The 72089-nt window shown below is 36.7% G+C and overlaps 1 protein-coding gene across 2 annotated transcripts; it reads left to right on the forward strand.

Annotated features, from left to right (window-relative positions):
• Positions 1-2424: 2424 nt before the first annotated feature.
• Positions 2425-44656, forward strand: LCA5 (lebercilin LCA5). 2 transcript variants are annotated; one of them, XM_010997853.3, is made up of 8 exons: positions 2425-2660; positions 15202-15591; positions 20053-20582; positions 35593-35730; positions 36670-36766; positions 37463-37605; positions 39794-39926; positions 41824-44656. In XM_010997853.3, the coding sequence occupies exons 2-8, from the start codon at positions 15393-15395 to the stop codon at positions 42684-42686; spliced, it is 2103 nt and encodes a 700-aa protein (XP_010996155.3). In that variant the 5' UTR covers positions 2425-2660; positions 15202-15392; the 3' UTR covers positions 42687-44656. The 2 variants fall into 2 exon arrangements, with proteins under 2 accessions (XP_010996155.3, XP_064342997.1); XM_064486927.1 differs by lacking the exon at positions 2425-2660 and having other exon boundaries at positions 15176-15591.
• The last annotated feature ends 27433 nt before the right edge of the window (positions 44657-72089 follow it).

Consider the following 72089-nt stretch of genomic DNA (forward strand, 5'->3'; position numbering starts at 1 on the left):
GCTTTCCAAGTTGTAATTATTTCTAGTATAGCCCTTTTAAATTATAGTTATTGTAATTTTTGGATTGTCTACAGTTGGAAATTCTGCTTATTATTCTGCCTGTTAAATTTATGAAACTTCTAACAAATTGTTCAAACTCTTTCACTTCCCTATATGGAAAATGGGAATAGTTCTATTGGTAAGCATTTCTAGGAAGATTTTAATTAATATCATCTGTATCATTGCCACAGCATTAAACAAGGAAAACTCCTGCAAAAAATTAACATTCCGTTAAATCTGGAGATATTGAAATATCAATATAAGTCCAAGAATATTAAAAATAAAAAACTCCAAAGTCCTTAATGATTATTAGCATAATTTTTTTCATAAATACAATCTTTAAAAACAATACGAAGCCTGGTTCCTGTTGACTATAATTTCAACTGGCAGAAATTTTAAAATGTAGTTTTGTTGGCTGTGTTCCCTTTTATTTCTGAAAAACAAAATTCTACATAGTATATAATGAAATGAAATGGCAAATGGTATAGACTTAGAAAATTCCAGTCCCATCAATATGATTATATCAAAACCATGTAAAATCACATTAAAACATTTGAAATTATCTCATTTGGGATAACATTTTAAAAAATTAGTTCAATAAACTGATTTTTTAACTTTCGTAGGTTTATAAATTCTTTCGGTCTTTTTTCAAGGTCAAATAAATTGATAATCACTGTTATTCTGAATATGATAGAGTGAATAAAACTGCACATTGTAAAGATTTTGAAAATGTGTTACACACAATAAGACAATTCTTTTTGAGACTCCTGAACTTTTAAATACATTCTTGCTTTCCAGCAGCGCTACTAACCTATAGATGAAACACATTAAAGGCATTAAATCTGAAACCTGGAATTTAGCCCACCTACCTTGAATCTTGGCCCTAACACTTACTACCTTAGTATCTAGTGGTATATCCTTTAACCTCTCAGAATCTGTTTCCTCAGGTAGAACGCTGAATAACAATACCTGTCTAGAATCTGAATGAAGATAGAATTATATTACACTGCCTCTCACACTGTGAGGGCTGAATAAATATTGTTTTATTCTCAGCTGTCCTTGAGTGCTAGCAAACCCCAGCTGACTCTTCGGGGAGAGACACCGGTTTTTTGTTTTGCTTTGTTTTCTTTAGCTAATTACAGCATATTTTTTGACTCCTTATAGCAGCTCTCCTCAAAAGTAATTCACCCATGCGTTTATTAATCTACTTAGTATTAATTTTAACGAAATAATAACCAGTGAGCTATTTTAACAAAGAGTATTAGCTGATTTAAACAAATTAAAGTTATTTCAGTGCAGTTTTTGGTATTACTCATCTTAATTTTTCACTAAGAGATGATTGCTATCTTCTACTGATTATAGCTCATGCAGAAAAATTACATTTAATTATGGTGTTGTTTAGGTGGGTTAATCTTTAGCTTGAAGTAAAATATATTGATAGGATAAAATGAAAGTTTTGAAACAGTGCAAAATTGAAAACAAGGTCAAGCAAGAAACGGAATTACCATAATTCATGGGCCGAAATTGATTAGAACGCCTTTGTTTCAAGAATTAGATTCTCTGCGGAATGAAGGTGCTAGAGAAACTAACAATGGCGACAATAGCGGAGTACGGTGTTAAACCATCTTGATAATCAGACGGCTCAGAAAGGCTTAAAAGAACCTTCATCGAAGAGAGGATTTTCTTTTTACCTTCCCTGTCTTTCATAATTAATGCCGTTTAATACACTGTCCATGTTTTTTACAGGGGGAAAATATGCCATACAGTAGCTCTCAATAGGTTACTGACATGCGCCACAGACGTTTCCTTTCCAAAAAAAAAAAAAAGTGCAAATGTTTCAAATGTCATTCCACCTCAAACCCGTTCCAAAACCTAACAATCAGTTTCAAGCCAAACTCAGGGCGCTTTCGGCATTCACGAAAGCCAGAACCTCAAGACAGGAGCATCCTGCCTAACTCCACATCTTCCTGAAAATCAGCAATTTCAGTGTTAAGACAAAGACGCGATTAGAGGATTCCAGACAGTTTTCAACGTTTTCATTTACGCAGTCTCTATTTCTACAATTCATGAACCCCCTTTCCCATCTGTCTGTGCCCGTCTCTTCCCATCATCCAGAGCCCTGGATGCTCTGCGGTCGCCCCTGGCTCCGCGGAGCCTGAAGGGCTGGGGGCTCTTCTCCGAGCTTCCGAGCTCTCGCTCGCAGCTACAGCCAGAGCGCTCAACCAATGGCCGCCTTCTCTCGTACTCATCGTTCCGCCTTCCAGTTCCACTGAAACCAATAGAAAGAGCCCTCTGGCGACAGAGGCCAATGGGAGGTCGGGCGGGCATATCATTGGCTGCGGGCGTTCCACAGTGCAGTCTGGGCCTCCGCCTCCGTTACCCTGGAGCCGAGGTCGCCGCGCCGCCGCCACCCAGGAGCTGTCGTCTCCGCCCCTATCCTAGCCGAGTATTCAAACTTCCCGCACCCCTGCCACCTCAGCGCCCGCCCCGCAGCCCCCGTAGCCCGCGCAGGAGTCAGGCACTCACTCTTAGGCGTCCGGACGCCGAGGCACCGCGGAGAGGAGGAAGGCAAGGAGGCGGGCGCCGCGTCGGCCCTGAGGAGGGGCCGGAGCGGGTTGGAGGTGGGCTTTGGGGTGGGCGTGGAGGCAGCGGGGAGTTAGGGGTGCGAGGTAGGACTGTGACTCGGGCGTGGGGGAGCTGGCGAGGTGGCGTTCGTGGACGGGGAGTAGCGAGTGGAGTTGTTAAAGGATTAGGGATGGTGGAGGATCTGGGGACGCGGGGAGAAGAAAGTCCTAGGAAAATAAGTCGAGAGAGGCCCCGCGAGGGAGGGGAGGTCTACCGAAAGGTAGGGGATTGGGAGGTTAGGCAGAGAAAGAGTTGGGGAAGGGCTGATTTTGGGGATCAGGAAGAGAAGGCAGGGAGCGCATTTCAGGAGGATCTAGAGAATGGGTTAGGAGTTAGAAAATCCTAGAGGCCTGTAGGCACTGAAGATGGGGAAGGAGGCCGTGAGGCTTTGGGTAGATCTGGGATTATAAATAATAGGAAATGAAGGCTGTGATTAGAGTGGAAAGGCGCATTGGTTGGTGCAGGCTATGAAATTTTTTACACATCCTTCAGAGATGGGATGAGAGGAAGAAAGAGTTGACAAAAAAAATGTGCCTTCTTGGCATAGATGGATTGGAGTGGCTGCTCAGATACTCGGTGTTTTACGTTGGCAGAACCAAGGGACAGCGTCTCAGTGGTGAAGAGCATGGGTCCAGCTCACCTGAGCTTAAACCCTTCTCATTCACTTTGTGGCCTTGGATAAATTACAGACATCAATTAGTAACAAATTACTGGCTAGGTACAAGCATCAACACCCACCCCCCGTCCATTTCGGAATGGAAATAGTAAATACTGTCCTGAGTATTAATTTTATTGAGATGTTTGCATCTATACTTACATAAATGAGGAAAAAAATGAATGGTTTTGTTAAAGTGAATTTGTTACTGGCATTTGGTTTGTGTGAGCAGTGGGCTGCATTGACTGGTGATTTTCTTAATCTTTCAGTCTTGGAGCCTTCTCTGAAAGTCTGAAGAAAGTTTTGGCTCCTCTCTCTCCCAACGCACACTTGGCACATCCTTGTGTATGACGTTCCTTTACCTTCAGATTGGGAACCTGGACTAGGTATCTCTTTGGGATCAAGACTCATCATTCAGATGATTTGTTGTTGTTGTTGTTGAGGGAGCTACATACATTTTGGAAAACAGTAAAACTGAAAAAAGGAGACAATTTTGGAAATTCTGTAACTTCTCTTTTCTTTCTCTCTGTCTTTAGCCTGGTTGTTACTTTAATCTGTTTTTTCCAGTTGTGTAGTTCTACATTTGAATTTTATACTACTATTCTAAATATTTCACTTTAGGATTTTGCTGCATGTTGAGTTGTACGTTTATCCAAAAACATAATAGGAAATTGTTTTGATTCTGTTAAGTTGACAGTGTCATGTCAGATATCAAAAAGTAATTGTGACTTTTTTGGAAAAGGGATTTTTCTTCTTTTGTTAGAGTCACATATCTTTTGTTAAACAGTTATGGAACCGTAATTCTGTAAGACACAGTAGAGGTCTGTTACAATAAAGATGCTAATCTCTCTCCTGGTTCTTCTCCTGCCTGTCGTTCTCCATCTCCTTAATGGAATTCTCCTCCTCTGTCCACCATTTAATTATTGTGTTTCCTCATAATTCAGTCTTCCGTCTTCTCTTCATTCTGTATTCTTTTCTTGGCTGAGTTCATCTTCAGGCTTTTGGTAGTCTTGGCTTCCACCATCTGTATTTTATTAATGTAGTCTCAATATTTTATCTCCATCCTGGAACTCTTGAGTTAGCTACAAATTTATATAGCTGATTTTTGGTATTTCTGCATAGATTTCACATACACATCCTATACTTAGTGTGTCTGATAGCAAATTCATCACATTTCCCCACCCAAACCTGTCCTGTTGAATGGTACCATATTCACCCAATTTTTCAAGCCCAAAACTTTGGAATTTATTTAGGTTCTTCTTTCATCTCATACTCTACATATCATCAGCCACCAAGTCCAGTTTATTTTCCTCGCTAAACATGTCTGAATCCATTCTACACTTTCTATGTCTAGTTTCCGAACCTTAATTCAAACTGCTGTCATTTGTCACCTGATTTCAAGACCAGGTGGTCTTCTTCCTTCAGCCTTATTGCTCTCCAATTCTTGGGTTAGAGATGGATTTTTGTAAATGTCACATCTGTTCATTTAAAATCTATCGAAGATGCTTTGTTTATTTTCAACCAACTTCTTAGTATGGCATAAAAATCCTTCCTGTAATGATCTCTTCCACTTAATCCTGCTTCACTTATTTTTACTTTATCACTGCCCCTAGCCAGTGCAGTCATTCTAAACCCGCATTGTCCAATAGAAATACAATGTGAACAAGGTAAATAATTTAACGTTTTTTTCAGGTGCCATGTATGAAAATACACACAGGTGAAATTAATTTTAGTAATATGTTTTATTTAACCCAATATATTCAAAATACTATTTCAACACATAATGAATATTAAAAAGATTATTAAAGAGATAATTTATGTTCTTCTTTATGTAGTAAGTTTTCAAAATCCCAGGTGTATTTTACACTTACAGTATATCTCAGTTCGGACTAACTACCTTTCAGTGCTCAGTTGTCACTATATTGGACGACACAATTGTAAACTATTTGCAGTGTATCTCATGCCTTTCACTTTTGCTCACATTGTTTCTTCTTACTGAAAAAGGATCTTCTCTCACCAGCTGCCTTCTTCCGTTAACCTTATCTGTCATCTCACCCCAGCAAAACAAGTGCACAACCCAAATCATGCTAACCTCCACTACTACCTAAAGACTCAATTTTAGGTATTCTCATCTCTGGAAACCTGCCCAAACTGCCTCTTGTCCTCTCATCTTAGTTTTCAGTTTACTCAGCCTCCTTTACTTCCCTTTATCATTAGTATTTAATACTCTTGCATTCTCTTTCCTTTCTAGGCTGGGAGTTTCTTAATGGTAGGACATAAGTTGTGTCTCATTTTTGTATCTCCAGCTCCATTCAAAGTTCAAAGCCTAACACTTAGTAGGTGTTCAGTAAATGCCTTATGAATGAATGAATAGATATTCTGTGATGTTTTAATCTGACTGAAGTTTGGGAATACATACTGTAGTTAAGATACCTTAATTTGACCCATTGTTTCAACATGTTATTTAAAAGGAGTTGATTATACCTTAAATTTTAAGTCTAGCGTTTACTGTGATCTGATCTAGAGTCTAGGAAACCATACTTAAAATCTAAACGAGCTTGATTTTTAAGCAAAAGGAGGTGTTGTGTAAATAAATGTAGGATAAGGAAACACTTAGAAATACCCTGGAACATAGAAGTAGAGGAGTGGAAACACTTAAATTAGTTTTATTTGTTTCTAATCACTTTTTCCCCCTCCTTTATAGGAGTCACAGTTTTAGTGCAGTAGTATTGTTTTTACCTTTACCTCATCTTCAGTTATTATTTGGGGAGGGGATAGAGGAGAGAGATCTTATTTATATCATTCTCTCTTAGTTTATTTTTATTTTACTCATCTAGTTGCCTGTTGTGTGAGCTCTTTTGCTGGCAGCAGAGGTAGCCAGGTAACAATGTTTTATACAGAGAAGCTGAACACAGGGAAATGACAAGAAATTAATGGTTCATTGAGTTTTACGGTTTTATACAGTTGTTCTTTTTTTTGTCTTAAAACTAAGAACTTTTCTTAAAGTCACATGAATCAGATGATGATTATGATATTCTATATACATGGAGTCTATAGCTTAGATTTACTTTCTGATTCATTTGAAACTAGATATAAAGGAGGCAGTTCTGGTACAGCAGGAGCTTATGGAACTTCTTTCTGGCATATTATGTGTGATGTGTACTACTTGAGACTTTTAAAATAAAAGTCGATTTTTGGGAAATGACAAGTACTGGTTTGATAGCTTTCTAGTATTGCCATAATAGAACTCTTGGCCATTTTTAGAAGATAAGCAATTCTTAGAAATTGAACTTGGACAAGACTGATAGGTTTTCTTTTTTGTTCTTATCTAGTTACTCCCGTACAAATAAGGGAAACAGATGAACAACTGTTAAGTGATTCATTCTCTGTCACAAAGAATTAAATTAGCTGGAGAACTATACATGGAATATAAATCTTCAGTGCTCTATCTGTTGATCTAGATAACTTTTTTCTTTTAAGAGAAAAAAATGATTTTATTCACATAATAATATTGTGACCAGTTTATGTTAGTCTAATAGAAATTATTGTTGTAACTGCAGGTAAAATTAATTTTGTCTGAAGCCCTATTAGGTCTTCTCTGTTATTTAAAATTAACCCAGTAAGAATATTCCTACTTTATGATGGTAATAGCTCTGAGCAAAACTTTGATTTGCTCATTTTTCTCCCTTCTTAGGTATTTTAGAGATTTAAGTAAGTTTTATGCAATTATTTGAAAGAGGAAAGATTTAATATTTCCTTTAAAACAGAAAGGCACATTTTATAGAAGGAAACTATTAATATTCTGTTTGGTATAGCATTGTAGAAAAATCATTCATTTCACAAAAAAATTAATGAATGGTGTTGTGGTTACTGTGGTGAGCTAGAGAGATACAATTTCTGTTCTCATGGGTCTTATGTTTAATAGGAGAGGAAGATAGTAAATGTAAGGTGATTCCCAATAGGAGCAAAGTCTATGAAGAAAATAAAACAGAGTAGTAAGATAGAGTGACTGGGCTCCCTTTAATAGAATTGCCACGGGAGCAGTCTATGAGATGGTGACATTTGTGGTGAGAACAGGATGAAGAGAAGGAGCCACCTTTGTAAGGTTCTAAGGGAAGGGCCTTCTCTAGGTACAGCAGGTACAAAGTCTGTGAGTTGGCAACAAGTTTGTCATGCAGGAGGCACAAAAGAAGGCCAGTGTGTCTGAAAAAGCAGGTGAAGGGAAGCATGGCATGACATGAGAATGGAGAGATAGGCAGAAGGGCTAGGAGTTTGCAGGTCTGGTTAAGGAATCTGATGACTAAGAAGCCATTGAAGGGTATTAAGCAGGAGAGTAATGCTGTCTGATCTCTGTGTCAAATAGCTCTTTCTAACTGGGGAAACAAGAATGAAAGGATATCACTTAGGCTATTGCAGAAGTTCTAGTGAGAAAAGATGGTGGCTTGGACCAGGGGACTAGCAGTGGGGATGGTAAGAAATCATCAAATTTGGAATGTATGTTGGAGATAAAACTACCTGGTTTTATAGATGGTTTGGATGTGGGATGTGAGGTTAAGAAGGGATCCTGGATAATCTGCATATTTGCAACGTGGATAATTTAGTAGATGGAAGTGCCATTTAAAAGATAAAAAAACAGGAAAGAGTGGGAGTAGAAAGGGGACAGATCATGATTTTGGTTTTGGACATGTAAGGTTGAAATGATTAAATTTAGATACCCAGGTGGAGTTGTCAAATAGGAAGGTGGATATATGAATCCGGAAGGCAGGGTAAATGAAGCCTGGATGAGATGCCTAAGGAGAGAGTGTAGATAAAGAAGAGAAGACCAAATATGTGGTGCCTTGTGTATTCCAAGATTAGAGCTCAGGAAGAGGAGGCAGATTCCACAGAGGAGATGGAGAAGAGACAGCCAGTAAGGCAGTGAGAAAATCAGGAAAGCAGATGGCTATGGAAGTTAAGTAAGAAAAGAAGGTGTTGTAGGAAGGAGGGAATGGTTAGTCTTGTCAGATGTTGCTGTGAGGTCAAGGATGAAATAGAGTGGAAAATTAGTTATTGGATTTTGCCAGGATGAATGTCATTGTCTATTTTGACAATTCTGTTTCAGGGCAGTGGTGGGGATGAAAACCTGACTAATGTGGACTGAGAAAAACATTGTTGGAAAGGAAGTAGAGATAATGTTCTAGATTATAGACTACTCTTCAAAAAGTGTATTGGAAAATTGGAGTGGAGGAGTTGGGTTGCAGATGCAATTGGACATGGAGTCAAGCAACAGCTTTATTAGAGCCTCTATGTTGATAGGAATGATCCTGTAGGGAGGGCACAGTCCTTGAGATGGAGAGAAGGTATGGGAAAGAAGACAGTGAAAGGCTTAGCTCTAAAGAGGAGCAGAGCTGCTTCTTCAGTTTTAGCAGAGTGAGCGCAGCAGTATGGGATAGTTGCAGAAGGAGGTGGCATTCAAGATGACGCAGTTCCCATCTGATTGTCGACACTGAAATATTGAATAGGTCCCTCAACTAAGTCAGAAAACTTGTCCATTTCAAGTTTTATTAACTTAGTCCTATGACCTTAGATAAATTGTGATCTTGGATAAGTCACTTTTGTTTTTCTGGGTCTTGATTTCTTTAAACTATGTGAAGAAAGGAGTGATTCACAAGGGTTTGTTTTTTTTTTCCAGTGCTAAGCTGTTACGTAATCTTATTAAGCTATAGTACTTCATTTGTTTTTGTTTGTAGTTTGTAAAAAAAAAAATTATTAGTTACTGTTCTAATAGTTGCCATACCTCATTTTTATTTCTTCCTCTCATCTTTTGGTCTGATATTTTGTGTGTTTTCTTTTTTTCTTTAACTTGTTAACTTTGGTTTTCCTGTTTGCCTGGCAGCACTGTCAGCCAGGCAACGGTGTTTCTACAAGGACTAAGGGCTAATTTTATAAAAGAAAACTTTCCCAAGTGTCTACATTTCCATTCTCTAGGAAAGCTCAGATCTTTGGGTTGCTACATTTTCTAAGGAAGGCTTGTTTGTTGTCATGAAGAATCGTAACACAATATGGAATATGTAGGTTAGGAATACCCATCTTACTTCAGAATAGATCCTAAATAGTCAGAAGTCTGGCAAAGGTAAGAAAATGTTCTCTAGTGTTACTGAGGCCATTCTTGAATTTGTTATCACTCTTAAAGTGTTCTTATGTAATTAGCATGTTATATTTTTAGGGAATATATAAAGGATGCATACATAATTTATTTTGACTGTTTTCCTTAATCATCTTGCTTTGATGGAAGAGCCAGACTGTGCCCTAAAAGAACTCATAGTGTATTCGTGCTCATCTTGGTTTCCTCATTGTCTAAAATGGCATCTGTGTCATCAGTAATATTTGATGACTGAATAGGTGTATGAATTGTAGTTTCATGAATTTGGGAAAAGTGATTCCTTATATCAAATTGGCTTAAAATGTTGGGGATAATTTTCAGAAATAATTGGCTTAAAAATGACCTGTATTTGCTGTCAGAGTTGTAGATTTGACCATACGTATTGTCTCCTCTCCCTTTGGAGACAACATTAAAATCATATTAAAGAAAGAAAGGGAATAAACCTATAACCCTGAAGGGATGATAGAGTACTGTCCGTAGGTGAGAGATTACAACACATTTCTGAAGTAGGAAAGAGAAATGGTGGATGAAACAGATTAAAACAGAGAGAACTATGTCCGGAGATATTCAAGAGGGAACTGCAGTAAAGAAACGTTCTCAGGTATGCAACAGAGTTTCAGAGAATCTTGGGATTTAAAAAAGAGAGAAAGGAAAATTGAAAATGGGAAGGAAGAATAATTGAAAAATTATATACGAAATAGTTGTGCCTCCTTTCCAACCCAAGTTCATGCGCAGTGACAGCCAGTGTAGTATTCCCTGCCTTTCCCATCAAAAACTACAAAGGTAACTTCTTCTGGAAATAAAAACAAAGATAACACTGAAGGAGAAGTAGAGTTGCCATGGTGGACATTTGTGTTTGGAGATAATCCCTCCTCATCGCTAGCTTTCAGGGAGGTCCACGCATAATGGCCGAGTCTCTGCTGTTCATCCTAAAGCGAAATGTGCCTGTTAGTAAGCCTTGCTCACGTGTACATCATTTCCATTCATTCTTCTTCTTCTTTCTTAAATATCAATAGATGACTAACAATTATCTTCAAAGAAATAAAACCATCAGTGTATAAATAAAAATCCCAACATAAACAGAAAAACTATAACTGAAGCAGAGATTCTGGATCAGCAGAGACCTTAAAACAAATAAAATGTCTATTTAGTGTTCTTGGAGAAAAGAATATGTATTGCTTCATTATTTAAGAACAGAAGAATTATTTTTTAAAAATAAGAACAAGGGGAGGGTAGTAGCTCAGTGGTAGAATGTGTGCCTAGCATGCACAGGGTCCTGGGTTCAATCCCCAGTGCCTCCATTTAAATAAATAGATAAAAACCTAATTACCTCCTGCACTAAAAATAAGAACAAGGAAGAGTTCTTGGAAATTAAGTTGTTTGCACAAATTCAAAAAAAAACCTTAATGGTTTGGAAGATAAATTAAGTAAATGTCTTTGGAAATTAGAACAAAAAGACAAAGAGAATTGGTCTATTATTTAACCAATAGAAGTTTCAAAAAGAGCAAAAGGAGAGTCAATTATCAAAAAAGTAGTCCAAGAACATTTCTAGAACTAAAAGATAGGAGTGTCCAGATTAAAACGATGTGGGGGAGAAAAGGGCAACACAATAAAAAAGAACCACACCTATGTACATCATTGTGACATTTCAGTATAACAAGAGGGAAAATCCTAAAAGCTCCTAGGGAGTTTAAAAAAAAGATTACCTATAAAGGAATGAGAATCAGAGGAACATAACTAGTGTAAACTCCATAAGACAAGGATTTTTTTGTTCTTTTTTTCATTACTGTTACATAGTGAGAACTTAAAAAATATATGTTGAATAAAAGATTAAGTATAACATCTCATAAGCAGCTCTGAGCATTTAAGCAGTGTCTCCAAAGTTCTGGGAGAGAGAATGACTTCAAATTTGAAAACTATGAAAATGATCCAGTATAAAGCAAATACGGACATTCTCAGTCATATAAAAACTCAGAACTTTTACCTCAGATAACCCTTTCTGAAGAAGTTACTTGAGGATAGAGAACAGTAAAATGACAATGAAAACCAATAAAGACACTGACACGGGCTACTCAGTGGTGGATTAACTCAAAAGTACAATAAAAGTAATTCCAGAATGTCGCTGGTGTAGCAGGTAGAAAGTAATTGGTTTAATTTAGAATAGGAACTCACTGATCTCCAAGAAAAATGTCTTTAAGAGGAAGAATAATGGATGTCAGACTATAAATAGAATGACCAAGAAGCTGGTAGTTATCAGTGATATGATGAGAGGAATGTTTTTTCCACCCAATAAGAAAAAAGGACAATTAGGAATTCTAAGGAAAAAATTGCATAACTAACATGTAGTTGTATGTTGCAACCATTTAAGATGAGGTATGGGGTGGGAAGGGATAGACTAGGATTTCAAAATGTAGAATAGATAGACAAGATTATACTGTATAGCACAGGGAAATATATACAAGATCTTATGGTAGCTCACAGAGAAAAAAAGTGACAGTGAATATATATATGTTCATGTATAATTGAAAAATTGGGCTCTACAGTGGAATTTGACACAACATTGTAGAATTATTATAAATCAATAAACAATGTTAAAAAAACAAAAAATAAATAAAATGAAGTATGAGTTAAATCCTCATCTTTCATCATCTGAAATTGCTAAATCAAGAAATAGTACAAGCATAAAAGTATAAGCCACTAAAATTGTTCCAGGGAACAGAGCTCAGATAATGGGGCAGTGGACATTTTCTTTAAAAAAGAAAAAAACCATGCATGTATTTGGGGCAGAGGGTAGCGAGAGATCTGGTGTGTTGGTGCATAGGAGATGACTGGCTGGTAATGTTTTGTGAACTCTTACTCTTTGCAAGAAAAAGTTAGGTGGCATCCCTGACTTAGGATAGGTCACAGGGAGCTACTTCTGCTACATGTATATAAACAAATTATTCTTACTTAATGCCATATAATCAACTTAGTGTCTGAGAGCTTTCTTGCTTTCTAGAATGACCAAATTTCTAGAGACTTAGGTTCATCTTGTATGTTTCCTCCCTTAGGTGTGAAATAAGACATTTTGAGGAGCTCTAGTTACTTTTAAAGGGAAATGATACCACATCTGGGGTGCTAGGAATGTTTGTTGCTACCTTGTTTCTAGGATTTCTCAATGGACAGAGCTAGGAAGTAGGTTTGTTTGTTTTTTTTTTTTTTTTAATGTAAAACTCTTCATAAATTCATACTGATACTCCAGATTCACATTTTGGACTCCAGAATTTTGCAACTCATATTGGCTTACATTTGTTTCTTCCTATGTTGAAAATTCTAATGCCTAACTGCACCAACACAATTATTCATTTGCTTTATCTTACAGTACACATGTAGCAGTGTGAGAATAACAGTGCCAACAATGTGATTATTGAAAATAGTTTTTAGAAAAAATTTGTACGTTTTTTGTCAGTAGGATATATCTCACTAGGGATTGTGTTTCAAAGTCATTTGAACTGGTTAATCTGTGTGATGTTGTCACCAACTGTGTATATAGTTAGAATGATTTGTTTCATTTTCTTTTGCTTTGTAAGATGCTTTTTAAAAATTTAATTTCTAAAAATTATGATTTCTAAAGTTGCGTTTATTATAGATGAAGAAGTTTACCTCCTACCCCTGTCCTTGAACTCCGCTTCCTCCCTTCCTTGACAGCAGTCTTGTCCAGCCAGCTAGCCACAGTACACATGGCTTTTAAAACTTAATTAAAGTTCAACAAACGTAAAAATTAGTTCCTCATTTACACTTGCCACATTTCAGGAGCCCATAACTGCATGTGGCTGGCTATCATAGTGAACAGATTTTAGAACATTTCCCTCTTGCTCAAACTTACTGGACAGCCCTGCCCTAGAGAACCCTTTTTTTTTTTCATTAAGTGTTTAGTTTTTTCTTCTATTTTTTTTAAATATTAAAAGTTATGTATGTACCTTTATAACTCTCCTTCTTTGAATAATGGTAGCATAGTCTACGTGCTTTTCCCCCCCTTCCTTTTCTTAATATATGCTGGAGATCTCTCCAGACTGCAGAGACGATATACAGAGACAGTCCTCATTCCTTTGATGGTTTCATAGTACTGTGCTTCATTGTGGGTGTTTACAGTGTATGTAGCCAGTTCCCGATCAATGGTCATTGTGATGATTTTAGTCGTTTACCACTACAATAGTGCTGCAGTGAATAGTAGCAGTGTTGCCTTCCTCATGTCTTTTTCCATTTATTACTAGAACCAATATGTTTTGAACACGAATTTCATCAGTGGGCTTTTTGTTTCTTCTAAATATTAAAAAACAATTATTCTGATTATAAAGTTAATCCAAGTTCATTTTATTAGAAAATAAAAATATATTAAGAGACAGATAAAATTGTCTAAAATTCATGTTGCCCAGCAGACGCTATTTTGGTGCATATGTATACCTTGCTTTACAGTTTTTATCAGTTCCTGAGTTCAGTTAAAAATCGTACTCAGTACTTTCAGTATTTTTTCAATGACTATGTGTAGTTGAGATCACATTGTATATACCAGTTTGAATTTTTTCCTTACCATAATAGTATGAACATTTTCCTTGATAACACAAACTTTCTGTAAACATTTCTAACAGCTGCATGATATTATGCTGCATTGATTTTTATAATACTTTTCTTAATTTCTTAATTATTTTACAGTGGCTAGACATTTAGATTGCTTCCTTTAAAAAAAAAAAAAAAAGGTGTACTGCATTAAACATTTGTAGGGTGGAGGGTATAGCTCAGTAGTTGAGTGCAGGCCCAGCATGCGCGAGGTCCCGGGTTCAGACCCCAGTACCTCCATCTAAATGAATGAATGAATAAATAAATAAACCTAATTACCTCCCTCCTTCAATAAGTAAATAAATAATTTAAAAAAATTAACACTTGTGCATAACTTTTCCCCTGTTTTTAGGGTTATTTTCTTGGTATTCAAGAAAGGAATTATTGGATCATAGGTTAAAAACATAATTAAAGTTTTAATATATTTTGCTGACTTTTTTCCCAATCTTTTCTTGATAGCAATGCTGGAAGTATTGTTATTTTGATAAATTTTTGATAATTTGTTAGGTTGAAAAATGGTATCTGAGGCTGAAGATTTTTATGTGCTGTTGTTTGTATTGCCTGCTATGGGTCTTAACATGTATTTGCCCACTTAACTTTCACCTTGTATTTTTCTTATGGGGTGGTATGAGGTATTTGTTTATTGTAAAGGATGGTAACTATTGTTCTGTCCTGTTGGAGATATTTTTCATCAAGTGCTTTAATTTGATTAATTTTTTTACATCCTTTAGCTTTACATTTTTATGTAGTCAGTCTTAGATATTTTCCTTTGTTCTTGCGAGCAGGCTTGTCCTTTACTACCACCTTACCCCCTCAAAGAAAAAGCACCTGGTAATTTGATCACTATTCACTTGTTAAAAATCAGCATTTGTGTTTATTACAAATCTTAAGATTCAAGGGAGTCAAATTCAGTTAACATTTATTCAGGTACTTTATATGTTCTCTGTCTAGACTATGACAGTCTGTCATTTCTCCAAATACTGTAGATCACTGTGTGAAAATACAAATGAAATTATAGAACTTATAGCCTCTTTTTCACTTGTAAGCAGTATATTATTTTGCTGTTAGTGTTTTCATTGTAACTAACTGTAGAAATCTATTTCATGAAATATGATGAGTTTCACTCCCTTTTCCCTAATTGTAGGGGAAAAAGTGTATCTTCTGGTCACCAATGTGAATTGTGGACTGCAGATATATAGAGAAAGCAGATTGCACAGATATGAATATTATCACGAGGATCTGAAGATTCTACAAAGTGCTCTTCAGGCTTGTCATGGATTTTTCTGAAGAAAAGAATCTGTAAAATTATGTGAATAGAGATTGTTTTTCAAAGCCATGGGGGAAAGAGAAAGAAGTCCAGATACTGATCAAGAAAGTAAGGCAGGCAAGTACTATTACTCTTATTGTTCATCTGACTTTGGAACTACACCACAGTCTTCTGGCCGATCATCTCTGGTCCATCCCTCCTCACCAAGGAGTATTAATGAAAAAAGTGCTGAAAAACAAATTTCAGACAACCAAGGGCATCATCAAGGTAAGCATTTTTTAAGAGTCTAGTAGGCCTGGAATATTCACTTTGAGTGCTTAAGGAAAACTTGTATGAATGAAACTCTTCTATTAATATATATAGATATGTGCATGGAAATGGGCTGATTTACATTTTAAATGGGATATATTTCTATAAATGTATATAAATGATGCTTATGGTACTGTGCGTTATCCTTTGTGACATTCAGAGTCATACTATATACAGAAGAAAGAACCATAATCAAGGCTTCTCATTTTGTCTTCTGTTGTTTCTAAGTAAATGACTGTCTTGAGATTTCTGAGGTACTGTAAAGGCAAAAAAAAAAATCATGAAACATCTATATCTTTCTTTGTCTTCATTTTCAAAAATGAAAGGCATTCATATAAAGTGGTTAAGGGGAATTTTTATAGATTGAGTAAAATTGCTTCCCCTAGGTAATGCAATGCTTACTACAAACATTCAAATTAAACCTAGAAATGGAATTGGGGACTTGGGACCACCTATCTGTTTTCTATTAAAACTCTGTTATAATGGAAACAAAATAACTTTTTCTTATTAAGATGTTACTAATCTGGAACTAGGTATTAATATGTATTTGACTAGGTAATGTTTTAGAAATCTCTTCTTCATCTTAATAAATCCCTGGTCATGAAAGCCCTGATGTACTGAGTAACAAAATTTGTAAGGACTGCAAGTCCATCATAGAAAAGTAAGCTAAGGTAAGTGAGGTGTTTTTTTTTTTTTCCTTTTTCAGTTTTATTAGGTAGAATTATTATTACAGTTTGACTGTGCATACACATTATATTGCATGTAAATACATATATACAGTATGCTGCACTTTTTTTTAAGTTTACATGTATGTACTAATTATGCAGCACAGCTGTAACAGCAGTAGCTTAGAATGATTAGAGTTTAGATTGCAAGGCAGGGAGTGGTAAAACTGGGAGCTGAAAAGGTCATGAAACACCTGGAATCCCATGTTAATATATTGGCTGTTTCTGTGGGGGAATCATTAGCTATTGAAAAGATTTAAGCAGAGGTATAATTAAATTTGCTTTTATGATTTTTTTAACTCTGAAAAGCAAAATATTTGCTTTTTTAAAAAATCCGCAAAGAAGGTATATTCTTTTGAAAGCAGCCCTTTCATGGACCCCTGATCTAGCTTCCCAGGGATGTTGATACTTTTAACAATTTGGTGCTTTTTCTTTTTCCTTCTTTTTTTGCAAGTATGATGATGCAGATTTCTTCATCTCTTCCTCTAAATCTGTTTCGGTGCAGTCTTCTTGTTTTGATTTTGTGTTTGAGCACATGATCTGATATTAAACTTTTGCTGTATAATTAAGAATAAATGGACCTTAGGGTTGAACCTTAGAAAATGACTGTTTATTCCCAATAAATCATTTACATACCTAGGGAATTATTGGTAGGAATACTTTAATTTTTCATTCCTTACCCAGAAACAGTTTAGGAGGCTACCTAATTAAGTAGTCAGAACTTCTTAACGTCTTATCTTATTTAAGAAGATAATTGAGAAAAGGATGAGAAATAGTTCTAGCATCACCCAGGAAAATTTCATTTCCTGTCTGCAACCTCACTTGTACTGTTTTCTGCTTTGTATTGTCTTTTTCATTGAAATTTGTGGTAATTTGTCCATCTTAGATCAAGCAACAGGACCAAATCGATAACTTTCCTTAAACACTAAGTTAATTTCCTTTGGCTTAAGTTGTGATCATTAGCGTAGACTAAACTAAGTAAAGAACACATGTGATTTTAAAAACATTTTGAGCACTTCAATTTGTGGAATTTCATGTTTGATAACAGATTCTGCCTTCTTTTAAATTTTCAGCATATTTTATTATTTTAAAAATAAAATTAGTGCTCTATTAGAAGTTATATGTGTAATAAAATTTAATAATTTAGGTTATGCAAGTTTGTATGTTACAGGTTACATACTTACTCTATTTTTTGTTTTACCAGTAATATAAACATACTGAGTTTTCAGTAGATGCATAGTTTATCTTTGCTACATGTTTTTTTAAACGAGTCATACTGTAATTTTAACACCTGAAGGAAGAAAAAAGGCAGTATTTGGCCACGCTCTTTTTGGTGGTGACTTAAGAGGGAGATGAAGAATGATACACACAACAGTCAGTCATCTTCTCACTCCTGCTGGGCCTATAGTTCATTTTGATAGTTTTGAAAATGAAAATGAAAAAGGTAGACGAAAGCTGAGAAATATGTTTGAGTTCTGGTTAGGTGTACTTTGTAGACATACTAATAGAATATACTAAAAATAAATGTTGAGATTTTTAGGATATCAGAAGTTAGTTGTGGAAGCCTGTTCTGTCTGGCTAAATAGTTGAAATAAAATATTAGTGGAAAGCTGAAGTTGAAAATATTAGTGAAAAGTTTTTATCCTGATCCATATACTATCTAGGCTTTAATTTTTTTTAATGCTTACTTTATTTATTTATTATTATTATTATTATTTTTAACATTTTTTATTGAGTTATAGTTATCTTACAATGTTGTGTCATAGGCTTTAACTTTTTAAATTAAGTTTCTATTAATATGAAATTTTGTTTGCTGAGCAATTTTATGCATAAAAAGCCAAGATTTGGAATGATTAACATTCATCTTTATATACAGTCATTTTTATATAAAGTTTCTGTCACTCTAAGAGCTGAGTACATATTCTATAATTGCAAATAGATACCAAAACTCTGTTAACTCAGTATGTTGGGAAAGAAAGAATGTTGAAATGATGGATGCTTTAGTTTAAAATTGGAGCAGTGCTCTCTAATGGAAATAAAATGCAAGTCACAAATGCAAGCCACACATATAATTTTATATTGCCACATTTAAAAAGAAACAGGTGAATTAATTTTAATAATATGTTTTATTTAACCCAACATATTCAAAGCATTATAATTTCCAAATAAAGTTAATATAAAACATAGTGTATGGCATATTCTGCATTTTTTTTGAAGTAAGTGTTTGAAATCCAGTATGTATTTCATAGTTATAGCATATCTCAGTTTGGACTACCCATGTTTCAAATTTATCAGTAGCTACATGTGGCTAGTGACTACTATATTAGATAGTGTAATTTCAAAGTTGCAAGTAGGCTTTCCCTCATGTCTTTCTATTACCACTTCCTTTCATGTATTCAAGCATTATAGAGCTGGAATCCCAAATCAGTACACATTCAAAATAACTTCTATAAAATTTTCATCTCTTTAATGAAACTTTATAATGTTAAATTGATATTTCTGGTTATCCTTCACTTGTTTACATAATGAAATCAGGGTATCCATGGCTGCTGATGAGATGGGTAGGGAAAGGTTGGATTTTCTAGTTTTTCTTTGTTTTTTTTTTTTTCCCCTATGGAATGTATTTCCTTCTTGAAAAAATGCAGTCACCTTGGAGATTAGAATTGGTTATTCTCAATAGAGTCTGTGGCAGACTTCCAGATGCCTCTTTTAAAGGGCAGGTGCTCGTATATATGAGGCCTAAGTGTAATGAACTTTCAGTAAAAAATAATAACATTCCAAATTTTTATGAAATGTTGTGATTTAATATATACACTTTAAAGATTTCATGTGCTTGTATTTTTTTAGGATGTAGTTTTTTGTTTATTCTAAATTATGTCAGATGTTCTTGATTTGAACATCACATAAAAGAAAGCCTCTGAGGAAGCATTTAGCATCACATCTGTACTGGAAAAGTGTTTTCCATTTTCAGTCACTGGTAAATGGGATTAAGTTCTTATTACTGACAGAGAATATCTGTGGAGAACTTTCTGTCTTAGGTGCATACTTCATTTAATCCTCACAACAAATGAAGTGTTATCCTCATTTGATAGATAAGGGAAATAGACCTGGAAAGGTTCAGCTGAATTGCCCAAGGATTTATCAGGTGGTAAATCTGAGTCCCAAATCTTCTTGCTGTCATTTTGTCATCCATTTTCCCCAAATAAAGATTTCTAACTGGTTTAAGAAAACATGTATTTCCACGTCTCAAGTAATGATCCCAAATATCATGGCACAAACAACTTGAATATCACAATGTTTTGTCCAATGTTTTTAGGCATCATGCTAGTGCTGATCACGCCTGTATTTGAATTCTGGCTTGCTATCTTATTTATAAAGTTAAAAAAGGTAAAACCTGATACTGCCGTCTTTTAAAACAATGGTAAAATAATTCCCTGTAAGCAATTTGGAATATTATTTTGATGGATCAGAATACATTCTTGAACTTTCATAAGATTTCAAAACTTTCTTAATAAAAACATCACATTAAGAGTTTTTTAAAATAAAACCTGACATTCAATGAAATGTTATAAAGTAACTTTTTAAGGAAACAAAATAACTAAAAAGTGTTATGGATCCACTTGTGTTAGGGTGAATGAATAATACTACATCTTGTACAGCTTTCACTTTACATTATTACTGTTTTCTTTTTTAGCCCTTAGGAAACCAAGCCCTAAGGGTCCACCAAACAGAAAGGGAGTCCGAGTGGCGTTTCGCTCCCAGAGCCTCAGTAGGGAGCCACTTCGGAAAGATACCGATCTTGTTACAAAACGGATTCTTTCTTCAAGACTGCTAAAAATCAGTGAATTGCAGAACGAAGTGACTGAACTCCAGGTCAAGTTAGCTGAGCTGCTAAAAGAAAACAAGGCTTTGAAAAGGCTTCAGTACAGACAGGAGAAAGCCCTGAATAAGTTTGAAGATACGGAAAATGAAATCTCACAACTTATTGCTCGTCATAACAATGAGATTACAGCACTCAAAGAACGCTTAAGAAAATCTCAAGAGAAAGAACGGGCAACTGAGAAAAAGGTGAAAGATACAGAAGGTGAACTATTAAGGACAAAATTTTCCTTACAGAAACTGAAAAAGATCTCTGAAGCCAGACACCTACCTGAACGGGATGATTTAGCAAAGAAACTCATTTCAGCAGAGTTAAAATTAGATGACACTGAAAGAAGAATTAAGGTAAAATTTCTACAGCTTCTAATTGTGCTGTATTGTATTGTTTTTCGTTAGGCATTTAATGTGCTCTTTTAAGAGTGCTTATTGCATCTCTTATTGCTTGGAAATGAAAACTAATTTTGTAGTATTATCTTTCTGAGTAAAGATTAGGAAAAATTTAAGATTGTATCTCTAAGAACAAGATGTAAAAGATGGTATATATTAATGGGCCACATGTTAATGGAATTTTAATTCCGTGAATCTTAGCCATTTGGCGGAAATATACTATTTGATTATATGATTGTTTTTCTAAAATTGAAAATAATACTATAATAGCTATAGTGTATAAAACTGACATTTTGAGGCTACTGTATAAGAAATGCCACATGAACGATACTTTCTGTTTTTATTTCTTTGAACATTTGTGAAAGGTATCTTTGGGGGCAGGGTGTGCCTCTACTCCCCCAAATAAAAACTGGTATTAGAGGTGGGTAGAATAATGTTGAATTAATAGTCTGAGAATACAGCAGATCTTTTAAAAATATGTTTTTCTTGAAATAAGAGAGGAAAAGAGTACTACCCCATGACTGTTACACAGAGAACTTAGATGCTACTTGAGATGTAGATCTCAAATCAAATAATGTATTTCTCCCAGATGGCTAATCTACGGAATTAAACATCCATTAACATTTGACATTCTCTCTATATATATTTCTATCAAATAAAAGCCCTGAGTCAGGACTTAAAATTACTTAGAATTGACAAACTAGTTTGGAAAGCCAAGGTAGGGGAAAAGTATGCAAATAATGCCTGCTGTGAGAGTTCTCTAAGCAAAAGAAGGTCAGAACTGTAAATAAATTAGCTTTCTGCAATGTATTAATTAGATGTTTTTAGTACCTGGTATGTTATAGTACTTCTTAATGTATAATATCCTATGCTCCATATACCAGTGCCATGCCTAAGGGCAGTGGCTTATTAAATAGAGTGTATGTATATCAGTGTCTAGAAAAAGTGCCTAACTTAGTCTCAAAAATTAGCAATCGTTAACTTGTTTCAATGCACAGAGGGTATCTTATTATGTAGGCTCCCAGTGATCGACTCAAAGTGCAGAGCAAACATAGGAAAACGTTTTTTTAGGGGGCACTTACCTATGTAGTGGGGTAGGGGTAGGGGATGGGAGCAACTATTGTCATAAACAAATAGCTGACATTGTAATTATTTTTAAAGGAAAGTATAAAATGTGCCACATTTTTAATTTTAGATTTTAGAGTTAGGAACCAAGAGCACAGAATGCTAATTAATAAGGATGGTTAAAAAAAACCCCACACACCTCTGTGCATGTTTGTATAAAACTAGAGAGAACATGGAATTGCGGTACATTCACACACACATACACACACATATGCTGCAGTTCTCTCTTAGAGCCAGTTATGAAGTCTGGTACAAGAGGGAGGAGAAAGAAGGAAGAGGGGAAAATTATGTGGCTGCCCACTTAAAAGCATGAAATTCAGTCATCCGTAATGATAAGTCTTTGAAATACTTGTTAACTGTATAGTGTCTTCAATTCTTACTTTTTTTCCTTATTGTATTTAAGAAATTAAAAAAAAAAAAACCTTTATTTTGAGTTAATTGTAGATTTACACACAGTTGGAAGAAAATTATATAGAGAGATCTCATATACCCTTCATCTAGTTTCCCCAGTAGTACATACTTTGTAACTAGGATATAATGTTACAACAGGAAATTGGTAATGATACATTGAAACAACCCATCAACCGTATTCAGATTTCACCAGTTTTACATGGACGTGTGTGTGTGTGTATTTAGTTCTATGCAATTTTATCACATGTGTAGATTCATGTGATCATCACTGTAGTCAAGATGCAGAACAGGTCCATCACAGGAATCTCTTGTGCTACCAACTTTTCTAGGCACAGCTATCTTCCTACCTTCCCTGGCTCTCTGACCAACAGCATTCACTAATCTGTTCACCATTTCTATAATTTTGTCATTTTAAGAATGTAATATAAATGGAACCATACAGTATTTAACCTTTTGAGATTGGCAGATTTCAATTTTTCCTTGAGCTCCATCTAAATTGTTGCATATATCAATAGTTTGTTCCTTTTTTGTTCCCAAGTAGTACTCCACGGTATGACTATACAACAGAGTGTTACAGTATATCCCGTTGAAGGACACTTGCATTGTTTCCAGTTTTGAGGTATTAACTGATAAAGCTGCCATGACCATTCATGTTTTTGTGTGAACATAAATTTTCATTTCTCTGGGATAATACACATGAAAGTGCACTCGGTGGATTGATTATATGATAAATGCATGTTTGGCTTTGTAAGAAACCGCCATTCTCTTGTAGACTAGCAGTACCATTTTACATTTTTACCAGCAATGTATAAGTGATCCACTTTCTCCACATCCTTGCCAGCATCTGATATTACTGCTTTTTAAATTTTTAGCCATTAAGTGTATAGTGCTATCTCCTGGTTTTAAGTTACGTTATTCCTAATGGCTAATGACATTGAACATCTTTTTATATGCTTTTTTTGCCACAGAATATCCTATTCATTTTGTTCATGTTTTTGGCCTATATGTCTAACTGAGTTGTTTGTGCTTTTACAATTGATTTTTGATAGTTCTTTAGATATACTGGATACAGGTTCTTTGCCAGATATGTGGTTTGCAAATGTTTTTCTCCCATTCTGTAGCTTGTCTTTTCATCCGCTTCATAGGGTCTTTCAGAGGGAAGCTTTTAAATTTTGATATGGTCCAGTTTATCAAATTTTTGTTTTATAGATTGTGCTTTTTGGTCTCAAGTCTAAGAATTCTTTGCCTATTCCTGTCACCCTTTGCTTGTAGCCCCAAAGATTTTCTGCTATATTTTTATCCACAAGTTCTATGGTTTTATGTTTTACTTTTAAGTCCATGATTCATTTTGAGTTAATTTTTATGTAAGTTGTGAGGTTTAAGTCGAGGTTCATTTCTCTGTTTTTCCCCCTTGTAGTGCTCAGTTGCTCTAGTGCCATTTGTTGAAAAGGTTATTCTTCTCCCATTCAATTTGGCACCTTTGTCAAAAACCAGCTGGGCATATTTTTGTGGGTCTATTTCTGGATTCTTTAGTCTGTTCTACTGATGTTATGTGTCTGTCCCTCTGCCAATACCACACTCTCTTCATTATAGGCTACATAGTAAACCTTACATATGTGATTATGGTAGAATGATTTCTCTCATGTTATGCTTTGTTTTTAAAATTTTAGCTACTTTCGGTCCTCTGCCCTTCTACATAAACTTTATAAAGAGCTTGTCTCTGTCTGCCAGCGCCTTCCTGAGATTTTGACAGGCATTGCAGTAAAAACATGGATCAGTTTGTAGAGAACTGACATCTTTATTATGTTGAATCTTCCTATTCTTGATTACATTTTATTTCTCCATTTACTTAGGTCATCTCTTTTGGTTTCTTTCATCATTATTTTGTAATTTTCAGAATACAGATCTATACAGGTTTTGTTAGAGTTTTACCTAAATATTTCATTTTCTGTGGAGCAATTGTAAGTAGTCTGAGTTCTTTCTGGATGAGAAAATTACTTTTGAACTTTTTTTTTCAAGTTTCAAAGCTTATTTTTATTGCAGTAATTATTTTTATAAGGGTTTATGAATGTTTTATTGCATGCAAAGGAATGGCTTGGTTTTAGAAGTTTACTCTCAAGTTTTAGGAATGTTGAGTTTATTAGCTCTAAGCCTCAAAGTTTGGTTGGGAGGTCTAAATTTCATTTCTGTTGTGATTGAAATTATATTAGAATCAACATATGACGTGTTATTACGAACCTACTCTCAAATCGATCCCACATCAGCTGTCACACCATGCTAGCTCTCTTCTGAAGGGAGGCGCCTCGCAGCCCACCTGAGGGTAATTATTCTCTACTTCTTAGCTTACCTTTCCGAAACCTTCCCAAAGTTTTGGCCCATTGTGTATAATTATATCTTTCATAATCTCAGTAATCAGTCCAGAATTTGAAATATTTACTATCGAGTTTCTAAATTCAGTGTGAAATTTAGCTTTTTTTTTCATGCCTCATTCAGTTTTTTTCAAATTTTACTTCATTCAAGACTAAGTTTATCTTTTTTCTTCAAGGTTGTAGTCAGTACCACTCATTGGGTAAGGGAGGAATGTAGGAGCCCAGTTGAGGTGTTTCATTTTGCAAATTAACTAAAACCTAAGAAAGTCCCAAGTAGCCCTTGAAATTGCGGTAAAATCCTAGAAGTGCTGTCTTAAGTTCCGTGCTGTTCTTTCCTCAGGGTGGCTATCTGTATGGTGTTTTGTTTTTGTTTTTGTTTTTCTGGTTTGTTTGTTTGGTGTAGCTTTTTGTTTTAAGAATCTGTCTTTAAGCTGGAACTTGTGAAAAGCAGCTTTGTTTGTTTATAGATTGTCTCATTCCAGGAAGGATTTGGGGCCACAATTCTTATTCCCCTTGTGAGTTACATTTTCTTCTTAGGAGAGGGAAAAGAAAACATTCTTCAAGGTGACCTCTAAATAGCTGAGCTGTGAAAAACTTCCCTCTGCACCCTCTGTAAGTTGGGTACAGGCTTATTTTGTTAGCTGATTGAACTGACAGAATGCACAACCTCAGTCATTTAAGAGTACAGTGGTTGAGAAGTGGCTACATGGTTAGGGGGACAAACAACCAAAAGTATGAATGGGGACAGTCACTTGGGGAAGTTGTGTTTCCCTAGCCTTGTGCGATGTGGTCTGCTTCATCTTGGGCCATATGTGGGGGTGAAGAATTACCTGACAGGATTAAACTTGTTGAGTTCTGTATGAAGGGGCAGACAGCTAAATTAGACTATGTATTTTTCTTCATTTAGGGTTGGCTTTATACCTTCATTTTGGCTTTTATTTCAATAAGTTTATTGAATAGGGCCTTTCAAAGTAGCATCCCCATTTAAATATATTTAATATTAATATTTAAATAAAACTGCAACCAACTGTGAAAAAAAACTGCAAAGAGACTGTTACAATTGTGTTAACATTTACAGCAGAACAACATTTTTTGTTATATAATGCAGTGATTCTCAAAGTTTTGGTCTCAGGACCCTTTTATACTATCTATTGATATTTACCATATTAGAAATTAAAATTGAGAACATTTAAAATATTTCTGAATTTATTTAAAATTAATAGTAAACAACTCGCTACATGTTATCATAAAATCTTTTAATGAAAAATATCTATTTTCTAAACACAAAATTAATTGAGACAAGTGGCATCATTTTATGTATTTGTAAATTTCTTCAATGTGAGGCTTAATAGAGGACAGCTGGGTCCTTATAGCTGCTTCTACATTCAATCTGTTGCAATATGTTGTTATAGTTGATAAATATAAAGAATATTCAGCCTCACACGGTTATCTGTACGAGTTAGAAAATGGAGGAATATTTAAAAGCCTTTTAAGATAACTGGATATTCTTTGATACTACATCAAAACTTAGTAAGTGGTGTTCTCAAAGGTATGTTGCAATGTGGAATCAGAAACAATATCGAGGAACTTTTTGTGTTCTGTCACATTAAAATCCATTGGTCTTTCTTCTCCTTTGAGTGAATGCTTTACCCATGAATGATTTTGTAATATCATGCATTAGTCATAGGGAAAATGTTCATTCATTGCATCAGGCAGTTTCCAACTGTTGACATGTTTCATGTAATATCACATGCTATATAGCTGTTGGAAAACTCTACCATATGCTCATGACAATGAATGAAAATAGCAAAGAATATCATATTATAAAATTGTTCTGACCTTGCAGACTCCCAGAAGTGTCCAAGGGACCTTTAGGAGTCCCTGCACCACTCTTCAAGAATCACTGATTTAATATAAATGGTTTTTTATTAGCAGCTTCATTAGCAGTTCCTCCAATTTGCAATTTCTATTAATGACTTCCAAACTGCACCATTGCCTGGGACTGGCCTCCGATAGAGACTGAAGATAAAGGAACCAATTCTGCACCCCACCCCCCGATAAGAAAGACTTACAGTTGGGGTTGCATTCCTGATCTAAGGATGAGGTTGCAGATTAGTCATAGATACGACCAACAGTCTGTCATAAAACAAGTATCTTGAGGTTGTTAACTATCATAAGAATCCTTAATCACTAAATGGGAAATTACCAACTAAGTTTTATGAAAAGATCATAAATGTAATAGCATGTACATAATTACTAAAAGTACTCCAGTAGACTGGAGTACTTTTAATACATTAAAAAATGCGACTCTTGGTGGGGAGGGATGGCTCAGTGGTAGAATGTGTGCTTAGCATGCACGAGGTCCTGGGTTCAATCCCCAGTACCTCGACCAAGGGAAAAAATAGAATAAAATTATTTTTTTTAATGCAACTCTATTTTAACATTAAATTCGGCACAGAGTGAATTACCTTGTCAGAAAAATATAATGAAACTATTAACTAGGCTTTCTCTCCCTTTTTAGAAATGTCTGAAGATTTGGGGGAATGATTGAGTAGCCTGAGTATCACAGAGCTATAAAAGGAAGTGTGAATAGACTGCTTTTTCTTTTGATAGTTTTTATTGTAAAAAATTGGTATTCAAATTCCCTTGGCCCTAGAGCTGCCCTCCAGTAGGTATTTGTTTCTTGCCGATAAAAAATAATACTGTCCTCCACTGTAAATCATCTTCAAAAGAATTGACTCAGCATTGTCTTCCCTTACACTTACTAGTTGATTCAGAGTTGAGAATTGAGTTGTTGGAAGCCCCTCCCCCCTTCTCTGTCACAACCAGATTCCCAGTGGTTGAGCCTGTGGATGCCCCTGGGATCCCTATGGGGTGAAACAGAGTAGGGGTTCCCACAGAGTGACCCACAGTGTTGGGGGTCCTGGCTGTCACCCCTGGGCTCTCTTTTGCCACCGGAGGAGCTGGAGGCGTGGTGCTGCACTGGCCTGGGGAAGGAGCAGTGCGCTCAGCGTGTAGCTGTTCCTCTACCCTTTAGTGCAGTCTGCCTCGGTCTGTGTGGTGCAGGAGGTGTTTCAGCCTCACTCCTGTGTTCTAAGATTCTCTCAGTGGTGCCTTATTCATGCATATTTGTTCTTCTTGGAAAGGGGAGCCAAGTCAGGAACGACCTATGTCACCACCTTGGTGATGTCATTCTCTCATCTCTTTTTAAAGGTTATCTATTATTCCCTTGTGTAGACATATAATATGTTGATCTCGTCCCTTATTAATGTATATATTAGTTTCTTATTTGGGGGAGTATAAGTATACATGGCAGTGAACATAAGTCTTTGTATACATATATATAAGTAAACTAATGGAAAAATTCCTGCAAGTTGAATCCTCTGGATCAGTAAGTCATTTAAAAATCATTTTTGCTATTTGTTACTATAAGGACCTAAAGAATACTGCTGGATAATAGTTTTTATTGGAGTAATAAAGTAAATTATTCTATTTTTTAAGGATTAAATTAGCCTTCCTTGTGATTAATGTCATTTAAGAAGATTTTAAAACATATACATTTTTATGTGAGTGTCTGTAATATGGAAACATTGTTCAGATTTGCCAACTTAGTTTTCAGAAATTATTGCTGTAGAATTAAAGGTCACATAAAATTATTTAGCTTGTATTTTAATTATGCTACCTCTTAAGCTGTTAAATTCCTAATGAAACTTAGAATTTTATACACACACATTATATAAACAAAGTTCAAATTCTCATTCTATACTGGGCTAGCTTTATGATGTCTTTACCACTTAAATTATCTGAACTCAAAGCCCACTTACATTTTTAGTCTGTAAAACCTTGCAGGTGGTGATAAGCCATGGGTGATAAAATTCATAATGAGTCTGGCTTAGTGCCTGATATTTATCAGGCACCTAATATATGGATTTAAAAAATGCACTGAAGGAAAAGTACACTATTTAAAAATAAACACATCACAGCATGTTAGTATTCTACAGTTTGAAAGGACTATATAAATGGTTTAGTGATTCGTTTTCAAATTGAGCTCAGTGGACTTTAAGGGTTCTATTTTTTTTCAAGTTCACAATTACTGATTTGGTCCATTGATCTCTCAGATTTTAGCAGTTCTTCATAGGTACCCAGACAAAGGCTGAACTTGAACTATTCTGTGTGGTGATTGGTGAGTTTTGATTTGCATTTCTCTGATAATTAGCAACACTGAACATTTTTTTCATCTGTCTTCATTGGAGAAATGTTTGTTTAGGTCTTCTGCCCATTTTTTGATTGGATTTATTTTTTTATTAGTGAGTTGTATGAGCTGTTTATATGTTCTGGAAATTAAGTCCTTGTCAGCTGCATCATTTGCAAATATTTTCTCCCTTTCCATAGGTTGTTTTTTTGTTTTATTTATAGCTTCCTTTGCCATGTGAAAGCTTTTAAGTTTAATTAGCTCCCATTTGCTTATTTTTTCTTTTATTTCTATTGCCTTGATAGATTGCCCTAGGAGAACACTGCTAAGATTTATGTCGGAGAATGTTTTGCCTGTGTTTTCTTCTCTACCAAATTTTTGAGTATGTTTTGGAAAATATTTCTCACTTAGAGGTATCCTCATCTTTTTCCCCATAAGGTTGTCAGATTCATACATCAAAATATACTTCATTTACTGTATTCTACTCTATACATATACTATATACATCTATATTCTAAACTATGTGCTGTACCCTCTTCTATAGTATATACTATATTCATCTATATTCTATAGGTATACTATATTTACATACTGGATTCTAGTAGATATAGTATGTCTTGATATATAGTAGATACAGTTAATCTTTCATGTTGTGATTTATTGGAGAAATGTGGGCTAGCTAAAAATAATGATAGAAAGCTTTACAGTTGGATCAGTAACTGAACCCAGAGAGTGCAAGTAAATAAATGGCTGTCAGCTTGTAGAGAACATTTCTAGGTGGGGGCTCTGAGGTGCCATATTAGACCCTGTCCCTTTCAGCATGTTTATCGGTAAATTTGAGTCGACTTCTTAAGGATAAGAATAGGTCTTACTTGATTTTTGTATATGCAACATTTGACATGCTGTCTGGCTAGAATTAGTGTTTCTTAAAGGAATGAATGGATGGATATATCAGTGAAATAAATTGGCATTCATGACAGGTTCACAAATAGGAGGAACAGCTAATTTGATGGATGAGAAGATTAAGATTAAATTGATCTCCCTAGGCTCAAAATCTGTGGAAAACAAGCAAGACAAAATTTAATCATGTTTACTGTTAAGTCCTCAATTTTTTTCCATTTATTTTATGGGTATCACAAAGAGGAGACCTGGCTTGAAAGTTATTCAGATTTTTTAAAGTACAAGGTTTTAGTTGATGAACCTATATAATCATATAGCTGTTTTAAAAGATAACAGAAGGGCAAAAACTGTCAACCAAGCATGCTGGTGCCCAGATTTTCAGAGGTAATAATAACTAAATTTACTGGCCAGATCACATCTGATAACAGATACCCAATTTTAGGTAACAAACTGACATGTAGAGAGCAAGCAGGAAAATCAGAGGGTCTAAAAAATGACATATAAGAAACAGTGACAGAAGCATGGGACTGTGGATAAGATTGAGATTAAGGGAAAATGTAACTTATTTCAGTATTAAAGAGCTGTCATGTGGAAGAGGAGAAATAGACATGCTTTTGGATGTTCCCGAAAGCAATACAAACCTACTGGATATTTCTGGTAAGCTGAATTCCACTACTTCATAAAGAAGAGCTTCCTAATAGTTGGAATTGTCCGATGATAATGAAATCAGTACCCTTTGAATTATTGTGCTTTTCTGCCACCAGAGGTATTTGTACCGAGGCCAAATAACAACCTATTAGGATTGTAAAAACTGTTCCAATAAGGTGAACTAGGGTCCTTGTTTATACAAGGGTTTGAGTCTTCAGAATTGGGTTACAGTAACACTGAGCAATGAATAAAACAATTGACATTTATAGACTTGTTTTAGTAAATGCAGTAGTGTTATTTAAGTATATTTTGCTTTATAAAAAATAAGTGAAAGTTTAAGTTCAGTTATCCTTTGGGTTTGCATGCAAAAATTAAATTATGTAAACCTTTACTTCTCTTTTAAGAGTTAGAATTATGTACTGTTTCCTTTTGGAAAAAATCAGTTAAGTATGTATTTTTTGTATTATTAAAATGTTTGTTAGTATGTATTTTTTGCATTATTAAAATGTTTGTTAAAGACATTTTTTAGATTTACAGTGAAATGAGCAAACATCCATAGTCCTTCCAGCTGAAGATAACCACTATTTATATTTTTTTCTTTTTCTATTCAATATCTTTAATTTCTTAAAGCACTGTTACTTTTTTCTTATGAAATATTTTGAACATACAGAAAAGAAAATAATGTTTAACATATTCATCTACCTCCTTGACGTTTTGCTAATTTTGCTTTAGGTCATATTTTAAAAACTAAGGTGTTAACTTTAAATAAAGTTCCTTTGTACACTTTCTCTAGAACATTTCTCAACTCTCCCTCCTCAGAAGTAACTGTTCTGAAGTTGATAAATGTACCTTCTTCTTATTGATTTTTTACATTTAAACACATTTTTAGAAATTGTCTTTTTATTTTATATAAGTAGCACCTGTACATTTTTAAAAACTTGTGAAAAATAAGTTTTAAAATTCTTACACCCAGATATCACCAGTTTTAGCACCTTAGTATATATCCTCCTGGATCTTTTCTCTGTGTGTATATAATATATATTACAGATGAAGAAATTTCCTTCTGTTACTAGCTTGTCAGGATTTTTATTTTAAATCATGGATAGTATGAAATTTTATCAAAAGATCAAGTGCCCTTTTTTTGCTTTTATTGAAGTGGTCAAGTTTTTTTTTTCATTTAATTAATATGGAAAATTACATTTATATATTTTTTATTATTAAGCTACTATTCTGCTTTGCTTTTTTGAGAAAAGTACTACTTAGTTGTGATGTAATTTTTGTACATTGCTAAATACCTTTTGCTAATATTTGTCTGGGATTTTTGCAACAATACACATTTATAAGAAAGGCCCATAATTTAGTTTTTTCAAGCTGTCCTTACCCAGTTTTGGCAACAAGATTGTAAAAGTTCTCACAAGGAATGACTTGGAGAGTCTTTCCTTCTTTCTGTTTTCTTTTACAGATTGTAAATGATAAGGGATATCTCTTTCTTAAGATTTAGTGTTATCACTTCTGAGACCTGGAGCTAGTGCTTATTTGTGAGCTTGTTTTTGTTTTTTAAATTTTTTCCTACTTATTCACTTCATTTATAGGTTGATTCAGATCTTGTATTTCCAGTTACTTTTAGTAATTTATATTTTTCTGGAAAATTGTTCACTTTACCTTAGATTTTGTATCTGTTAGCATAGGTTTTACATAGTATTTATGATTTTTAAATTTCTGTCATTTCTGTAGTTATATGCCCCACTTTTATTTCTAATGTAGTTAATATGTACCTCTTCTTTTTCTTGATAAAGTTTGCCAAATAATGTAGCATGTTTGGAAGCTGTGTTATTTATAGGTTCAGGATTGAACTTTAAATATATTCAGGGTTGTTTTACCTTTCTGGTGTTTTTTTTAATCAGTAAGTAAAAATTCCTGTCCCACCCTAATAATGCTTTTTGTCTTAAAGCCTATTTAGTCTACACTGCTTTTTTTTTTTTTTTTGGTAATTTTTTTTTTTGCCTAATATATTTTTCTTTTACTTTTATCTCTTTATGTTAATGTTTTATCTCTGTGCTTATACAGTAGTTGACTAAATTTATTTTCTAAAAGAGTTCAACATAAGAATATCTCATTCAATAAAGTCACTTATTTACATTTGTTGGAATTACTGAGGTATTTAGATCTATGTGGGTTATCTTTAGAAACAAAATTATTATCTTTTCTCCCTGCTTTTTTTTCTTTCTGCCTCTAACCCTTTATTCTACTTTTCCACTGATTTTAAAATGGCACATTCTATTCTTTTAGAGTTTATCTTTAAATTTTTCAGATATATGTACTTGAAATAAGGAAGTCTAAAGCAATTAATATCTATATTTTTTTCAAATTCAATCAGGAAAGTAGAACACTTTCTCCAGTCTCTTCTCATGTCATCTTCCATATTATTGTTGTCTGTTTTAATTACCTTATTTTGAAACCCATCAATTTTTTAACCATTCTTATGAGGTTTCCCATTAGTTTCTTTGCTCATTGTTTTTTCTTGCATCTCATTTATAACTTGGAATGTAAATGTCTTATTCCTCATCAAAATTTAACATCCATTGATGATTCTTTTCTGATCCAGTCTTTAGCATGATGGTTTTTCCAGCACTCTCTCTCTTTTTATATCTTCAATTCTGGAAAATTCTTAGCCTTTTTGTTTTTTAATATTACTGTTCCCGTATTTTGTCATTATCTTTTAAATTCCTATTACACCGTATTAAAGCAGTTTATAAAGAATATGGATGGCCAATATCATAAAAATTAACTTCAGTAATAATCCAAGAAATACGAATTAAAATAATAATATCCTTTTTTGCTAGTCCAATAGATTAAAAAATTATACTATCCAGTTGTTGCAAGAATGTAGTAAAATAAGGCTACTAGACTGTTGAAGAGAATGTAAATAGTTACAGTCTCTCCAGAGGGCATTTTGCTGATGCTTTTTAAAAGGCTTGAAATTGTACAAATGTCTGTCAACCCAGAAGCTTCATTTCTAGGGTTATAATGATAATGATAAATAAGCTTAAATTTATTTATAATAGGATGTTCACCATAGGAAAAATTGGAAGCACCCTAATGTTGAGCAGCAGAATGTGGTTAAATAAACTATGATTATCTACAAAGTAGAATATCATTTTATTAAAAAATTTTATGGTATTAGTGTATTTATTGACATAAAAATCCATTTATGATATTTATTTACTGAAAAAAAATGTATAAAATCCTCAAATTATATACACCAAAGTGTTGGCAGTGATTATCACAGAGTGATGGGACATTTTAAAAAATGTTCTATTCTTCTTTGTGAATTTATAATACTTTAAAATAAACACTTATTACACTTATAATAAAATGTTTTAATTATAAAAGACATTGTTTTTATCCAGAAGTTAGAAATAGTATCTTGACAACTTAAGTTATTTTAAAAGAAAAACTTTTTTAATAGGATAAATTTGATATGTATCACTGTATAAATTTAAGATGTACTTTGTGTTATTTTGATTCATTTAAATATCATAGTATGACCGTCATTTTAGTGATGTTTATCAGTAGTACATAATTATAGTACAGTATTATTTGTCTACATTTACTATGCTGTGTATTAGATCTCTATGGCTTATTTACTACTCGTTACAAGTTTGTACCCTAAAACACCATCAATCTTATCCCCCCAGCCCTTTTCCCCGGTAACCAACATTTTACTTTTTTTTTTTTCAGTTGCTTGTTGTAATGTTTAGCGTTTAGATGAATTCTTTTACCTAATTCAGTTAACCTTTTTATTACCAGCGTTTTGAATTACTTATCTGTTGTTTCTGTTTCATTATTTCTTTATTCTAGGAGTTTTCTCTTGCTCTTTCAGTAGAAAGTAGTTCCTCTGTCTATTTATTTTTCTTAACTTTCTCTGCCTCTGCGAATCTACGTGAAACAGTTACCTATTGTGGTCTTGAAGGGATGTTCTTGTTTGGGAGCATCCCTATGCGGACTGCATGTGCCCAGTGTTTTGGGGGAGGACTGGATTTGATATGGACACCAGTCACATTATTCCTGAGGGTGTGCAGGCAGTTCTTACCTTGGTAGGGGGTGCGACTGGCAATGGAGGGGCTAGCGCCCCCTCCTAGTGTGAGGCAGGACTTCCTCTTGTTCAGTGGCTCTCACTGCTCTGTCAGGGTGTTCTGATCCCAAGCTGCTGAAGCAGAAGCCCTGAGTGTCAGGCTTGAGCTGTCTCTGTTACCCTTTAAGAGTGTTTTCTCTTTCCTATTGCGCCAGAGGAGGAAGATGCTGAAACAACTGGGGCCTGTTCACGTACAGAGGTCCAGTGCACTGTTGTGTAGGCATCTGTGTCTCCTTTCCAATGCTGCCCATGGTCAAGTCTTTTCCCTGGTTGTGGGCGTCTCAGATCCTGTGCCACATGTGGCTCAGACGGAGTAGGGCCAGAGTATTCGTTTGGCTATGGATGGAGCATGCAGTGAGGTGGTCGCAGAAAACAGAACTGCCACTAAATCAGACTTCTCCCTGCTCTGCCTCAGGAACAAGACCCCATTTTCCCTCACAGCTGATCACTGTCCCCAGCTCCAGTGTGCTGCACAGAGGAGGTGGGACATGTGTGGTTTCTCTGTTTATTGGGTAGGGGTGGGGACTGAGATGTAGTAGAGTGGCTGCTGTGAAAAATCTAGCCTTCTTCTGGATACTGCTTGAATAAGCACTAACACAAGCTGCTGCAGACCTGCCTGGGCTCTGCCCTGGCACTGGGTTGCCTCTGTGTCCCAAGGGCAAGTCTTTTCCCTGGTTCTGGTCATCCCAGATCCATTACCGCACAGTGGCATGGAGTGAATGGGGCCGGAGCATTTGCTCAGCTTGAGCTGAGGCACCGAGTGATGTGGTCTCCAGAATCCCAGTAGCTACTGGAACAGACCTCTCTCCACCCTGCCTTGGGGGCAGACCAGTGAGCACATGCTCCTCACAAGCAGTGTCCAGGCTTCTGTAGCCTTTCTGTCAGTCCCAGTGGTCCTCCAGCCAGCCAAGGGGGCTTGTTCTCTCCACGTAGCACCCCAGAATTTAATGCTTAAGAATTTGTCTACAAATCATTGTGGAAAACAAAGAAAGGAATAATACGCTAAGTATCTCCCTAAATTGTTGGTAAAGCTATATTCCAGTTGATGTTTACAAACACTGTGCCCAACCTGATTTGTGTGTTTTATTCAGTACCACGAAAAATGTCATTTTGACACTGAGTGTGGTGTTTTATTGTTGAATTTTTTTTTCAAGTACTATTTTTTGTGTCTTTGTACACATATCATAGGAACTATCGAGAAACCTTGAGCTAAGTACTAACAGTTTCCAACGACAGTTACTTGCTGAAAGGAAAAGGGCATATGAGGCTCATGATGAAAATAAAATTCTTCAAAAGGAGGTACAACGACTGTATGACAAATTAAAGGTAAGCACTTTAAGTTGCATCATTTCTCCCTATAATATATATTCAATGAAAACTCAATATGTTAAAACACTATTATCATTTATAGTTGGGACTTTGGTACACTATCATTTATAAAATTCTAATATTTTTTTCTTTGGCACTTACAAGGAAAATATTTGTTAATATAATCACTATTACCAAAAATGAGACACTAATAGGAATGATGTAATGGGAAAAAGTTATAATAGAATCTTGCATAGAATTTTCATTTTGTTAATCAAATTCTCAGAGAAAGCCATAGCCCAAAATGCTCAAGAACACTTGTGTTTTTAAAAATGGTCTAATTTTTTTTAAAAATTTTTTTTATTGAGTTATAGTCATTTTATAATGTTGTGTCAATTACCAGTGTAGAGCACAATTTTTCGGTTATACATGAACATACGTATATTCATTGTCACGTTTTTTTTGCTGTGAGCTACCACAAGATCTTGTATATATCTCCCTGTGCTATACAGTATAATCTTGTTTATCTGTTCTACATATGCCTGTCAGTATCTACAAATTTTGAACTCCAAAAATGGTCTAATTTTTAACTCCTCATTAATTCGGAACCCACATTTGAGAGATGCTAACTAAATTCCTGTCTCTGTGGCTAAGCCTAGAAGTCAGTTGAAGACAGTACTACCTCTGCCAGGTAGGAGTGGGTGGAAAATGAATTTTGCTTTATTTGTCCTAATTTTCTTGACTGCCAGGTCCTATTGGACTTTTTAGGGAGAATTATTGCTCTACCGTAACCTAAATGTCCTAGGGACATTCCTTTCTATAGCTGGTAGTTACAAAGGGAAGCTAAACTAGATATATTCCAGTTTGGTGAGCAAAGTACCAGTTGACGAGGTGAGGATTTTTATTTTATTTCAAACTGAGACTCTACATTCTTAATTGTATTGGATTTGTTTTCAGGAAAAGGAGAGAGAACTGGACATAAAAAATATATATTCTAATCGTCTGCCAAAGTCTTCTCCAAAGAAAGAAAAAGAACTTACATCAAGAAAAAATGGTATAGTAGCTATTATTATTGAAAAAATATTGTAGTTAATAAAAACGAAATAAATTAATTTTGAAGTGGAAGAAAGATGAGGGCAAAGAACTTTACTGAAATAAATTTAAATTTCCTCATAGGTACTTTGCAGAAATCCTTCCACCTTTCTGAGTTTTTTCCCCTGAGGTCATTAACATTGTGTTTTACATAATTAAAACATTTTTCTTATTATAATTTACTTTTAAACGTTTATGAAAAATATAAGCATACCCTAAACTAGAGATTATAGTATAATAAAACTTTATGTGTCAACTTTAAGGATTATACATTTTACTAATTTTATTTTATCTTTTTTTCTACTTTTTTTCTAGAGTATTTTAAAGCAAGTATCAACTGCCATTTCATTTCACTCCAAAATACTTTGGGTTTTTTTTGCATATCTTTACTTTAAAAAAAAAGTATATAATTTTCTTCTTCTCTGAATTGCAAAAGTTAAAAACATAAACTTGGTAGAAGTTTAATAGGATTTATCCCTCAGAATTATCCTCAAATTACAAAATTACCAGTAAATCCTAGAAATAAAATTAGTAATAGTGAGTAGTCATAGAGCTGAGAAACATGCATTATCTCATTTAGAGGGTGAACAGTTGAATTCCATAGATCTTAGAACTGTTCAATACAATTAGAAAAACTCTTTTATAATTTTTATGGTAGCTGCATGCCAGAGTGATTTTACAAACCAGTGTACAAAAGGAGTACAAACCAGTGAAGACTTCGAGCTGGAGAAATATCCTATAACCCCACAAACAGTTATGTGTTATGAAAACAAATGGGAAGAACCTGAACGTCCTTCTTTGGTGAGTCTAGCAATATAGGTACTAAACTCTAGGTTTGAAGTCACTCCTAAATACACAATATCAAACACTTAAAAATTTCAGCAATGAAGCTAGTACTGTAGCTGTATAAATAAGCAGCTGGTCTTTTAAAGAGAGAGACAACATCTGTGTATTTTATTAAACTCCTTTGGATTGATTCTTAGTTAACACTGCATCCTTCAGATGCTTCAGAAAGGTCGATTGTACCTTCCAGGTTGTAGGAGGAAAAGAAAAATTTCTAAGATTCTTACCTTTTATGTCTCTTACCTGATAGTCTCTAAAAGTCCTTCTTGCTTTTATATTTAGTAGCAAATTATAGTAGCTTTCAAATGATGTGTTAGAATTTGACTACATTTAATTTGGGGGGCCTCCTGTATAAGAGAATTTTACAAGTTAGCTGAATGTTGAACAAAGCAGCTGCAGTGGAATCAGACTTTCTATCATTCAAATTAAGGTGGAATTCAGGCAGTCTGTGTTGGACCTTCACTTAAAGGTTCTCACATATTGAGTACTGGAAGGATCTTTCCTCTAAGAGAGTTTTATCTTTAGTGTTTACAGTTGAAACTCCAAAGAAAACAATATATGAGGGATCCTGCATATTTTAGATAATCCTGTATTTCTGTGCCTTGTAAGTTTCCCAGTGACCTTGAGCTGTCTTCCTGTGTGTGGTATAAAACAGAAGGGTGGACTGAATTGGTTCCTCTGTGTACTCTAGCTTTCTTTTTTTTACAGTTTAGATAAGTTAGCTGTATCTTATAAGTGTGTTTCTCCTTATATTTATATATTGTTGAGAGTGGATCATATTAATTTATCTTTCTGAAAAGGTAAAGTGTAGAATAGCAAAGTAAATCTTAATTTTAGAAAGATTAAAAAAATGGTCTTTATATTATAAGATTCAGCAGGAGGAGCAGCAACCTGATATAGTGAGAGTATATAGCCTTGGAGTTAGCACTGCTTTTTAATTAAATTACGGTTCAAACACTAGTGACTTGTGTGACTTCTTGGAGCCTCAGTTTCCTAATATAAAACAGGGGTGGGTTACCTGTCAGAGTTGTGGTAATAACTAATCACAAAGTTTATAAAGCTGTTAAGACTAATCCTGTTGCTTTAAGGGGCCTCAGCAAAGGTGAGCTGTGTTAGTTAAAGTACAGGCTGTTGCTATTGGAAGGAGACCCAGAATACAGTGGCTCAAGCAAGATTCAGGTTTCTTTCTCTTGTAACAAACTGAAGGTCACTGGGTAGTGCAGGGTAGGTAGACTTCTTTGTTCCATGGTACTCATTCTCTATTGTTCTTCCACCTTTGAGTGTAACCTCCTCTGTATGGTTCGAATTGGCTTCCCACACCTGTGGGAAGGAGGGGTGAGGAAGTGGAGGGCAAAGAGCTTTTGTTTTTATAAATGATCAGAAGTTGCATCTGTATTTCCACTCACATCCCATTGGTGCTGTCTAGCTTCAAGGGAGTCTAGCAAATGTGGTCTCCAGTGGAGCAGCCCTGTGCTCTGCTAAAACTCCAGGGACTCTGTAACTAAAAGGAGGGGGAAAATGGATACTAGGGGATAGTTCTGTACAAGTCCACTAATAATAAATTTTACTTTTATTAAGAAAAATTACACACACACACGTGAAGGGGCCATAAGGAACAAGGAATTGTTTACATTGTAAACAAGTTTACATTTTTATTTAACTTAAATATTATAAGATTTATTAGTTAGAGGCTTTGGGCTAGTATAAACTTGAAAGATTCACTGTAGTCGTTACTGCCACTGTTACAGTTCAAAAGCATATCACTTGGCCTTTAACAGTTGTTAATAGCCTTTTCTGGTTAACTGAGTTAGTCAGGTTTTGTTGTGAATATACAAAGCCAAGGATACTTCTGATACTTGTCTCTTCAGAAGTTTATGTAGGGTATTGGCTTTGCTTCCATTATATTAGTTCTGACATGTCTTCCAAATGCCTCTTTAAATTTTTTAACTAAGGTAAGAAATAATCCTGTGTACTTTCGAAAATCTTTCAAAAGGTATTAACTTGTGGCTTGCCGCTTTCGTAATTGAAAATTTTCTTTAATTTCCAACTTGATATTTTGCTTAAGGGAGATAAATCTATGGTATTAAAATTGCTTTTCCCCATTTTTCTGCATGTGAACTTGAATTTTTTTTTTAATGTGTAATAGTATCTGGAATCTCAAGAGAGAGAAGATCATGAAGAAGCAGGGATTCTAAACCCAATTGTGGAAAGAGAAGACAAATTTGTTAAAGGTCAAGGACTCTATGCTGTGAAACAAGAGGTTGAGAAGCTGGAGGATGGTAAGAGTTTGTTTAAACAAGTGATGAGTCAGCATGCATCCCTTGAGAAAGAAGGGGTTAATATCTCCTCTTCCAGCTCAACAGTGAGTTGGTTATACAGAACAAGAAAAGGTTGATCACAGTGGTGGGGGGCTGTCTATCAAGAGTCACAACATAGGAAAGAAATTACTAAGGAAAGAAAAAGAATGAAGACTGTCAGTCAGCTGCTATTTGAGGTTAAGGGATAAAGACAAGTTACCTTCAGAAAATTCAGATGAAGTAGAATTCAGATGAAAAGGGGAAAAAATTCTTTGTGAATTAATCAAAGCCTGATGAAGAGACAACTCTGAAAGGCAACCCTGTTTATTGGCTTGACCTTGAGACTCTAGTCTGTAGACTAGCCCAAGCATTAAAATAATCTGTTGTAAGGCCTTGAATATGTTTCTTTAATTTTTCTTTGGTTTTGATATATAAAATAAATCTTTAACATATTCAAGCATTAGTGTGAAAGTTTAGTGAACCAACTCACATAGTTTTAGATACTGGAAATGAAGTTCAGGAATAAATTCATTTCCATTTGGATAAAATGTGTTAAATGTATAAGCGAGAAGGATCACAGACTCTAATCCTTTGCATATATTTTATTAGTTATATATTAGCTGCTTATCGAGAAATACTTCTTTTCCTTCAAATTAATGGAACATAAAATCATGACTTAATTGGTGCTTCAATTAGTGTATGTATATTTGTGTGTGTGTATTTAAAGCAGTTGAAATAGAAGCCATATTTATATCACCGTTGGCTCATGCACAAAGGGAGATGCTTGCACATTTTAAACTGTAGAGTAGAAAATTAGGTATTATGTTCAGTTCTGTCTAAGCACCAGGAAAAGAAACAAGTAACAGAACACTGTCACTTCTCTTTGTCGTTTTTGACTGATTTTTTTTTCCTGGAGTCTGTGTGGAATGATCTTTGATATCAGTAAGAATGAATGCCATTTACTAAAGTTACCAAATGCATAGTATTCTCACATATGTTAATATTTTTAATTTTTTCATTTAGAAATCCTTTCAAAATTATAGCAAAGTGGCAATAATAGTCAAAGAACCACTTAAAAGTAAGTTGTGTGCCTCGTGCCCATGTCTTAAAATGCTTTCTTACGTATTTCTCCAAAATAGATAAAGATACTCTCTCATCATTCCAGTATAGTTTTCAACTTCAGGAAATTTAACTTTGCTACAACACATTTCTCTAATCCACCATGATTACTACAGTTTTGTCAGTTGACACAGTACTGTTCTTGAGAGCATTTTCTTCCCTCTGGAATGCGATCGTGAATTGCACTTCGTTCTCTTATCTCTTATCTCCTTTAATCTAGAACAGTTTCTCAGCCTTTTAAAAATGTTTTGTGCAGTTAACATTTTTGATAAATACAGCCCCATTTTAAAAAATAGAATGTTTCTCATTTGGGTTTTATCTCAAGTTTTACTTAGATTCAGGTTAATGCATCTTCTGTCAGAACACTGCATAAGTGGTGTTGTGCCTTCTCAGGGTGTGACATCCAGAGGTTCAATTTATTTCTCGGTTTAAAGTAAAAGTCTTGTTTCATCCACCCCACCACCCTCCATTCAGTGTACAACACTATGTTAGGTTTAAAAAATAGGCAGGGAACCTTCTTCCTCGCCCCTAAATTGAAGAACAAAACTGTTTCTATAAATCTGAATCTTAAATATATATTAAGTTTATTCTTTTTGAAACCCAGAATATCAAGTATAAAAATGAAACTTATGGTGTCTACCCTCACTGTACTGATCATACACAAATTAGATAAAGATTTGTTTTATAAAAGATGAGAGTTTTCTTACTTAAAAATATTGACTACTGTAAAATCACATTTTAAACATTTGGTTTCATACAGAGTGGGAAAGAGAACTTGTTAAAAAGCAAAAGGAAAAAAAGACATCTTTGCTAGAGAGAGAAGAAAAGCCAGCATTGGAAACTGGAAGATACCAAATGGAAACATACCAAATTCAAGATATTGATAAATTGGAAGAAGAGGAAGAAGAAAGGCTGAAGAGAGAAATGCTACTTGCTAAACTGAATGAAATCAGCAAAGAACTCCAAGATTCTCAGAATGTAAAATGTCTTTCTCTCCCATTGCTTCCTGATTGGGAGTCAAAACTGCACTCCCCAGAGAGAAGCCACAAAACATACACGTTTTCTGACTCCCCAGAAAGATTATTTAATGGGCATCATTTGCAAGACATCAGTCTTTTAACTACCAAAGGAGATGGTCAAAATCTATCTCCTCTCAAAAGCCCAGTCTCTCCAAATGAGCTTGCATTTGGGAGCTATGTGCCTTCGTTTGCAAAAACATCAGGGAAGTCAAATCCATCTAGCCAGAAGAGTGGCCTTTTTGATTTCCAAAAAAACAATATAGAGAAATTTAGTAAAGACAGTGTAGATTTGATCACAAGGAAAGAGAAAAAAGCTAATCTGATGGAACAACTATTTGGTACCAGTGGCAGTACCACCATTTCCTCTAAAAGCAGTGACCCAAATTCTCTGGCTGCCAGCAAAGAAGACTTTGACCCTCTAAATTTTCTCCCTGGGGATAAAAGCAGCGGGGTTAGAGAACATGATGATGAAGATGAATTTTTCCTCAGCGAAGGAAGGAGTTTTAATTCAAACAGACACCGATTAAAACATGCAAACAGTAAACCAGCAGTAAAAGCAGTTGATTCTGTAGAAGATGAAATTGAAGAAGTGCTACTGAGATGACTGACCAGAGTGTACGTTTTTTCCAATTGTAAATATGGAAATATTTAATCCAGAATTTATTATAAACATTTACAAGTTTCAATAGTGTAAAGTCCTTATTAAGGAATAATTTTTAATATATAAATACAATGGAAATAAAAAGAAGTATCATATCACAGTTCATAGCTAGTTTGCCAAAAATGAAGGATGCTCTTTTGAATGAAACCAGAAATAGAGATATATCTCACTTGGTTTGACTTTTTATTTACAAATAGGTTTTACCTCTAAAACAGCTCTATGGGGAGTTTTATTCCATTGGAGTACATACTCATTTTCTACTTGTATCCCTGTTTATTTATGTATTTATTTTTGGTCCTGTCCTCACTGAGCTAAATACAATCCTCCCACTGATTGTTGAATGGCAATGAAAAGTGAGAGGCTCTGTTGGGAAGTGTAGCTCCCAAGAGGTGGAGAACCAGTGTTGCCAGGAGCCCTGTCCTCTGTGAATAGGGATGGGAGTCCCTTTCTTACATGGCGAGGCTCAGCTACTCCTAAGTAGAAACCGTGACAACACGGGCATTTCCCATTCCTCTGGATGTAACCACAGTTAAATGCTACTCATTTCCCAATTACAAGTCTCGTTAAATCACTTACCCACAGCTGTGCTAACACATGAGGCTGAATTCAGAAGACGCTTGTTTGCACGGACAGCTCCCTGTCCTGGCTCCCTGAGGCTTGCAAGCAGTGTGATCAGTAATTCCCCTTCCTGTTCTCCTACACTTTTGTTATGTCAGAGACTGGATGTGAGATTTCATACCAAATACGTGGAATTGAAGAAATTCCGTCCTAGTATAGCATGATTTTCAACTCAGTTATGTTTCCAGAGTAATGTAACTTGGAAATTTAAAAAATGTACTTTTAGTATTTGAACTTCCTCTCAAACCAAAGAGACAATGGTAGTGTAATACCCTTGGACTTACAGGACTAATTGTAAAGCAGCCTTGGTTGAAGGTGTTTTAAAAGATGAGGCGCCTGCCTTGCTGAGTAGGGTGGATGGTTTTTGGTTGAAAAGTGTTTGGTGTTTTGCTGTTTTTTGCTCACTTCATCTGCAAAGGAGTTGATGACCTTGGATTATGTTGGGCGTGATTGGTCTTCAAGAAGCAGTAATACACCACCAACCAAAGAGAAAAAACATGGTTCAAATGAAGAGTGGTGGAAATAGGAATAAACAAATGTTGATTGGCACTTATTCTGAAGTGACCCGTTGGTTTCAAGAATTTACTATGTATTTGCTCTTAGTATGTTTTCTGATGTCAAGCATATGTACTGATGAGGGGGCTAGAGTTACTGTTTCCTTATGAATGCTTATTATTGAATGTAATTTCGTAATTATTTCATAAGACTTAACCTGGTTAGGTCTCTAATTAAAAGATGTACCACCTAGCATTTTTTAATTGTGTTCCTGTTATTTATTGGGAACTGAATCTCCCAAGAGTGCTAAACTATATTAAATTTTTTAAATAAAGAGATTTTTTATAACTGATATAAATAAGCATTTAGTATGTTGTAAATCATTCTAATATATGTAAACCACATTACTGTAATACAGTTCTTGATAAAATACTATTATGTAATGGTAATTTTGTTCATAATTGCTAATCTTTCTGCCAAAAGTATTCTGATTTTTAGGTTTTGTTTTAAAGGGTTTTTAAAAAGTATCAGGAAAGTTTTATATTCAGGTCATTTTAATTAGTCTCTTGCTTTTTTATACCTGATGTTTTCTAGTCTCAGATGCAATAAGACAGAATTATTGAAATTAAACCTAAAATTGTTATAGACTTAGAAGCATTATAGTGTTAAGCATTAAAATTGGAGATTAAAATGTGCAGAACAAGTTTTGAACAAACCTTAGAGAGTGATTAACTTTTTCCCTAATGTAAAGTTAAATTTATTTGTACTCAGAACTCTTATTAATAAAAGTTTAAAACACACTCTGACTCTTTCTTTAAATGATACCTTAGGTCACTTAGGAAATATATAGTGGAAATAGGACCTGCAAGGTTTTTATTTCATTATTCACCTTTTTTTTTTCTGGTCAGTATTTTTAGTTAAAGTGGATGAATTTGCCCTAAATCAGGTTAGACAGTATGCTTAGTCTTATCAGATAATTATAGTTTTAATTAATCTTTTCACCCTTAATAACTATCATAACGGCATATATGGCTCATAATATAAAAAGGTGGGGTAAAGAGGATGAAATTGGATCATACAGTAAACTTACTTCATGGCTGACACACTGTGTTTCTGATCCTACTCTCCAGCTCGGACTCAGACATCCTCAACGTCCAGTAGCCCTGGCTGGGTGTTAGTTGGATAGAGCCTTCAGGTCTGCCTGATGCAAAGGGGAAGGGACATTGGTATTACGGTGACAAGGTAGATTTTTTTAGGATTAAAGAAGTTACTAGAAATTCTCAAAAAAGGATCTGCTTTTAAAGCTTTTTCCTTTCTACACAATAAATGACTCTTTCACATTAAAGTCCCCTTTTATATCACTTGAAAGTGTCCTTTTTAAAGTAAAGAGCATGGCATGTATTCATTAACTATCCGAACGCTTCCTGGGGGTTCCCTGCACTGTGTTAGGTTCCAGGAGAGTAAGACCTTGCCCCTGCCCTCACAGGGGCTCCATCCCACCCAGTTCCATCCCTGCCCCCTACCCCTCCCTGGGTGTCCTTGAGTTCCTCAGCTGTTACTGGTCGTTTATAACACATCTTAAGATGGCTATGGGGAGTAAATTAAATACTCTGGTTAATGCGTGGCAGGGCACCTGGTACCTATAAGCACTCAGTAAACATCAGCTGCTGTTATCCCAGCTGTTTATGAGTTTCTTTTAGGGAATAATTGAAAAAATAAAGCATAGGTATGTATATATAATACATCGACACTGTCCTTTGAGTAAGATACAAGCAAAAAGAGCTTCTAAACCTCCAAATTCACTATCATAAAACATCTGTACTAAATCTATTGTGCCCTTAGGTCTGCACTTAGAACTTTCCTTACTTTATTCAGCACTAACAGTGCAGTATGATTGATGAGCTTGTTTCCTAGTCTACAGAAGAGTAGCTAAATTTTGGAAAGGTTTTCTGACGACAGGATTAGTGACATAAGGGGAGGTGAGAGTTAGCCTCACAGCAAAAAGAAAATGAAATCCTGCAAACACAGGACTTTGCATAATATGGCAATCTGTATCCCAGCTTTCTCTGGAAGTCTGTGTATCCACGGATAAGTTACAAAGCCTCTCCGCACCACCCTTCCTCCAAGATGGGGCTAATGATGACCTCAGGTGTTTGCATACATTAAATGAGTTGATACATGAAAAACACTCAGAACTGTTTGATGCTCAAATTGCTGTTGATGTTTTGGAAAGGTAACCAGAGAAAAGGGGGCAAGAATGGTATTGTTGAATTCTGTGCATGGCAGCTGGTGTTTTTATGTCTGTGGCTTAATTCTCAAAGTTTTTTCTAAAGAAGATGCTTATTATTGCTCTCATTTCACAGCTGAGATGAATAGCTTGTAACATGGAAGTGATAGATTACACAGGTAATAGACTGCCGTCAATAGGCGTAATCTAAGAAGTCCAAAGAAATAAAAGAGTTTTGCATTACTTCTCTTTAAGTGGGAAGTGACAGACCCCAACTAAGACTAGCTTAAGCAAAACAAGGAAATTCATTCTGGCTGGAATCTGGAAAGCTCAAGAAACTGTGGTTTGACCTGGAGCTTAAATAGTAATGCTGCCTCTGTCTACCTCTTTGCTGGGTTTCATTTCCAGATAAATTCTACATTTGCTAACAATATTGTAATTGGCAGCCTCAAACCACAGTATCCCTTCAGCAGGCGCCCACCTTAAAAAGAGAACATTTTTCCTGTCGTTCTGGCAAAAGTCTGCTTGGCTAGTTTATGTTCGATGCAGGGGAAGGACGGACTCCCTGCTCCTGCCCTACTCTCTTTGTGGAATGATTGGTATTTCTGTGGACTCTGGGAGGCATTTTTCCCTGATGCAGACATTCTGGACATACCAAACAAGCATATTTACTGTATTTCCTAATTTTTAAAAAATTAATGACTCTTAAGGAAAAAAACATTGAAAGGCTCTTAATGGAATAAGCATTAGTTACTCAACATACTTATTCCCAGGAACAAGCTATTTCTGTGATAAGACAGGAGTCCAGCACGGGGTTGTGCCGTGAAATTCATTTTATTATGAAAGGTGAGAGTTTCAGCACTGAGACGAGTACACCAGACATTTAAACTATACTTGAGGGTTCCTAGAAACGGCTTAGCGATCCAGATACCTATGTTCCCATACTAAACGCTACCTTTGTGAAATATATACATGTATATAAATGAAGATACTCTGTCTCAGTCCAGCACAAAATGAAAATTAGAAATGAGTAGCCAGGGGTAGGGTAGAAAGAACACCGGCTTTGGGGTTGGGAGTTTGGCTGGAGGTTACCACTTACTAATTACAACTTTGGTCAAATAATTTAACTTTCTTAAGTTTCCTCAGATGCGAAATAGGACAGGTCATAGCTGACAAGGTCATTGTGAGGATTAAACGAGATAATGTGTTCTCGAGAGAAGGAAGTAAAACCCTGCGGCATGTCAGCAGAGGGAGAGAATTACTAGTAACTATTTTATTTCTGTATCAACACCTCAGACTTACTTTTCTTTAAACAACAGATGCTTGTTAACATGGAATGTAAAAAACCAAGTGTTATTTCACCCTATAATCTGCCATCTTTGAAATGGCTCTTGTCTCTACAGACCCATGCAGAGGTGACTGTCTTCCACAGAAAGTACTTCGCTGCTTCTGTGAGCGAGCAGCCTGTGGGAGAAGCAGTTTTACACACATAGTTTTGCTTCACTGGCTGTTTCCATGGAGGAGGAATAGATGGAAATTAGGAGCCCATACTGTGGTCTGAAGACAGGGCATTGAAATTCAGGGTGACACCTCCCTGTCATAGAGCCAGGGTCGCCCTGAATAGCGCGGCCAGAAGCAGCTGCCTTTCTTCCCTCTTTAACTGACCTGAATATCAAATTCCAAAATTCCTGTCCTAGTTGATATTGATCTTGGCTAGGCAGGCTTCTCACAACCTGTACATAACAGGACATCATAGATTTCAGGGTTTTTTGTTTTTATCCTGATGAAAAGAACCCAAGAATTACCTTACATTGGCAATCATGGATACTGAAAACTTCCGGGTACACCTGGGAATAAAGGTTTAGTGAAGTCTTTTTTTTCTTCTATAAGAACTTCCCTCCAGATCTTAAGTTTTGCTTCAATATTTGCTTCTAATTTCAATGATACCTGTAATATTTACTCTCCTAAGCACTTACAGAGGAGCTTCTTGAAGTATTCAGTACAAATCTGTTCTTTATCTAAAATGTTTTCACTAGAGAAATAGACTCAGCAGAACCAAAGAACAGAGGCCAGGAAAAGCTGTTAATGTTATCACTCCAAACATTAGCACCATTAGGATCCGGAATCAACAGAACACATACCTCTGAAGTCTAGCTTTATAATAAATACGTGCTTCTTGGTCCTGCACAGGAAGTAATGGCATGTCCCTGAACAATAACCACAGTTTTCCTCAGATTGAGCATCATTTAAATAGACACATTTGCTTTCTACTTGAGGCAGTAGTTCTCAAAATGTGTATGTCGTCCCCTCCCCCAAGAGCTGCACCAGTGTCCCCTGGGAACTTGTTAGAAATGCCACTCTCGGGCGCCACTCCAGACCTCCTGAATCAGAAACTCCAGCGATGGGACAGTCTGTATTCAAAGAAGCCCTCTAGGGGATCCCGGTGCAGCTCAAGTCTGAGAACCACTGCTCTAAGGCAACAGTAGTAGATGGTGGCGGGTAACATTCCTAGACCGACAGAAAAGGCTACCTGCCGGATTTTGCAAATGCAAATCTAGCACTTAGGGCTTGGGGTTACAGTGTGTGGGTGCAGGACATGGACTCACCTTTGCCCCCTCTGCACACTGTCTAGACTAGAAATGAACTGCTGTCTTTTTTATGCTAGAACCAGATATGGTCTAACCGTTAGTTCTCTGCGGTTAATATATCAGAAGATTTGAACTAGTCAGGAAAGACAAATGCTCTTGGAACAACCAGCACCGAAAAGATGGGATAGTTCATATGTCAATACTTCACCGTAGCCTATAACCCCCAAGCTTCCAGAAAAACCTTCAAAACGTCCTCCAGTATTTCCTGAAGAAAAACTAATCAGTGAGGTTTACATTTGACGTTCTTTGTGAACATGCATTTTGTTATAGCAACAAGTTTCTTAAATTGAAAAGTTTAGCATTCTCAAAGTTTGTGATGTGTGTTTGTGTGTGTGTACTTAATGGTCCAGGTAAGTCGTTTCTGTGCAAGAGGTTTAAGAAGTGTTAAAATTATCTAAAGGAAATTAGCCTATATAAAGGGGATATGTTAAATAAAAGAAAACTTCAAACTAAGTATTCAGATTTCTCACGTGTCCACTCCTTAGCATCAGTGAAGACAGATGTGTATAAACAAGAATGCCTGTATACATCAAAGGAAGTTTTTATTTATAGACAAAGTAGGTTATGTTTTCATGAGTTTGGATTTTGTTTGCTATACAAAGTCTCCACCTGTCTTTCTCTGGTTTTCTTGATTTATGCATCTATCACCTGAGAAAACTCTCTGCCTCATCTAGGAAAGATCTGTTTCTGTGTGATCTGTTATAAACAGCTATAGATATAAGCAGATAAAGATGGGGCCACAGGCAAAGTAGACTAGCGGTGGTGGTCATGGTGTGTGGGGACTGGTGGTGAAAGGATGTAGTGGTGGTGAAATCAGCAACATTTCCACATGTATGCTCAAGAGAAACATGTTTCTCCAGAGCTTCGTTCCCTTAAAATGCATCACCACTAGAAAGTGAACATTTAGATAGTCTATTGAAAATGTAGTGGAGTTTCAAGTTTGAATATGTCTATAAAGCTATGATTATGCCAACATAATTTTGATCCTGGGACTAGCAATTTCTTAGAGTAATTAAGATTTTGGTTCTGACACCCCTCCTGCAGCCATAAATAAGTTTACCAATTTCATTGCTAACTTTGCTTATTGATAAACACCTTCCAGAGTAAAAAGTTCTCTTTTTAGTTAAGAAATTCTTCCCTTATGCCCCTTCACCAGTGGTTCTCAGTTTCAACTGTGGTTTAATTTCTGTTTCTGTTTTTAAGCATCTTTTCGATTAAACTGCAAAGTTTGATGGAGACCGGCAGCGTAATTAAATCAGTGTATATTGTCAGCTGGGTCTTTCCTTAGCTGCTGAGAAGTTGCTAGGATACTCTCTTAAAGGTACAATTCTCTTGATTAACTGCAAAACCCAGATTGCCCAAGTAACATTTTTATTAATTCATAAAAATACAGGTCAGGATTACATTTAAATTTATAGCAAGATGAGCACTATATTTCTCCAGAGGCTTTTAGCTTTACAGAAAAGTGTTTAGGTACACTCACAAAGAATGTGTTTTGAATAATAATTTAGTGGATGAGAATTAGTCACTTTTTTTTTAGGGAGTGCATTCCTTTGTGTTGCACAACATACATGGATTTAGAGCTGAGAGAATTCTGAATTTTAAATTACCCCTAGGAAATACATCTCCATTGTGTCTATAGCACTGCAGAAATCCTATTGTAGTTATTATGATGATTGTTTATTGGCCTTTTCAATTTCAGAATTTCATAAAAGCTGCCATCATGGTCTCTGGTTGATTTAGTAAAATAAAATCAAGAAACTTACAGAGAAAAACAACTTCATCTGTAATAGTTAGATGTGATTTTGGACAGTTATCTCAGAGGTTAAGTTCTAGCAAAGGGCTTTAACTGTTTGGCATTTCTTCTAACAACTATTCTGTGGCTAATAAATCTGAAAATAACTTTGCCTAAATCTACTCCCTGCCCGTCATCCAGTTGTCCACTTACTCGTTCATTTAACAAGAGTTTATGGGCTTCTATTACATAAAATGCAATTTACTAGAAGTCAAAAGAGGATTTTTAGATGACTGTTTCATTTTGGAGTAGTAGCTTCCATACTAATGTGGAAAACAGATTAAACTGTACAGGAATTGCAGATAAGAAATAATGAAAGAATGACATCACCAAGGTGGTGACATAGGTCGTTCCTGACTTGGCTCCCCTTTTCCAAGAACAAATACACATGAATTAAGGCACCACTGAGAGAATCTTAGAACACAGGAGTGAGGCTGAAACACCTCCTGCACCACACAGACCGAGGCAGACTGCACTAAAGGGTAGAGGAACAGCTACACGCTGAGCGCACTGCTCCTTCCCCAGGCCAGTGCAGCACCACGCCTCCAGCTCCTCCGGTGGCAAAAGAGAGCCCAGGGGTGACAGCCAGGACCCCCAACACTGTGGGTCACTCTGTGGGAACCCCTACTCTGTTTCACCCCGTAGGGATCCCAGGGGCATCCACAGGCTCAACCACTGGGACTCTGTGATGGAGAAAGTGGGGAGGGGCTTCCAACAACCAGCACTGGGAATGTGACAAACTGAACTCCTACCTGCAGAGCCCAAAGAGTAAACCCAAGCCGCAGCTTTTCTCATCTGCAGACCAATTTGGTGGTACAGTCTGACAAGGGAACTCGGTGGCGTGTAAGTCTGCCTAATTAAAGTCTTCAGTTGAAGAGATCTGCCACCCCTGGAGCCTGGTCTGTGCATGTTCAGCAGAAGGGCTGAGTCATAGCCTCACCTGCTGTGGATTATGGCTCCCAAGCATCATCTGTGCACCTAGAAACTGCACAAGCCAGCAGCTCTTGAGTTGAGAGGTGCGCGGACAGAACTGACAGTCCCCAGAGCAACACCAATGGCCTTACTAGCCAGGGAGCATGGAGCACAGGTAGGCTAGGCTTGAGTCAAGACCAAACCAAAGAGCCTGTGGCCTTGAAGCAGCTTCTCTCGCTGCTTCCAGGCAGGGAAACTAACTCACAGCCCTACATATTGCTGATGACAGCCTTCAGCCTGCCGGACCAGGAAACCGTATCAGAGCACATGGGGAGCTGTGTAGCCCACCAATAGCCCCGCGTCCAGTGACACCTGAACAGAGAGCACAGCCTGGGCTTTCCCTGTCTGCAGAGCAAAACCGATGGCCTCACCCGACCAGGATATTCCGTGCACACTCTTGCCTCCTTTGGGTCCCTAAACAATGAGCCATCCAGGCTCTGCGCCCCTTCCTGCTACCCAACCAGGGCAGGGAAGCTAATTTGTAGCCCCACCTACTGCTCAGGATAATCCCGGCAACAGAGAGGCCATCCTACAGCCTCACTTGGGCAGGGAACCACGCCAGCAGTCCTATCCAGCCAGTGGCACACCCCATCCCACCACTCCCAACCTCAGAACTCAAATAGTTGTTTCAGCCAAAAATAGACCCTAAAAACAGGCCCTACGTGCGCAAAGACTTGACTAGCACTCACATCCAGAAACTCAAACTGAGCTGACTGGCAAAGAGCTGTCTCTGCCAAAGCAAATCTGCAAAGTCTGGATGAGGACACCACTTACTCAGACGCACAGATCCCAGTGCAAGGAATCAAGAGTCACAAAAAAGTTGGGTAACTGACACCACAGAAGGAAATTAATAAAGCTCTAATAACTGACCCTAAAGAAATGGGTATCTATAAACTGCCAGGCCAAAGAATTCAGCCTTTAATCTTAAAGAAGTTTAGTGAACTATAAGAACACACAGATAACTAAAAAAAATTAGGAAACCAATACATGAAGAAGACAAGAAGTTCATCAAAGAAATAGAAACCATAAAAAACAAATAAATAGAAATTCCAGAGCTGAACGATACAATAACTGAACTGAAGAATTCAATAGAGAGCTTTGAAATCAGACTTGACCCTGCAGAAGAAGGACTCAGCAACTTGGAAGTAGGACATTTGAAATTATCCAGTCAGAGAAGCCTAAAGAAAAAAGCAGGAAAAAGAGTGAAGAAAGCCTATGGGACTTATGGGACAAAATGAAAAGATGCAATATTCAAACTATGGGAATTCCAGAAGAAGAGAAAGATAAAGGAAAAAAAGGTGTATTTAAAGCAACAATGGTTGAAAACTTCCCAAGTTTGTGATGAGAAATAGACCTCTACATCCAAGAGGCCCAGAGGATCCCAAATAGAGTGAATCCCAACAGGTTACACTGAGACACATTATAGTTAAGCTGTCCAAAGTCAAAGACAAAGAATTGTAAAAGCAGCAAGAGAAAAGAGAAAAGTTACATACAAGGGAAAGCCCATAAGACTATGGGTGGATTTCTCAATGGATCAACAGAGTGAAAAGACAACCTATAGAAGGGGAAAAAAAAATTTCAAGCTATATATCTGATAAGAGGTTAATATCTAAAATATATAAAGAACTCAATAGCAAAATTCAAATAATACAGTTTAAAAATGAGGAGACCTGAATAGACATTTTTCCAATGAGGCCGACAGGTACATGAAGATGCTCAGCATCACTAGTCATCAGGGAAACATAAATCAAAACCACAGTGAGATGTCACCTCACAACTCTCAGAATGGTTGGCATCAAAAAGACAAGAGGTGAGAAATGCTGGTGAAGACAGAAAAGATAGACCCTGTGCACTGTTGATGGGATTGTAAAATGATACAGCCACGATAGAGAACAGTAGGGAAGAGCCTCAAAAAATTAAAAATGGAACTACCATATGACCTGGCAATTCCACTTCTGGGACTATATCCCAAGGCAATGAGAACACTGACTCAAAAAGATACCTGCACCCTTAGGTTCATAGCAGCATTATTTGCAATAGCCAAGACATGGAAACAGCCTAGATGTCCACTGATTGATGGTTGAATGGATAAAGAAGTTGTGAGTATATACGACTCAGCTATAAAAAACAAGGAAATCCTGCCATTTTGCAACAATGTGAATAGACCTCAAGGGCATTATCCTAAGTGCAATTAAGTGAAGTAATTCAGACAGAGGAAGATAAATACTGTATTTCACTTATATGTGGAATCTAAAAACAAACAAACTCATAGAAAAAGATCAGATATGTGGTTACCAAAGAAGGCAGGGGCAGGGCATGGGAGGAAGGTAGTTGAAAACACAAACTTTCAGTTATATGAGGGATGCAATGTACAACAGGCTGACTATAGTTAACACTGCTGTATGATACATGTGAAAGTTGTTAGAAGACTAAATCCTAACGGTTCTCATCACAAGGAAAATTTTTTTTTTTTGCTTTTGCTTTTCTTGCTTTTTCTTTTCATTGAATCTATTTGAGATGGTGGATGTTAACTAAACTTACTGTGGTCATCATTTCACAATATATGTAAGTCAAACCATTATGGTGTACCCCTTAAACTTACACAGTGATGTTTGTCAGTTATATCTCAGTAAAACTGGAAAAACTAAAAACAATGAAAGGGAGAGAGTCAATGGGAATACACTAGAGATGAATTGTAGAGTATTGACAGAGAATTGACAGCATTTGGTAATCAACTAGATATGGGAAGCGGGGAGAGAGGAGGCCCAGAGTCACTGAGGAGATGACAGTGACATGGGTTGAAATGGGAATGAGGGAAAGAAAAGATATAGGAGGAAGGAGGAGATGGAAAGCTGCAGGTTAATCATGTTGGATTGGTCGTGGGATGTCCACGTGGATAGGTCCAGCAAAAAGGGAAGATCTACACCAGAGCTATTGATGTGGGATTGAATCACGCATGTATGCAATTTGTAGCCACGGGTCTGCACAAGATTACAAAGTGTGTAAATGGTGTAAATAGAAATCTCAATAATATCAAAGAGAGAATCATGTCAGTTTCCCTAAGAAGATGAATCTCTGATTCTCAGAAGGCTTTGATCCATAATCATTTCCCTCTGGTAAACTTTCCAGGAGGGATTAAGAACATCTCATTGTTTTTCTAGTGCTGCAAAAGAAACGAGTTCATTGAGGAAATAGATAATACAAGTAGAAAAAAATAGGTGTGTATGTTTTTCGTGTCTATTTTTGGACTTTATATCTGGTTCTAATGATCTTACACCAGTACCACAGATCTCACTGTTGCATCTTCTTTTTTTAAATTAAACATTTTGCCTAGGTAATACATTCCATGGTTCAAAAATTAAGATGATATGAAAAGGTAGACAGTAAATCATGTTCCTCTCGTCGTCCCTGATCTAACCAGTTACATACACATGTACACATATAACTATGAGAATCCTTCCAAATTTTATGCAATTGCAAGCTATCTAAGTTCTTACTCTTTGTGGATAAAATGTGGCATATTTTATACACTACTGTGCACCTTGATAAAGTTTTCACTGAATACATTTCTTGGTGATTGTGATGGTTAGTTTTATGTGTCAACTTGGCTGGCTGTAGACCTGGTTATCCAATCAAACACTAATCTAGAGAACACCACATGAGGGCGGGGGCGGGTACTGAATTGATATCTCCAAGCCAAGGAGCACCAAGGATTGTTGGCAACCAGTAGAACTAGGAGAATGGTGTGGAGCAGTTCCTCCCTGGGGCCTTCAGAGGGAATGTGGCCCTGCCAGCACCTCAATTTCAGGTGTCTCATCTCCAGAACAGTAAGAGAATGAATTTCATTTTCTATAGAATTGATGCTTATAAAAATTGTGAGATATGTTTTCAGCTGAATTTTTTTCTCCCAAATGGCTATCCAATTGTCTTGACACTATTTGTTAAAAGTTCATCTTTGGACTATGATTTGAAATTCCACCTTCATCGTATACTGCATTATTTTATGTATTTGGGTGTATTTCTGGAATTTCTATTCTATTCCTTTGGTTGTCTGTCTATTCATTGATGCTTTTATGATATTTGGCTGACTTGTCTAAGAATATAGTATATGTTTCCATCTGTTCAATTTTTCTGTACCTTTCAGAATGTTTTAAAGTTTTGTTATTATTATTTTTCTATAGGTTTTACACATTTCTTAAGTTCATTCCTAAGTTTTAAATCGTTCTGTCACTATTATAAAGAGCAACCTACTGACTATACTTCAGTAAAAAATATATTTTAAAAAAGAAAGAAATAACTCAAATTAATTCACTTAAAAACAACAACGACAACAACAAAAACAAAAAAAAGCAACCTTACTTTCATCATATATTTTATCTGGTTACTATTTGTATATGTAAAAGCTACTTTTTGAGTTTTCCATGTTTGTGGTCATTTTGATAACGGTAGTTTTAGCTCTTTGTTTTCATTCCACGTCTCTAATTTCTTTCTCTTGGATGATTGCATTGGCCCCTTCCTCCTGCGCAGTTTTATGTAATAATTGTGACAGTGGTCATTCTTGTTTTGTACATAATTTTTGGTAGGAATGCTTCTATTGTTTTCCCTTTAAGCACGATGCTGACTTTTGGGCTGAAATAGATTTGTTTTATCACGCTGGGCAAATAGTCATATTTTCCCATTTTACTTGAGTATTTGTAATCAAGAATGATTGTTCAGTTATTTTCCAATTGCTTTTTTGTGACAATAGATAGGATTATATGATTGTCTCTTTAGGTCTAATAATGTGGTGAATTATATAAGTGGAATGTGTTTCCATTTTTCCTTATAGGTTCCGTAATTCTTGCTTTATAGAGTTTGCAAGAGCATTATTTGGTGCATGAATGATTCCAATTATACACTCACTGTGAATTGTGTCTGTTAGTTTTAAGAAAGCCCTTTTTTTGTTTACTGCTTTTGGGTATGAATTCCACGTTTTGTGATATTAATATCCTGACCCTATTTTTATTTTGGGAAGTGTTTGCTTAGTATTCATTTTGAAACTTTCTAGATCGTTTTGTTTTAGATATGTCTCTTGTACAAAGCACAGAGTTGGGTATTATTTTGTGATCTAGTCTGAAAACCTTTCTTTCAATATATAAATTAAGTAAATTTACATGTATTGATACTCAGATAAACTTGATCTTTATTCCGTTGTATTATTTTATGTACTCTGTTTTAGCAGTTTTTTAAATGTCTTTCATTATGTGGTTTGTTTTCTTTGTGCTTGCATATGCCTCTGTGTGTGCATTTTTTTTTTTTTTGGTAATAAGAAAGGTTTGTGGGGTTTTTTTCCCTACAGCCTAATACCCTAACTTAGTCTTCTACTACTTTGTACAATATCTACTGATTTACTATCCAGCAGTGTTAAAAATTAGCATGTTTCTTTCTCCTGTCCCCTTTTTTCCCAACAACAAATTTTGGCTTATAGTATTATCTTTTTTTTGTATTGTTATATTATATTTCTATTTCTTGGGTCATCAGCTTTAAATGAAATATTTTAACTCTAAACTATTACAGATGAAGAAATTAACATTCTTACGATAGTTCCTAATTCTTTTCCCCCTCTGTCTGCATGTTTTATAAGTTTTATAATTTCTAGAACAGCAGGACATAAAACGTTTGCACTCTCTTCTGATGCCCTATTCTGCATTGATTTTAGTCTCAATTCTGTAGTTAAATATACTCAGCTCTCACAGGCAGCAAGCCTTTCTTGGTAATGTTCCCAGTTACCAGAAGTTCATTCCACCACCGTGGGGTTCTTCCTGCCATCTGACTGGTGAATTGAGTTCCAGACACCACCCTGTGGGCGAGCTTTCCAGGGCCATGCTTGACCTACCCGGTATTCCCAGGAAAGGGAAAAGAGCCTGAGACAAGAGCTTGTGTACAAGTAGTTTATTGGGAAGTCATCCAGGAGCAGAAGGGAGAGACCAGGGAGAGTGGAACAGGGGAAGGAAGGACATTTAACACACGTATGCCTTATTGATTTGATGATCATTATGTGAGAATGGCCATTGGTCCCATAGGACATTCTGAGGACTGTACTGAATGTATCTTAGAATTGTCTCCCTAAAGGACAATGGGAAGAGGTATTTCTCCACTGACTCCCATCCCTGTTGGTTAAAAGCCTTAACTTCCTCGTAGGTCCTGGTTGAGCATCCGTCAACTGAGTGTGACCTACTGTTGAGGTTCACTGCTGTCTTCCCAAAACAGGTTAAAACGTGTGTAGAAATATTTGCCACAGATAGAGAGGAAATCAGAGGTGAAACCAAGAAGGATGGATGTGAGGTACACAAGAGGCATATGATATCGTTTATTTTAACTTTTTGAAACTCTGATTTGAATTGTCTCTTTGATCAGGTTAGGATTAATGAATATTTCTAATTCATTTAAAATTTCATTTTAAATGAATGTTTGTATTGTTTGTATTGTTGTTTGTATTGTTCATCTTCAGTTTTAATTTTACAGTCAGAATATAGCAGATAGAATTGTCACTTTTTAGATTTTATTGAGTTTCTATTCGGGGCTTAGTACATAACCAAATTTTGTAAATTTTTCTATGAATACATGGAAAGAATGTGTATCTTCTCTGTTTGTAGAGCATAAATTTCAACGTATCTTCTCAATTATATTCTTACCATTTGTTCAAATTCTCTATCTCCTGTTCTATTCTTTGTCCTTTTGTTTAGTTAAGGATTGAAAGAGTATTTAAGTATCCGTTCTAGAATGTAGTTTTGTCCATTTCTTCTTATATTGCTTTAATGTATTTTCATTAATGGCCCCCATTTTGCAGGTTTGGAGGGTATAATTACCCAGAGATCTCTCCTTTCTAGTCTATAAATGAATTGGGAAAGATACTCAGAAATCAGATTGGGATGAAATATTAGCTTTGTTGTATACTCAACTGATTTGGAGGATTTAGCTTGGATTTCTAGGCAAAATAGTCTTTCTACTATTCCCTGAATTTATTTAGTCATAGATGGAGTAGCCAGGATGGGAAAAGGCAGTAGCCCCAAGATTTCTGTCTACTGGGGGTCAGGGCAACAGTGAGGTTGGAAGAGCAGGCCAGGGAGTAGATCATGAAGCCGTGTCTCCAGAGCAACCAAACTATTTCACTGTTCACTCTAGAGGCTTCAGCAGGGAGGGACTGAATTTCCCCAAAGCTGCATGCCAACAGTATCAGTGTACATTCCGGGGAGATTTCCACATGGAGCTCATTCTTTTTTTAGGTAGGTGGCTCTAAGAAATTGTGCCAAGAGAGAAGTCCATGAGTGCACAATGATTTTTTTTCTTTTTTTTAATGTGTGTTTATTTTTTCTGGTGTACAGCATAGTGATTCATTTATACATATATAATATGTTTATATATTATAAATCATATATGTCTTACAATTATATTTATAATTATATATTTATATATATATTCCTTTTCATATTCTTTTCCATTATAGCCTATTACAGAATATTGAATATAGTTCCCTGTGCTCTACAGTAGGACCTTGTTGCTTATCTCTTTTACATATAGTAGTTAGTATTTGCAGATCCTGAACTCCCAATTTATCCCTTCCCAACCCCTTTCTCCCCTGGTAACTATAAGTTTATTTTGTTTTCTACGTGTGTGGGTCTGTCTCTGTTTTATAAATAAGTTCATTTGTATCTTTAATATACCACATATATGTGATATCATATGGTATTTTTCTTTTTCTGTCTGGCTTTCTTCACTGAGAATGACGATCTCCAGCTCCATCTATGTTGCTGCAAATGGCATTATTTCATTCTTTTTTGTGGCTGAGTAGTATTCCATTGTATAAATATATCACAACTTCTTTATCTAGTCATCTGTCCATGGATATTTAGGTTGCTTCCATTGTCAATAGTGCTGCTATGAACATTGGGGTGTATGTAACTTTTCCAATTAGAATTCCCCCTAGATATATGCCCAGGAATGGGATTGCTGGATCATAGAGTAAGTCTATTTTTAGTTTTTTAAGGAATGTCTATGCTGTTTCCCAAATTATAGTCCAACAACGGTGTAGGGGGGTTCTCTTTTCTCCACATTCTCTCCAGCATCTACACAATGATCCTTTTCTGATTTCACAGATCAGATAAGTCATCCCTTGGAAGGGGCCTAAGAGAGCCAACGGGTAAGCACTGCTGGATCCTTGGGCCTGAACACTTTGGAGGTAAGGGGAATTCCTATTTCAGAGACAGAGAAAATGCTATCTCTCCCTTTTGTCATCACTATAATTTTGGGGGAGTAATTAGATTTATTTATTTATTTTAATGGAGGTACCAGGACCTTGTGCATGCTAAGCCCACATTCAACCACTGGGCTATACCCTTCCCCTGCACTGTAATTTTTAACAACATTAAAATCTCCTTTTTTCCCCAATTGATTTTTTTTAAGTTTGAGTTTTATATCAAGTAGGTATCAAGGCTTCCTGCTTCCTTTTGGTTTGCATTTCTTGTGATACCTTTTTTTAACCCTTGATTTATTCTATGATTTTGTTTTTGAGAGGTTGCTTATAAAGAGCATATAGCTGGATTTCTTTCAAAGCCAGTGTGTTTTTGCTTCTTACACTTAGAGTTGTCACTATTGGGTTTTATTTTACATTTGTCATCTAACATTAGGATTTCTGGATGTTTTTTCTCAGATTTTCTTTCTTTTTCTATTAATTTGAAAGCTATTAACCTCAATAATTTTATGTTACTGTAGCATTAAATACATACATGTGTATGTATATCTGTATTTATGTAAGTATGTATTTACTTATTTCCTAAATTTTCCTATCAGCATCAAGAATGAATCCAAATCTGTTGACCCCCTCAGTGTAGAAAATAAAAATGAGCATTCTTTCTTCATTCTTCCTTTCCCATTTTTTTAGTTTTTTGTTGAAATATTATAAGATTTTACATTATATTGTTATTATCATCATTTTCATTTATCTTTCGTTCAAGACTTATGTTTACTATGCATTTTGAGTTTCATAGCCATATTAACAATTATTTAGATGTTAACTATTTTATTGATTTTCCTGTTTGCTGACTTTTCTTCTATGTCCTGTCTTTGCTTTTTAAATTTTGATTTTTTTGTGTGTCTCCAGTATTTCCTTAGTAAGTGACCATAAAGTCCTAAGTTACTTTAAGAATAGCTACTAAGATTATATATATTTTTTACCCCAAATTGAAGTAAATTAGCATTTTCCAAATAATGGTTGTCATTCTGACTGAGTCTGGGAAATACAAGGGTAAATAAAATTAAGCATGTCTCTTTGTTGCAAGCTTCTGAGCCCAGACTATGCAATTACATATCATGAATCTTTAAGTGGAGCACACCTCATTTCCTCAATCTGACACCACTCCAATTGTCTTGCTATTTAGTATTACAGAAAAGAACAATTATTCTAATTCAAATTTCCTCCCCTTGGTAAATTCTTTGTTGGCCTCAATTTTCTTTATTACTGAAATAAAAATGTCAACGGGCCATGTGTACCAAAGGTCTCTCCTCTTTTTCCTGGTACTCTGTGTATCAGACAGAGTTTAGAACGAATCAGAAACCAGTCTAGATATTTTGAACAGAAAGGATTTAATACCGGGAATGAGATGCTTATGAGAATAGAAGAACTGGAGGAGCCACCTCTAGCTTGGGCTCTGTCACTGACTCCCAGAACTCTACCTGACTCGTCACCCAGGGCACCACATCCTCCACCACAGTCAGGGGGCTGCCTGACTCCAGGCATGCATGCTCACTGCTGAAGTTCAGGGAATTCAAAGCCAGTATCGGAAAGCCAGGTCACCACAATTGCTGGATGCTGGAGCCCAGAGTCTAGTTCCTGCTGCCTCTCCAGCAGCTGGAGATGGTGTACAGTGGTCTCCACAGTCGTGGTTGCCAGCAGGAAAAAAACCCAAACTGAAAGAAGATATCCTTCACCCCACTGCCTGCAGAACCCTAGGTATGCACAAATCCAGGGAACATCATTTTTTGCTTTCCGGTCTTTGGAGCTCAGAGAAATGATGGTTTCCTGGTTGAGAGAATCTTGGACTATTGGGATGATCTAGTCTAATGGAGGCTAAAAGCCTCCAGGGACGGACCCTGTAAATGGAGAAGACTTCAGAAATAGTCCTCAGGATTTATTTTCCTCCTCTTTATCAGAAGACTTAGAAAGCAATTCTGTTTGCCATGAATATTCTGAACCAAGGCTCCCACTGACTCCTGCCGGCTTTTCTTTCCTTATTCCGTCTCACTGCACTTCCAAACAGTTCCCCCAAACTCTTCCTGCTGTTCTGATCACCAAAGTAGTGCTCAAAGCCAGTAAAGTAGAAATAAAATTTGTGAGAATAATTGCCCCTTTGTTTATGAGAAACATCCCGAATAACTCTATAAGTGAACAACGACAGTCATCTGGCAGAAGGTTTCCATGCACAGATCACAGTCCTTCGTCCAAATGATGTAGGGCCCACTCCCTGTCACCTGGTCCCCCCGACCCAACAGAGCAAAAGCCTATGATCGGGGTCAGTGTTCTTGAACAGCCAAAAGATCTGTGGTGTGTCCCTGAAGTCTTATATGAGACTTTAAGAGGTGCACATTTACTCACTGCTTTTCACCACCCCTAAGAGCCATGAGAAAATGCTGTCCTTCCCAGCCTAAAATTCTAACCAAGACAGTGAACATTTTAAGGTATTGTCTCCAGAAAGATCTTAGAGAGGAGAGACCAAGGGGCATGACTTTTGATCTCCTCCCACTGGTGTTATTTTGTCAGATGGTCTCCTGGACACGTGACACGGGAGTGGAACAAGAGTGGGTACATGCTGGGAAGCAAAGAGCATTGCTTACAGGGTGGGAGCCAAGGGCTGTCAGCTAGAAGTGTGTCCCCAGGCTCAATAATTTCATTCCTCCCTTGGTTTCCTGGCAGCCAGGTGGGAACCGTCATCCATGTCCTCCTACTTCATAGAGCTGCTGTCCATGCTGTGTGTTCATGTCTAAGTGTGGTGACCACAGAGAGAGCATGATAATTGTAATCAACAGGACCAGGTGGGACTGGTTTGTGACAGTGAGCAGACACAGTGGTTATGGAGTCAGCAGGAATTAACAGGCCCTTCCTCAAGGTCATAGGCTCCAACCTGAGACAGAGTTTAGTGCATTAGACAGAAAGAAAAGTTTCTGTTCAGTGGCCAAGGCACTGCAATCACACAGCTTCTGACTCAGCTTCAGTTGTCCTCAGGCTGCTTCTCTGTTCCCAGGCCAGAAACTTTCTTGCTCACCCATCCAGAAGGCCCCATGAGCAGAAACTCCATCAAGAGCCATTCTTTGTTTCCCCCGAGGCACAGTCTTGATTTTAGAAGAAAATTCTGAAATTGCTGGGAGAAGGCTGCCCACGTCCCACCCCACAACGAGACGGGCAGTCAGACCCAGGAACACCGCGATCCCTGCCCCGCCAGCCACTTGCCATGCCGGGGTGGTGATAAACCCTTACAAGTACATCTTTGGCATCTACTTTAAAATAGCCTCTTAGCTAAAAAGAATAAGTCATAGGAGAAGGGTTTTTGTGTAACCTCCTGCCTGGACATTTAAAGGAATCAATAGTTTCCAGGGTCTGTCTTATCCAAGAGCCATTTGAAGGGGAACCTAAATGAACATTTAAAACCCCTTTTAACTCTCGCCCGTGAAGTTCACGATGCATCCCAGGAGGCCTGTGAGTCCATGTGATGCTATCAGTGAGCCAGCTGCCTCCAGCAGCTCCTATACAGCTGCCACTCTGATGATGCACCTTTTAGCTTTGGTCCTAGTTGGAGGGATCTGCTAAAAATGACTCTATTTGCTGTAATTCTCAGATTTCTTCAGACGAATGGGTCATGTCTAATTAAAGTGGTGCTGCAGCCAGCTCTGCTGAAATGTGCTTCATTGAAGTATTGAAATTCTTTCAGCTTTTTTTTTTTTAAAGGATTCTCAGATTTTTATTTTGAGGACAAAAATCACACAGGGAACAACAAAAATTACATCTGAAAAACTGGGGGTGGGATGTGGGCTGGGAAACATGGGGAATGGGTGCCCAGAGTCCCAGGGGTGCTTCCTGGAATCCTGGGTTTCCTTCCAGGGCTCCCCAGGTGCCTGGGGTGCCTCTTGGAACCTATCCTGGGGTCCCACTGAGCCTAGTTTGAGAACCAGTATTTTAGGCCAAGGGTTTCATTGCACAAGAAGGTTGGGTGTACAGGGATGGTTCAGACAGTGGCCTCAACCTCAGTGGCTTCATTGTCATCCTCCAGTAAGGCTGTAGGAGGCATGGCTTTGGCAGGACCGCTGTAGTGGGTGAGCCAACAACTTGGCTACATAGTTCATCTGGGTTGCTCCAAAAGGTGGGGGACAGCTTGCTGTGGCTGATGGATTGCCTTACCAGATTTTTAATTTCCATTTCTATTTTACCTCATCTGTCTTCAAAGTGTTTTAATATTCTAATCAATAAGTAGAAAAAAGGATATTGAAAAATTAATTTTTCCACATAATCCTACTCATGCGATTTCTTTCCAGCCCTGCTGTTAATAGTTGACCTGTCAACCCCACAAGGCCAGTGTGAGGCTCAAGGCGAAATAGTACATTTGGATGTGCCAGGTTCCTGGTTCACCTGCTCTGGGTGCTGAGTGCCAGCCAAACCATGACCTTTAATGTCTGACACAACTGGACCTGAACTCTGAAGGAAAAGTTTTAAAAACCTACGCAATGCTCTGTATGTGTAGTTTGGTAACATAAGAAATGAAGGATTTTGAACTCCATTGCAAACATCGCATTATGACAATAATAACCTGCTGCAGCAATTTACATCTGGGATTAACATCTGTACTTACTGACTTTTTATGCCTCTCAGGAAGATATTAATCTCCAAGGCTTATCCTGCTGCTAATCGTTAATCACAATATAAAAATTTCCCCAATATTTCTTGTAACATTATCAAGTAATTTGTGAAGAATTCTCTGTGTATCATGTAAGAAGGATACAGGAAAAAAATGTAAGAATGAACCACAAAATTAGATGGACAGATAAAAATCCACCAATGTTTCATATCACTTATTTCACTCAATTTCTGTGTGTTTCCTCTAGACCACATTGCCTGTCCTCTTTTTTTTTAGTTTTGAATTGAATTATAGTCAGTTTACCATGTTGTGTCAATTTATGGTGTACAGCATCCTGTTTCAGTCATCCATATACATATATACATTTGTTTTTATACGCTTTTCCATTATAGGTCACCACGAGATATTGAATATAGTCCCCTGTGCTCTACAGAAGTGCCTGTCCTCTTCTAATTCAGCTGATTTGACTGTCTTCCAGATGCACGGGTTTTCCAAGTTCCCAGAGCAAAAAGCTGACAAGGCTTCCTCAGAACTCAATCCCACACACTTCCCCAGACACATACCTGGATTCCCTTCTGACTTTCCCATCCCTCAGAGTCCAGGATGTCCAACTCTCAACTCATAAACTATCACCTTTTCCCTGCCTGAGAACTTTCCAGAAGGATGGTGATAATAGTTCACAGTGAGCAGAAGCAACCAGAGCTGAAGGATAGTCTTTCTGCTCCGACAGTCCAGAATCGGTGTGGGCAGCTACCTAGAAGTCTTACAAGGAGGGCATTCTTTTTATAATTTTAAGTCCATTTTTTGATTTACAAGGGAGTAACATTTTGGCAGATAACTGCTGAATTAAACGTGGATATTGAATGTGCCTCACATGGATTTCCTTTAGAGGGCACTATTGATTCTCTGGAACTATGGAAACCTTTCTTCATGTTTCCTTGGTGAAGTTGGCCAATTTTGAAATCATAATGGGTTTCAAATCTACTCATATAGGAGAATGGTAGTACTATACTCATTACCAACTAGGTTCTTGGAAGAGATTGTCCATGTATAGAACAATTCAGAAGCTAAACCAGAAAGCTGGTTGCCAGAAGTCATCAATATAACACATATTGTTCTATATTTGGACACTTCACCTGGTTTATTTACTTTTGAAAAAAATTCTCTAAATGGGAATTCTCTTGTATAAGGTGATGCAAAACTTTGAAACAATTCAGTCTTTTGTTTAGAAAGACAAATTAGCACCTCTTTGGAAACTGATCTCTCATTCTAGAAATGGATAATTACTAACATTTTTGGCAGAAACCATATTTAAGATATTTTCATTAAGACATTTATGAAAGTCTGGAGATAGTCTACTAAAATTTATTCTTCAAATTTCTTATGTTTCATAGCCTCTGCCAACTCATAGAATTTTAATAAAGTCTATAGGGGAGAAATTTTCTTTTCTTTTAGTCTCCAAAGTTAGCAGAAATAGAAGTTTATAAGCTAGCCCATTGCAGTCTTTATCCAATTTCAAAATAATGGGAGACCCCAAATATTTCAAAGCTCAGAAACATACTTTTTCAGATGTACATACAATTCATGGCACCATCTACCAGAGTTCACTTAGCTTTAATACCGTAAGAATATTGTTTCAACACATGGGCCTTGTATAGTAAATTTTTTTACTAAATTACCAATACGCTCTTGGATAGTAGTGGGTAGTAATTCTACAAGTGTTTTATAAATAAACAAGTTAACAAATAAAAAGCTTATATATGTAACAAAAATAAGAGAAAAAATGATGGATTTTCACTGTCTAATGGTTTAAATATAAATTTATCAGACCAGCCTTTAAGACTTCACAGAATGGTTCTAGTCTATTTCCCTAGCCTCAGCTCCCTCTGCTAGTACCAAGCTCCCAGCAAATGGCCTCACCCACTATTATCTGGACGTTTGTGCTTTTCCATATTCCTTCCTTTATTCACCTAGTGTCTTCCACCTGGAGTACATTTTCCTCCCCAACTGCTACCCCAGATCCAACAAAAGTCCAATCTACCCTTCAAGTGGCATTTCGAATACCACTAATTCAACTGAGTCCCCTTCAGAAGTGATCCACCCACCCTGTGAATTTCCCTGGCTAGTTAGGTATAATTTCCATGTGGAATTGATCAGTTTTTGAATCCAAGTGGCTTGGGTGTTCATCACTGTTTCTAAATTGCTAAATTATTTCGGGATCTGTATCAAGTCTGGTGTCCAGCATGGGATAAGGGCTCACTACATATTTTTTCAAATGAATTGGATTAAACTGAGACACTATTGCCATTTGTCTAATAAGGGACATTGAAGGCAGAACTTGGTCAGTGTTGGAAAAAGGGATGAGAATAAATGCCAGAGACATTAAAGTAAAAGTTCTTACCAACCGACTGAAGGTCGAAAGCAAGCACTCTGTCCCTCATATGCTCTTAATCCTGTCTTATTTTAAATCATCACACTTTAATACGATATGTATTCCCTTACTAGAATGAAGCTCTCTATGGAACTTTGTTTAGGTCATTACTGTATCTGCAGCACTTAGAAGAGTTCAAGAGACATTTTAGATGCTCGATAATACTTGATGGGTGAATGAATGAACAAATAAGGACGCAAAGGGGACAGCAAATCGTCTTGCTAAAAAGCTAGCAGTTGCATCAACAAATTAGGAGACTGGAGAAGGAATAAGTTTGGAGAGAAGAGGATGATTCAGTTTAGCTATAATGCATAGATGGACATCCAAGGAAAGACGCCAAGGAAGCAACTGAAAGTTGACATTGGAATCTGAGAAACAAGTCAGACCCAGATTTGGAGTTTATGACATCATTGTGATTGTTGAAGTTATGAGATTACATGGTGTCATAAAGGGGAGAACATGGGAGATCTGCTCCGGCTTTGTCACTGGGAAACACCTCTGCTGAGTGGCAGGGCTAAGAGCCCAAGCATGAGTGAGACCTGGTTACAGAAATAAGGAAAAAACCAAGGATATTCTATGTTCTTTTCTTGACTGAACTCTGCTATATTTGACATTAATGAACTTCTCCCCCCACTGGGTTTCACCATTTTTTACTGGTACTTCCTTCCTATCCCAACTAAATGCTGCATATTTTTGTTTCCTTAATGTCTTTTTTTTAGTGTTCTTTTAAAAAATTTTATGGAGGTGTAGTTGATCTAACAATGTTAGTTTCAGTGTATAGCAAAGTGATTCAATTATCCATATATGCACATGTGTATTTTCTTTTCAGATTCTTTTCTGTTATATGTTATTACAAGAAACTGAATAGCTCCCTGTGCTGTACAGTAGGTTATTTTGTAAATATCTTCTGAATTTATTCTACCTTCTTTACGCCCACCACCATAGTTGTAGTTCAGAAACATTATCATCTTTATCCAAATTCTTTAGCACCTTCCTTAGTGGTCCACCAGCTTCTGGGCACCTGCCTGCCTATTGCATCCTCCACTGGAATGACCTTTTTAAAATATAAAATTGATCTTGCCATTAAATGGCTCAGAATTCTTCAGCAGCTACCCACAATCCATGTCACATTGTCCAAATCCTTAACCGACCTGGCTTCTATCTTCTTGAACAACTCTATCTCCCTCACCACCCTCCCCCCACATCTCTTTCATCCATCCACCCTACCAAGCCACCTGCACTTTCTTGATTGCACCATGGTGTTCCCTGTGCCTTTGACACTTTCCAATCAACAGACTCCTTACTTTTTAAAAATAGTCCAAGAATCGCCTTTGTCTTGGAAGCTTCTCTTATTCCTAGTAGATTTAGAAGTTCCCTCCACTGTGGCTCTCACCTGTTGTTTCACTGGCTGTCTTCCCACTGCCTCTGCAGCCTCCTTGAGGGCAAGGGCTGAATTCTTTCAGTGCTTGCATTCTCAGCATCTCCCCCAGTGTTCACCATGTGGCAGGTGCATGATAAATATTGATCCAATAAATGGATAAAAAGGAAGAGAGAGTTTCAAGGAGGACGATGTGGTGATCGGAGTAGTTGGAACTAGCCTGATGTTTGGATTAGTTTACAGAGAAATGATTCTGAGAGCATGGATTCAGTAGAGTGGTTGAGGTAGAAGCAAGATTTCTGAGCTGGGGCTGTGAATATAGACTGTGCTTTCAATAACTGTGATATGGAAGCTAAGATAGCCTGGTGGAGTAGGAGGTTTGGGGAAGCGTTGATTTTTAAATATTAACTTAATATTTTAAATTGAAGTATAGTTGATTTACAATGTTGTATTAGTCTCTGGTGTACAGCATAGTGATTCAGTTATATATATATATATATATATATATATATATATATATATATATATATATATATTCTTTTTCAGATTCTTTTCCACTGTAGTTTATTACAACATACTGAATATAGTTCCCTGTGATACACAGAGGACCTTGCTGTTTATCTGTTTTATATATAGTAGCTAGTACCTGCAAATACAGACTTCCAATTTATCCCTTCAAGGAAAAGGATATACAAACAATGGGGAGTTGGAAGGAGGAAGCAATGGACTCAGAAACACCTGGTGTGGACTTTGCAATGAACTATCCAACATCTAGTGCCCTTGTGGGAAATACTTTGAATTTCAAATGCCTCTTTCCAAGTCCACTGTCACCAGCTGAGTAACTCCAGGGAGTACTATTCCCACCTCCTTTTTGTGAATGGCATAGAACACAGTTCCAGGAGAGAGATCTTTAGGAAACATGCGTCCTGAAACTGTGTGATTGAACAGTGCTGCAGGGTACCCCAAGCCTTGTATGCAATGAGCTTATCAACTAACTCCTCTTGGGAAGGCATCTCATCTACTTGAGACCAGTAAGGTATGAGAGGGACTGTCTTTGGGCTTTTGAAAAAGATGCTGCTTTGCTCTTCTGAGAAAAGTTCTGGAAGCAACTCTCCTTCTCTGCTTGAATGTGAAAAATGAAGCACCAGGTATACTGAGATCCTGAGGGGCCCCACCTTAACCTGGAGTTGCTGTCGGCAAGGGCACAGGAGAGAGGCAGGACTGGGCTCGCGGCACTGTTCACTGCTGGAGTCTTTCCCCACTCTGGACTTCCACCTTCAGGAACCTGTAGTCCCTCTTCATCGTTCTAAGGCAGGAATGAATACAAATGGAACCATGATAGCCTCAGGAAAAGAATATGTGCCCTCCTCCTTCTGAGACAAGAAGGTGAAGATGCAGAGACATGCTAGAGAAATCTGAAGTTATTGTTTGTTTGTTTGTTTGTTTGTTTGTTTTTTGTTTTGCTAACATCTATTTGTGTATTTTCTACATGCCAGACAATAATATACTTCACAATTGCCATTCTTTCTTTGACACCTCCTCACGATGGGCCAGTGAGAATTATCATCCCCACTTCATAGGAATAAACCAAGGCTGGAAGGGATTAAGGCATGGGCTGGGTCCCTGGGCAGAAAGGAGCAGAATTCACTGGGGAGGGGTGTGTGAGTCCTGGCCTGAGAGCTTCCCAGCCATCAGACTGCAGCAATTTTTTCAGAAAAGCAGGGAGCATGCGGAGTGGAGGTGAAGCCAGGCCTGGGGGGCGTGGCAACAGCAGGGAGTCGATGTGATACAGGAAAGAACTGCTGCGCGTGTGAGAGCTTCAGGAGACAGCACATCTCTGTTCCACAGATTACCCTGAACAGCACAACCAGGAAGAATTATAATTTCAAAAATCCCTTTCCAAGGCCAAGGTTACCAGCTGAATAACTCCCGGGAGCACTATTCCCATTGTCTAGGGAATCACATCCCTATACATCAACTTATCTTCACATCAGAAGTATTGAAGCAGCAGGAACCGAGAAGACTTGAAGGTCATCAGGTGGCTTTAAACTCCCTCACCTTGTACATGTGGAACCTGAACTCCAGGGAGACGCTATGGAATCATGATAAAGTCGAGAGCCTGGGAAATTCATAAATTTCTCCCTTCCTTTCTTCCTTCCTTCCTTCCTTCCTTCCTGTAATTAGGTTATTTATGTATGTATGTATTTATTTATGTATTTTGATGGAGGTACTGGGGATTGGACCCAGGACCTTGTGCATGCTACACACGCACTCTACCAGTGACCTATACCCTCCCCCTACATTTTCTTTTGGAAAAAAAAAAAAAAGACTTCTTTCGTTCGTCTCCACTTTTTGCTTTTGTATTCTTTTTACTGTGCCTGGTGGTGGGGAGAACACTAGAACTTGAGCATCGGAAGTTCAGGGCTGGGATGCTCCGCAGCTGCTGACCGTGCCTGTAGGTGCTCCCCTCTCTCCCCGAGGATGCCTGCTGGCTTGCCCTAGAGCTGCTCTACGTGAACAGAGGGGACATCCCACAGAATACTGAACTCTCGCGGCCTCGATGAAAGATAGATGTGGGATTTCAGAGACTTCTAGACTTTGCCCTTAAAAATGATTTTCAGAGATGAGGAAAGATAGGGATAGCTTCCTTATCAATATGGGAAGATAAAAACTGAAAAAAGAGGTAACATATTGCTGGCCAGAGAATCAAGATTTAAAATGAGTTTGATGGACTGTGATATAGAATAAAACAAAGAAGATACGGCTTGGGAAGGATTCATGGAAAGGCCGCAAACTGAATCCCCAGCTTGTTATAGCTCTGTGGATCCTGCCTTGGAGTCAAAGAATTAAGAGAACGAATTCACACTGAGGAAGATGGCCCTTAAGAGTTGTTCATATAGAAATTCTTTGGAAAAGTTTTAGTTGACTTCAAGTTGATATGAACCGTGGCCTTTACTGGTTAGAGATCAAAGGAGCAAACAGATCCACTGGATTGTGGCTGGCCTGAGTGCGCTTGGAACCCAGGGTCTGCTCAGAATGACCCATTTTAAGAGGGATGCCAACAGCTTGGCGACCTCAAGATAAATGTGTTCGGGCTGTGGGAGGAGGCAGGAAACCACAAAGAAAGATCAAACTAGGGACATCACACCAAAGAAAAGAAGATTTAGGAAGACGGAGGAGCAGCCCTGAAATAGCTGATGAGCAGTGATGTATAAGGAATTGGATTTATTCCACATGTCCCCCCAGGGCAGAGAGAGCACCAGCTAGTGGAACCTACAGGGAGGAAGGTAGCAGTTCCCTTTAAGAGAGAACTCCCAAATATTTGGATCAGTCTGTAAATGGAATGAGTTATCCGGTGAATTAATGAGTAACTGAATTAAATGATCTCAGAGTCCCTTCAACTCTAAGACTTAGTAATTTATGCTTTTTCAAGTTATGTCTAGTTCATGCAGAGACCACTACTAACCTGGTATAAATAGCTTTTCAGGGTTTTCTATGCATGTGTATATATATTATTTATTCATATTCTACATATTTTTTTTAATAAAATAAGGACTCACATGTAATACTGATTATGCTCTGATTTTTTTCTCCTAACATGCAGTCAACACTTTTCTATGTCATTATGTGGTGTAGATACTACATAACTATGCAACCAGCCCTCTGTCTGGAGACACTTACATTGTATCCAGTTTTTTTTTTTAATTTTTGTTTTTATTTGCCAGTGGCTTGCAAACTTTTTTGACCTAAAAAATATGTTTTACATCACAATCCAGCAAACACACATATATATATGTATATAACTGAAACCAAAGTTTTGCCAAAAATGTCTACCCTGAGTTTTCTTATTTATTTTTAAGACTTTTTTTTTTTTTTTGAGCAGTTTTAGGTTTACAACAAA

Source organism: Camelus dromedarius, chromosome 6 (assembly GCF_036321535.1).
Source record: "Camelus dromedarius isolate mCamDro1 chromosome 6, mCamDro1.pat, whole genome shotgun sequence".
In the NCBI taxonomy this organism is placed as follows: Eukaryota; Metazoa; Chordata; class Mammalia; order Artiodactyla; family Camelidae; genus Camelus; species Camelus dromedarius.

Coding starts and splice junctions, on each gene's coding strand:
- LCA5 (XM_010997853.3), top strand. CDS start 15,393: ATGGGGGAAAGAGAAAGAAGTCCAGATACTGATCAAGAAAGTAAGGCA. Junction 36,767..37,462: donor ACTTACATCAAGAAAAAATG/GTATAGTAGCTA, acceptor TTTTTATGGTAG/CTGCATGCCAGAGTGATTTT. Junction 37,606..39,793: donor AACCTGAACGTCCTTCTTTG/GTGAGTCTAGCA, acceptor AATGTGTAATAG/TATCTGGAATCTCAAGAGAG.